We start from the raw sequence: 69,318 nt of genomic DNA, 5'->3' as shown, positions 1-69,318 counted from the left end.
CCCTAGATTGTCTACAACCTGTTGTCTCTGCGCTTCAACTCACGGATCCGTGTGAAGACCTACACAGATGAGTTGACACCCATTGAGTCCGCTATCTCTGTGTTCAAGGCAGCCAACTGGTATGAAAGGGAGGTGAGTTACCGGATATGGTGGACCTGCCTCTGGGCCAGAGTTGCAGAACTGGTTGAGACTATGGGATGCCACGTAGCCCCTTCCCCTGTTGTTGGTCTTGATGGATTGGCTGTTTGAGGGGGTCTCTTTCCTAGATCTGGGACATGTTTGGAGTCTTCTTTGCTAACCACCCTGATCTAAGAAGGATCCTGACGGATTATGGCTTCGAGGGACATCCTTTCCGGAAAGACTTTCCTCTATCTGGCTATGTTGAGGTAGGAGCCTTGGAACTGGGACAGCAGTCTCAGGGAGGGACTTGCAGGGAACTCAGGGGATCCCCGGGAATGGCAGGAAATGCGGTCTGTGGATTGTGGTGGTTTAAGAGCATGGGCCCTGGATTCAGATCCTAGTTTCATTTTTGTAACCTGGGGCAAATTACTTGGTTTGACTGACTTAGCTTTCTCATCTTAAAATGGCAATAATAATAGCACTTAACTAATAGATTTGTGACAGGCATTAAATAATGTATGTATAGGCTCACGCCTGTAATCCCAGCACTTTGGGAGACAGGAGGAGTGCTTGAGTCCAGGAGTTCGAGAACAGCCTGGACAACATGGTGAAACCTCATCTCTACAAAAAAATAGAAAAATTAACGGGGCATGGTGGTACATGCCCGTGGTCCTGGCTGCTCAAGAGGCTGAGGTGGGAGGATCACTTGAGCCTAGGAGGCAGAGGTTGCAGTGAGCCAATATCATGCCACTGCTCTCCAGCCTGGGTGACAGAGTGAGACCCTATCTCTAAATAAATAAATGCGGCCGGGCGCAGTGGCTCAAGCCTGTAATCCCAGCACTTTGGGAGGCCGAGACGGGCGGATCACGAGGTCAGGAGATCGAGACCATCCTGGCTAACATGGTGAAACCCCGTCTCTACTAAAAAAATACAAAAAAAACTAGCCGGGCGAGGTGGTGGGCGCCTGTAGTCCCAGCTACTCGGGAGGCTGAGGCAGGAGAATGGTGTAAACCCAGGAGGCGGAGCTTGCAGTGAGCTGAGATCCGGCCACTGCACTCCAGCCTGGGCGACAGAGCGAGACTCCATCTCAAAAAAAAAAAAAAAAAAGCTGTATGAAGCCTGCTGTATTGTAAAGGCTCAATTGATGCTATGTATGTGTGTCAGGGTCTCACTCTGTCACCCAGGATGGAGTGCAGTGGTGCGATCACGGCTCACTGCAGCCTCCACCTCCAGGCTCAAGTAATCCTCACACCTCTCAGCCCTCCGAGTAGCTGGGATTACAGGTGTGCACCACCATGTCCAGCAAATTTTTGTATTTTTTGTAGAGATGTGGTTTCTCCATGTTGCCCAGACTGGTCTCAAATTCCTGGGCTCAAGCCATCTGCCCACCTCGGCCTCTCAAAGTGCTGGGATTACAGGCATGAGCCACCGCACCTGGCCAGTGCTATCCATTATTGTAATGATAATTTTAATGATCAAGGCAGCCTTGAGGACATAGTCTGTCCCTAAAACCTGAAAGTAGAGGATTATTTTACCCTGCCCTGGCTCTCTGGGAAGGCAGTGACAGGGAAGACACCAAATGTTTAGCCCTCAAAAATTGCCTCTGAGGTGGGACCAGTAATGTGAATAAAGAATTTCAGGCCGGGCGCGGTGGCTCAAGCCTGTAATCCCAGCACTTTGGGAGGCCGAGACGGGCGGATCACGAGGTCAGGAGATCAAGACCATCCTGGCTAACACGGTGAAACCCTGTCTCTACTAAAAAATACAAAAAACTAGCCGGGCGACGTGGCGGCGCCTGTAGTCCCAGCTACCCGGGAGGCTGAGACAGGAGAATGGCGTGAACCCGGGAGGCGGAGCTTGCAGTGAGCTGAGATCCGGCCATAGCACTCCAGCCTGGGTGACAGAGCGAGACTCCGTCTCAAAAAAAAAAAGAAGGCCGAGACGGGCGGATCACAAGGTCAGGAGATCGAGACCATCCTGGCTAACATGGTGAAACCCCGTCTCTACTAAAAATACAAAAACTAGCTGGGCGAGGTGGCGGGCGCCTGTAGTCCCAGCTACTCGGGAGGCTGAGGCAGGAGAATGGCGTAAACCCGGGAGGCGGAGCTTGCAGTGAGCTGAGATCCGGCCACTGCGCTCCAGTCCTGGTGACAGAGCGAGACTCCGCCTCAAAAAAAAAAAAAAAAAAAAAAAAAAAAAAAAAAAAGAATTTCAGTGGTGCTGCAGGTTATTTGCAGGAAGATAGTGTGTAATATTATTACTCATGAATTTTATAGCAAAGTAACTGTTTAGAAATGCTGAGATGTGGTGCTCCAGCCCTGCTCTTTTAGTCCCCAGTCACTCCTGCTGTGTTAGTGCTTTGGATGCTCCTATTTCCCTCTTAGGCTACTTCTGGGCAGGGCTTATCTCCCTCGCTTCTCCCTTTCACCCCACTCCTGCTACCTGCCTCACCTGGTTTGCCTCTTCCCTCTAGCACCTGATGATCCTGACCTCATCCATTTGATCCCCCAGTAACAAGAAAAGCCATGTCTGGCCGGGCGCGGTGGCTCAAGCCTGTAATCCCAGCACTTTGGGAGGCCGAGACGGGCGGATCACGAGGTCAGGAGATCGAGACCATCCTGGCTAACACGGTGAAACCCCGTCTCTACTAAAAAACAAAATACAAAAAACTAGCCGGGCGAGGTGGCGGGCGCCTGTAGTCCCAGCTACTCCGGAGGCTGAGGCAGGAGAATGGCGTAAACCCGGGAGGCGGAGCTTGCAGTGAGCCGAGATCCGGGCACTGCACTCCAGCCCGGGCTAGAGTGAGACTCCGTCTCAAAAAAAAAAAAAAGAAAAGCCATGTCAAATGTACCGCTTTAGATCTGGACAGTGGATATGCCAAGGGCCTGGGGCCAGAGGTTGTGTATCTGCCAGTTTAGGTTTACTCTTTTCAGCCACCCACTACTCTAATCCTGGGCAGATGCTTACCATTACCTTGTAAGAGTGTGTGGGTGGGTGAGCAGTCAGTTGGGAGCTCCTGATGCAGGAGTGGTGAGCAGGGGAGTCTGACTGGTGCTGGCAGGGCATGAGAGGTATCCTACATTTTGGAATCTCACACTCTAGCTGGTTAGGATGTGATCTGATGGGTAACACAGGTGTGGATGGAGACTTATTAACAGAGGCTGGGACAGGAGTCAGTAACGGAGAGGAACTGGGCTGGGGAAGTCATCCATAGCCTCGTGAAAAATAGGCTCCTTTGTAGCTATAATAGGGACTTCCTTAGTGCTCAAGCCTGCCTTTTGCTCCTGCAGTTACGCTATGATGATGAGGTGAAGCGGGTGGTGGCAGAGCCGGTGGAGTTGGCCCAAGAGTTCCGCAAATTTGACCTGAACAGCCCCTGGGAGGCTTTCCCAGTCTATCGCCAACCCCCGGAGAGTCTCAAGCTTGAAGCCGGAGATAAGAAGCCTGAAGCCAAGTAGCTCCAGGGAAGGCATGTGGATCCTAGACAGCACCTTATCTAAGATTGAGTGTCGGTGTAAATAAAAATTCCTACTTAGACTCACCAATTCGTGTGTGCTTGTAATGGAGAGAAATGATGTTTGGGGACACAGGCAGGCAGGGGTGTTTCCCTGCTCCCTTAGAGAGACACTACTAGAGCAGGGAGTCTTGTGGGTTTTTTTGTTTTTTATTTTCTGAGACAGTGTCTTGCTCTTGTTGCCCAGGCTGGAGTGCAATGGCGCAATCTCGGCTCACTGCAACCTCTGCCTCCTGGGCTCAAGCAGTTCTCCCACCTCAGCCTCCCGAGAAGCTGGGATTACAGATGTGCATCACCACGCCCAGCTAGTTTTTGTAGAGATGGGGTTTCACCATGTTGCCTGGGCTGGTCTTGAACTATTGGCCTCCCAAAGTGCTGGGATTATAGGTGTGAGCCACCACACTCAGCTGGGGGTCTATTTTAATGGGACTAAAGAGTGTAGTTGCAGACCTAGTGGCCTGCAGGCATGGATGTATTTCTGAGAGGAATTCTGGAGCTGTAATTAAAAGTTCTCACAGTCCATAGGGATTCAGGATGGGTGTGGCATGGCAGCCCATCACTCTTGGGCTAAAGAAACCTTCCTGGTTTCTGGCCTGAGCTGAGAATGGTGGGTTTTTTGTTTTGTTTTGTTTTGTTTTTGTTTTTTTTTTGAGGCAAAGTTTTGCTATTGTTGCTCAGGCTGGAGTGCAATGGCATGATCTTGGCTCACTGCAACCTCTGCCTCCCGGGTTCAAGCAATTCCCTGCCTCAGCCTCCTGAGTAGCTGGGATTACAGGCTTGTGCCACCACACCCGGCCAATTTTGTGTTTTTAGTAGAGATGGGGTTTCTCCATGTTGGTCAGGCTGGTCTCGAACTCCCGACCTCATGTGATCTGCCTGCCTTGGCCTCCCAAAGTGCTGGGATTACAGGTGTGAGCCACCGCGCTGGGCTGGTGGGGGTTTTTTGAGACAGGTTCTTGGTCTGTCGCCCAAGCTAGAGTGAGTACAGCAGTGTGATCATGGTTTGCTGCAGTCTAGACTGCCTGGGCTCAGTTGATCCTCCCACCTCAGCCTCCTGAGTAGCTGGGACCACAGGTGTGTACCACTATGCCCAGCTACTTTTTTTATTTGTAGAGATGAGGTCTCACCATGTTGCCCAGGCTGGTCTTGAACTCCTGGGCTCAAGCCATCCTGTCCTGCCCTCCTAAAGTGCTGGGATTACAGGCATGAGCCACCGTGCCCACCCTGAATTAAGAATGTTGTTAGGAAATAAGAGGTCCCAGGGCTGGGGCAAAAACCACTCAGGAGTTGCAGATTTGTCTGTCTGCCAGGAGACAGTACTCCTTAGTCCAGCTGGTCTACGGGTCTGTTCAGCCTGCGGCGGCGTGCCTGAGATGGGAGTGCTTGGCTCTGCCTGTATGTAGGGCTGCCGGGCCAGCCCGCCATGCAGTTGGAAGACTTTGCAGCTGACGCTTTTGGCAGCTGAAGGGCTCCACAGAGGCTGGGCTGGGCCAGACTGGGTGTCGGGGCTGGTCTCAGTTGCAGGATATTTTGAGGGTGCAGACAGTAAGATGGTCTTACCGCCTGGGTTCTCTCCTACCCTTTGGGAGGGCCAAGCTAGAGCTATTTGCTACCAAACACCTTTTTCCTATTAACTAAGCATACCACCCAGCTGGGCAGGAACAGGCTGAGGGCCTGACAAGCAGGGAGCCAGGCTCCTGCCAACAACCAAAGATTCCCCATTTCTAAAGGATGGAAAGAGCCCATGGGAGGTGACCGAGGCCACAGCCAGCCCCTCCCTGTTCAGCATTGAAGAATCACACGCATTACAGAGCTCTGGAGCAGCCTGCAGTGGAAAGTTGGAGCCGAGGTGTATGGCAGGCAGATGAGGGAGCAGAGAACTGCTGAACAGAGTGAAACTCAGAGGACGTGGTGGAGCATGGCTGCGACCCTGCAGCTCCTGGCTTGCCTGGTGGTAGCCATTTGCCTCCTCTCTGGTGTGACTACAACCCAGCACCATGCAGGTACTGGGGCTTCAGGGTGGGTGGAGAGGAGCCAAGGAAGGCTGCTGGCTGACAGCAGTTAACAGCTGGCTCTATTTGAGGCTAGTCGGGCATAGAAGTATGGGCATGGTGGGTACCAGGCTGATGTGTGCTGTGGTGGGTGACAATGTGGGCCGCCCCCCGCCCCAGAACTGGAAAGATACAGGTGACAACTAGGGAGATAGCCCTAGGTGCTCTTAATGCTGGCCCTGGGCTCATTCCCACTGATCCCCAAAGCAGGGTCTCTTGACCTGTCTTGGCTTGGAACAAACATTACAAGGGTGAGGCAATACCCCAAGGTGTGGGCCGGAGGGAGCTGCCACAGACATCCTCCCCTGCCCTGTGGTCCCTGCCTCACATCCTCCCCTGCCTTGTCCTCCCTGCCCTGTCCTCCTCCTCCCTCCCTTACTGCTGAGAAGGAGCAGGGAGAGTAGGCTCTTCCCAAAGAGGTCCTTGAGAGTCACTGGCACTGTTTTAGGTGACTCTGTCCTCAGATGATTACAGGGAGAGGAGGAGGGTGGGGAAGGGTCTTGTGACCCGTTGGCCTGGAGCTCTTTACCAAGGGCATTGTGCAATTTAGAGGAGGAGTCCTGGGCATTTGCCAACATGGTAACTACGCTTGGAATGATGCTTTTGAGATCAGAAGACCTATGCCTGGGAGAGTCAATGTCAGTGTGCATGTGTGTGCATGAGAGGGAGGGGAAACGGGGGCATGGGATGGCATTCCTGCCCTTTTGTAGAATGATGAAGCACTCGGGACCTCTACCACGCAGCAGAGGGACACTTCTGGGAGGCTGGGGTGTTCACAGTGTAGCATGGCAGGGGCCTGACTCCTCTCTGCTGCCCCAGGGCAGCCCATGGACAGCACCAGCGTGGGAGGTGGCCTGCAGAAGCCAGAGGCCCCGGAAGTGATGTTTGAGGTCTTTCCTCCCAGCCTGGGACGTGAGGGTGGCATGTCCAGAGGTCCCTAAGCTCAGGGTTGGGAAGGGGGATGTCTCAGGGTGGACCTGCTAGGGGTTGGCGGGGACAAGCCAGCATGGGTCCTGCTGCCTGCTTCTGCCCCCTCCCCCAGCCCACTCTTGCTCCCCGCCCTGCTCCCCAAGCCACAGCCCACCCCTTACATGCCTCCCCTTGCAGCTGCTCTGGGCTGGGCTGGAGCTGGATGTCATGGGGCAGCTGCACATCCAGGATGAGGAACTAGCGTCCACACACCCAGGCCGCCGACTCAGGCTCCTCCTGCAGCACCACGTGCCCAGTGACTTGGAGGGCGCTGAGCAGCGGCTGCAGCAGCTCCAGGACCTGCGGAAGGGGCCTCCTCTTAGCACTTGGGACTTTGAACATCTGCTCCTCACAGGACTGTCCTGCGTCTACCGGCTCCACGCAGCTAGTGAGGCTGAGGAAAGGGGCCGCTGGGCCCAGGTCTTCACTCGCCTGGCACAGGAAACACTCTGGGACCTATGCAAGGGTTTCTGCCCCCAGGACCAGCCCCCTTCCCTAGGGTCCTGGGCCTCCATCCTTGACCCCTTCCCCTGACTCCCCCTTTTGCTCTTTCACCCGCTATTAACCCCTCCCATCTCCTCCTCAATCCCCCAGGCAGACCCATCTTGGGCAGGGGCTTCTGTCTGGCATCCAGTTTTTTCCACTGTGTTCAGATCTCTGGGCTTGGCTTGCACCCTGGACAACCCCTCTCTGCTTACCCCGACCCAATCGATCTTGTTTCCTGGATCTTGAGAGGCTAAGAACCCAGGCTGTGGGTCGCAAGGAGTGGCCACAGAGCTAAGGGCACGACTTGCAGGCAGTGTGTGTGTGTGTGCTCAGGGTTGAGAAGTGTGTTCAAGAGATGCTGAAAGGGAAGCTGCCCCAAGTAAGGCCAGGTCAGACCTTCCAACTCCTACCCTGGCAGTCTGTGATAGGTCCTGTGGAATTCACAGGAATCCTAGGTGCAGAGCACCCCCTTTTAGGCACAACCAAGGATCTGGGGTCCCTGAGCCTCCAAGTTCCCATCTGGGTTGGGAGAATAGACTTTTTGAGTTCTGTCCGTTGGAGGACTGGAGGGAAACAGGGGGAGGGAGGAACATTTTCTCTTTTGGGGTAGGGAGGCCATATCTCAACAAGCGTCGGGTGAACACCTCAGATGGGGGAGTAAGGCTGGCAGACCAAGCAGAGACAAGCGGAGGTGGGCTGGGCCAGGTGTGGCCCTGATTCTGTGTTGCTCTTCTCATAAAATGTTCTGTTTCGGCCTCCGGGAGCCTGTGTCATTCTATGTCGGAATAAGCGGTCTAACTCCTGCTCTGGGCAAATCACTCTCCCCATCCTGGGAAGGCAAGAGTCAGGGCAACCAGGTGTCAACTCCTCATCCCATTCCCATGCCCTGCTGGAAGAAGGAATGCACTGTGTCCTTGAATCTCATGCCCCCAGTGGGGTAATGGGGTGCTGTTCCTTGTCACAGAAAGGCATCAGCCGGGGGCTAAGGCTGAGGTCGTAGGTCAATGATGAGTCAGAGGGCTGGACCAGGTAGGGATATGAAAGGGAGGCCCCCAACGGACTAGGCGAATGTAGTTCCACCAAATTTCCACCTCCTCACCCTCCCAGGGTCTGAGGGGACCCTGCTCTCCAACCTCCAACCCCTTCCCTGGGCCTGCGGGCCCGCAGTAGTCAGTGCCTATCCCGCCTGCCCCAGCGAATGCGTCGCAGTCAAGACAGCGCAGGGGCCTGGGTTGCCGGGCGCTGTGCAAGCCCGCTTTCCGCTTTATTGGCAGAGTCCAGGCGCGCCCGGCGGCCGTGGCGCTCGCGCGAGGCGTTCGGGCCGCGGGCCCGGCCCGGCATGCACGCCCCTGGCCCTCCCGGGCTCCTCTCTGGCCCGGGACTCACAGCAGTTCCGGGGCCCCGAGGCCTGGCGGGGCCGCGGGGGCGAGGTCGGGGTACACCAAAAAGCCGGAGAAGGTGATGTACTTGCCGTGGTTGCTGTAGGCGCCGTAGCCGTCGTGGTCGTGGCTGAGCAGCCAGACGGCGTCGCCGCGCCGCAGGGCCAGCATCACGCTCTGGCTCTGCATCTCGCGGCGCCGCGACGCGCCGTCGTCGTAAATCATGGCCTGCACCTCGTCGCGGTTCTTCATCAGCTTCACCGACAGCGTCTTACGCGGCAGCTTGCCCAGCGTGAAGGAGAAGAAGTAGGCGCCGGGCAGTCGGCAGCGGAACACGCCGGCCGCCGCGTCGAAGTCGCCGCCAATGTTGACGAGCTCGGTGTCGAAAGCTAGCGGCCGGTGCTGCGGCCCGGACCCGGCGTCCGAGCCCACCAGGCTGCGCGTGCGCGCCGCCGAGAATGCCGAGCGCAGCTCGGGGGGCGCGGGCGGCCCGCGCGCAGGCGCGTCGGCGTCGGCGTCGGCGTAGACCAGGTAGCCGCTGAAGGTGGCGCCGGGCGCGCCCAGCGCGTACTGCGGGGCGCCATGCAGCCGCAGCCAAACTGTGTCGCCGTAGTCGAGCTGCAGCATGGCGCTCTGGCTGGCGGCGCGCCGTGCGCTGGGCCGCCTCTGCTCGTCGAAGGCCAGCGCCTCCACCTCGTCGCGGTTCCGCACCAGCATCACCGACAGGCTCTTGTGCGGGGCCTTGCCAGCCGTGAAGGAGAAGAAGTAGGCGCCGGGCACGCGGCAGCGGAATTGGCCCGTGGCCGCGTCGAAGTCTCCCCCGATGTTCACGTACACCTTGTCGAAGGTCACCGCCATCTCCGACGCGCCCTCCAGGGGAGTGGTGCGTGCCGCCGAGAAGGCCGAGCGCAGCTCTGAGGAGCCCGGGCCGGGGGCCGGGCCCAGGGCCCAGCAGGCCGCTGGGCCCAGCAGGCCTAGCAGAAGCGGCAGCATGGAGCCTGGGAGGGAGACGGAGGGGCGGGAGAGGAGGGTTGGCAGGGGCGGCCTCCGAACTTTCGGCTCTCCACCTCTCCACCGGGAGACAAGGGTTCTCTTCCCAGCCCTGCCCTAGACCCACAAGTAGGTTTCAATTTTCCTACATCCTTGCACTAGCTCAGTGCTTCTCAAACTCTAGCGAGCCTCACTGTCACCTGGAGGGCGTGTTCAAACATACATAGTTGGGCCCCATCCCCAGAGTTCATTCAGTAGGTTCTGGGATGGGCCTGAGAATTTGCATTTCTTTGTTTGTTTTGAGATGGAGTCTTGCTCTTGTCACCCAGGCTGGAGTGTAATGGCCCAATCTCGGCTCACTGCAACCTCTGCCTCCCCGGTTCAAGCGATTCTCCTGCCTCAGCCTCCCAAGTAGCGAGAATTTGCATTTCTTTTTTTTTTTTTTTTTTTTGTGGAGACGGAGTCTCACTCTGTGAACCAAGCTGGAGTGCAGTGGCATGATCTCGTCTCACTGCAACCTACACCTCCCGGGTTCAAGCAGTTCTCCTGACTCATCCACCCCAGTAGCTGGAACTACAGGCGTGCACCACCATGCCCGGCTAACTTCTTTTGTATTTTGGGTAGAGAACGGGGTTTCACCGTGTTGTCCAGGCTAGTCTCGAACTCCTGAGCTCAGGCAGTCCGCCCACCTGGGCCTCCCAAAGTGTCGGGATTACAGGCGTGAGCCACCATCCCTGGCTAGGAATTTGTATTTCTAATACGTTTCTGGATGATGGTGATGCTGCTGATCCAAGGACCACATGCTGAGAACCACTGGATTAAGCTAGGAGTCTCCAAACCTCTGTGTGTGTGTGTGCATACCCACACACTGAAACCTCCCCTGGCTTTTTTTTTTTTTTTTTTTGAGACAGAGTCTCGCCCTGTCACCAAGGCTGGAGTGCAATTGCCTGATCTCAGCTCACTGCAACCTACGCCTCCCGGGTTCAAGCAATTTTCCTGCCTTAGCCTCCTGAGTAGCTAAGATTATAGATACTCACCATCACGCCCAGCTAATTTTTTGTATCTTTAGTAGAGATGGGGTTTCACCACGTTGGCCAGGTTGGTCTTGAGCTGACCTCAAGTGATCCACCTGCCTCAGCCTCCCAAAGTGCTGGGATTACAGGCGTGAACCATCATGCCAGGCCTTGAAACCACCCCTCCCCTACGCCCCCTTTTTTTTTTCTGAGACAGAGTCCGGCTCTGTTGCCAGGCTGGAGTGCAGTGGCTCGATCTCGGCTCACGGCAACCTCCGCCTCACAGGTTCAAGCAATTCTCCTGGCTCAGCCTCCCAAGTAACTGGGACTACAGGCATGCACCACCACACCCAGCTAATTTTTGTATTTTTAGTAGAGACAGGGTTTCACCATGTTGGCCAGGATGATCTCAATCTCTTGACCTTGTGATCTGCCCGCCTCGGCCTCCCAAAGTGTTGGGATTACAGGCGTGAGCCACTGCACCCGGCTGAAACCCCTTTCTTAAGTGAAAGCTTGCACACAGACCAGCAGAAACACTCTGGTTGAAGAAGCCTACAGCCCTGTCTGCTTGGCTCGCCCCTACACCTCCTGTTTGACACCCAGGGGCCCTGGTAACCTGGGGGATTCAGGGGGATCTCTGAGTTCCCCTCAGCTCCAGTTGGCTGCATTTTCCTGTGGTTATTTTATGGTCCTTGGTCTGCTACTCACGCAGGCACTGGCTTTCTGTGTCAATGCTCTGCATGACCATTACTGTTTAAGACCCCTCTGAGCAGGAAAGGAAATCGCTGCTCCCTGACCCCTTTCCTGGCCTCACCAGGGGCCCTTCCTGCACAGAGGAGGCGAGAACAGTTGGGCTTTGAGGTAGCTTGCTCCCCAGTGAAATCAGAGTAAAAGAGAAGGTGACTCCTTTCTCTTTGCTTGGAGGCTGGTTACTCAGGGGAAGGAGTGGCGAGCCAGGTGCTACCGGGGATGGACAGGGAGAGCAACAATTCCAGCAGGGCTTTGGCAAGGCTGTGAAGTCAGCAGCTTTGTTCCTTGGGAGTGATGGATTGGAGAGGACAGCCAGCCAGATCTGGGTTCGGGTCCTGGCTCTACCACTCACACTGTGAAACCCTGGGCAGGTACCCTAACTTCTCTGGGCGTGGCTTCCTCCATGTAAATGGGGAGGAGACCTCACACACAGGCTTGCTGTGGGGGTGCTCTGAGATAGGTGTGAACATGGTTTGTCAATGGCAGTGCTGAGGGGTGCAGATGCTTCTGTTGGTTGCCCTGACAAAAGTGATCTGGTCCAGTTCTTGATGTAAGGGTTTAGGGACTCAGTCACTCCTACCCCTGAGAGCTTGGTGAAGGCACTGCTTGACTCAAAGGAGTCACTGTCTGATGTAGGGATTCCATCCTGCTTCCTAGTAGGGCATGCACTTTGGGGCTTGAATACCCAAAGGCCCTGATGTAGAAACAGGAAAGAAATGAGCTGGAGACAGCCTGGGATGTGGGCTGCTTTAGAAAATACCCTGTAAGTATGTGTAGCTCTGTGTCAGGGCCCTGCTGAGAGGGGTTGCCACGTGTAGATGTGCAGAACATCCTAGCTAGAATCTAGTTCACACTCCACATGTTAGAGCAGCACCTGGGATAAAGTATGCCACCTTCTCATTCTCATAATAAAGACCCCAAGTTGCTAACCCAACTGAATGCTGTCTGCTTCCAGAGGAGGTGCCTTTTCTAATTCTCACAAAGGTGTCCTATGGGTTAGTGATACCCTTGGTTAGGACAGGGAGGAGGGAAGGGGCCATCCACGGTGGTGAAGACGGCACCTCACAAGTGTCCAGTACATTCCCTTTTACAAATTTCTTTTAGACACATGATCTCTGCAAACCTGCAAGACAGGTGGGCCCTCTCCCATTTTATAGGTGAGAAAGCTGCTGAGGCCCAACAAGGGAAAGCATTTTGGCCCAAGGTCACCCATGGAGCACTGAGATTTTTTGACTCAAATTCCATATGCCTTCCTCTCTGTCACTCTTCCCTCCTAGCCACAGGTATGTCCAGCCAATTTGTCCTCTGCCTCAGTTTACCTTTTTGCAAAACTAGGAGAGATCAGGGGAATGAGTCTTGGGATCCAGGGTGAGGCAGACAGAAAGAAAGCAAAACCAAACAAAAGCAAGCAAGCACATTCTCTAGTGTTTTGTCTTCTGGGAGCATGGGGAACAGCTCAGCTTTTCCTGACACCGCTGCTTTCCTAGTGGGTCATGCCCCAGAAGAAGCTGCCCAGCAACCTCCCGACAAAGGTTGGTGCACCCCACCAGTGCCAAGGGTCTTCCTGTGTGCCCAGTACCCAGCCTCCATTTCACCCACACTGTCCAATTCCCAGATCCCTGGGTCCTCATCCTTCCCTGAACCCCCTTCCCTGAGCAGGTCAGAGGTGTGGGAGGGTGTGTCAGGTGGGTGTCATAGCTCCAGGGAAGGAAATGGCTGTTCCTGGCTCTGTCCAGGTGGGGCTCAAAATAGTCATCTTCAAAGAGAAAAACTGGAACACAGAACTGGGCAGACCCAGAGCCCCGGAGCCAAGTCGGGAGGTGCAGGCTGAGGGGATTGCAGAGCTCCCCCTTGCCCCACCACTCACCAGTTAACCCCTCCCTCAAGCCCTGCCAGAGCCCCCTCCCCAACCTACCTTGGAAGCCCCTCATCCTTCCAAGAAGTCCCACTTTCACAGAAGCCAATTAATCCTTATTTTTAAAAAACAAAAACCAGAAAGGGGTATCCCAATCCCTCTCCCCCGAGACCTTGCCTCCATCCATCCATCCCTTCGGAATGAAAGCACTTGTGCCTGTTTCACGAAAAGGCTCCCAGGTCCTCCTTTCAAGAAAAAAGGACCCAATTTCCCTGCGCCTCCCCAGCCCCCGTTTCCAGTAAAGGGGAAACCTCGGCTCCCCGCCTTTCCTGAGCTGCCCTCACCTGGCTGGGGGCGGCGGTCGGGTCGGGTTCGGTCTGAGCCCGCGATCCGGCTGCGGGCTGCGAGCTGCGGGCTGCGGGCGCCGGGCTGCGCACTGACCGCCCGCGCCGCGGCGGGGGCGGCGGGGGCTCCGGCTGCTTCTCCCGGCTCTGAGGCGGCAGCGGACAGGGTGCTGGGGCCCCGGGCCGGGCGTGGGGAGGCGTGAGGGAAAGGGAAGGTCAGCCAGAGAGGGAGCCGAGCGAGCGGAGAGGCGGGAGGAGAGGCGGGGGAGAGGAGGGGAGTAGGGGGAGAGGGAGGGGCGAGCTGCGGGGCCTAGGGGCTCCGCACGGAGCCTGCGCCGAGCACTGGACCCTTCCTCATCTGACCTCCTTAGAGCTTCGTCCTCTGGGTCTAGACAGCAGGCATCATTAATCTGGGCAGTTGGGGAAACTGAGGCCAGAGGCAGCGGCTAACGCAGGGTGGCCCAGAGCGCTCTACAGTCCAGCTTCCTTCCTGGTGTGGGGTGAGAGGGCTAGAGCTGGACTCAGAGACTGGACTAGCCTTTGGGCTGTAAGGACAGTGGAAGGTGAGATTTTGGCTGGGACAGATGTCCAAGCTGAGTGGCCTTGGGGGAGGGGTCTGAAGGAAGAGAAGGATAAATGGGTCAATGTTGCCAGTAAAGGAAGAGCTGAAAATAACCTAGTTTTTCTTCCTCACCTCCAAATCGGAAAATGCCCACCATCCGTTAGGAAAGAGGGAGAAGGCAGTGTGCATCCCCCTGGGAGAGGGGCAGTAAGGAGAAGAGTCCTTGGGGTAGAATGGAATTTTCTGCTGGAAAGGTTGCTCCTGCAAGAAGGAACAGGGTTGAGAAGGGCAATAGGTGGGCAAGAAAGGCCTCTGGAGAGGGAAACTGACACCCTGCCTCGCTGGGGCCAGGCTAGCAGGAGTCCAGCAGGGCACCCGGGCTGGGAACAGCGGTCTTCCCGCGGTAACACTCAACAGAGGCACTAGTGTTGGCCTCTACTCTGGACTTCGAGCCCATGGGGTGGGGGGCTCAGACTCCCTTTCTCTAGGCTGCTGTTCTCTCCCATGATGGCTGTAGAGGTGATGACACTGCCTGGCACTCAGTAGATGTTGACTGAGTGGATGACTTTCGAAGCGCTCTACTCTCAGCAGCCAAGAGCTGGTGCCCTCTGCCTGGCCCTGGTGGACTCTGGAGCCATAGGCTCTAATCCTGCCTCTGCCGCAGGTCTGCTCTGTGGTCCCCGAGAGGCCTGAACCCCTGCGGACCCCTCGTCCTCTGGAGCTTTCCTTTTGGAGCTCTCAAAGTTACCCAACCCCAGTTAATTTATTTGTCTCTAGGAAGATGTTGGTAGAGGTGATTGGCTCCGCTTCAATGGTGCTAGGTGAATGATGGAATGAATTAACAAATATGTGCCTGAATAGAAAGGAATGAATGGAGGTGTTTCAAGCTGAATAATGAGGGTATTTGTTGACAGAGGGTGAAGCACCCGTCTAGCCCTTGTCAGATCACAACTGTCTCCTTCACCAGCTTGAAAAGCTTTGGCCACAGGACTGTGAGGAGGACAAGAGGCAGGGTAAGGGTGGGATGAGCAACACAGGGATGTCGAAGGAGAGCTGGGGGAGGCCAAAAGCCAACCTGTGGTCCTTCTTAGGGCCATGGGCCCCTTCTGGACCAGAAGAGTGGGGCTGTTCTCCTGAGGGTGTGATTCCAATGGTGGGAGGGGAGGAGAGGGGAGAAGGTATGTTATAGGATAATATAATCCCAGTTGAGGTTCGATTCAGGCTGGGATTTGACACTCCCTGGATTCACAAGAGTTCTCACCAGATAAGTCAGGGTTGAGGTAGAGATAGGTGGCTGGGGCAGATGACATCAGGATTTGCATCAGGGGACTGGGATAGGGAGGAAGCCACTGGGAAAGGGATATAGAGAAAGATGGTGCCATGAGCTGGTAGGTGTAAGGCAGATAGTTGGGCTCCAGAATGGGAATTAAGAAGAGGTGGCAGCAGGATCCAGAGAAAAGCCATAGGCTGGTTATAGTTCCTGCTCCCTCCTCTCTTGTTTTGCAGCCACAATTTTATTTATTTTTGAGACAAGGTCTTGATGTGTCACCTGGGCTGGAGTGCAGTGGTATGATCTTGGCTCACTGCAGCTTTTACCTCGCGGCTCAAGTGATTCTCCCACCTCAGCCTCCCAGGTAGCTAGGACTACAGGTGCAGGCCACCGTGCCTGGCTAATTTTTAAAAAAATTTTTTGTAGAGACGAGGTCTCACTCCATTGCCCAGGCTGGTCTTAAACAACAATTATTTTATTTATTTTTAAATTGAGATGGGTATGGCTGGGCATGGTGGCTCACACCTGTAATATTAGCACTTTGGGAGGCCCAGGTGGGAAGATTGCTTGAGCTCGGAAGTTTGAGACCAGCTTGGGCAACAGAGTGAGACCCCATCTCTTTCTCTTTTTTTTTTCGAGACAGACTCTCGCTCTGTTGCCCAGGCTGGAGTGCAATGCTGTGATCTCAGCTCACTGCAACCTCTGCCTCCCGGGTTCAAGCAATTCTCCTGCCTCAGCCTCCTGAGTAGCTGGGATTACAGGGGTACGCCACCACGCCCGGCTAATATTTTGTAGTTTTTTTTTTTTTTTTTTTTTTTTTTTTTTTTTTTTTTTGTTTTTTTTTTTTTTTTTTTTGAGGCGGAGTCTCGCTCTGTCGCCCGGACTGGAGTGCAGTGGCCAGATCTCAGCTCACTGCAAGCTCCGCCTCCCGGGTTTACGCCATTCTCCTGCCTCAGCCTCCCGAGTAGCTGGGACTACAGGCGTCCGCCACCTCGCCCGGCTAGTTTTTTTGTATTTTTAGTAGAGACGGGGTTTCACCGTGTTAGCCAGGATGGTCTCGATCTCCTGACCTCGTGATCCGCCCGTCTCGGCCTCCCAAAGTGCTGGGATTACAGGCTTGAGCCACCGCGCCCGGCCATATTTTGTAGTTTTAGTAGACATGGAGTTTCACTATGTTGGTCAGGCTAGTCTTGAACTCCTGACCTCATGATCTGCCTGCCTTGGCCTCCCAAAGTGCTGGGATTATAGGTGTGAGCCACTGTGCCCAGCTGACCCCATCACTTTAAAAAAATAATAAAGTTAAAAAAATTAATATTCAAATATATATAAATTGAGATGGGCTCTTTTTTTTTTTTTTCCTTGAGATGGAGTTTCACTCTTGTTGCCCAGGCTAGAGTGCAATGGAGCGATCTTGGCTCACCGCAACCCCCACTCCCGGGTTCAAGTGATTTTCCAATGCCTCAGCTTCATGAGTAGCTGGGATTACAGGCATGTGCCACCACACCCGGCTAATTTTGTATTTTTAGTAGAGAAGGGAGTCTCTCTATGTTGGTCAGGCTGTTCTCAAACTCCCGACCTTAGGTGATCTGCCCGCCTCGGCCTCTCAAAATGCTGGGATTTCAGGCCTGAGCCACCGTGCCCGGCTGAGATAGGTTCTTACTCTGTCACCCAGGCTGGAGTGCAGTGGCACGATCTTGGCTCACTGCAGCCTGGGCTCAAGTGATCCTCCCCCCTCAGCCTGCTGCCACGTGGCAGCTAATAGACAACAATAATTTTTATATATTTTTATTTTTATTTTTTGAGATGGAATTTCGCTCGTCACCCAGGCTGGAGTGCAATGGTGCGATCTCGGCTCACTGCGACCTCCGCCTCCTGGGTTCAAGCAATTCTCCTGCCTCAGCTTCCTGAGTAGCTGAGATTACAGGCATGTGCCACCACATTTTTGTATTTTTAGTAGAGACGGGTTGGCCAGGCTGGTCTTGAACTCCTGACTTCAAGTAATCCACCTGCCTCAGCCTCCCAAAATGCTGGGATTACAGGCGTGAGCCACTGCACCCCGGCCGACAACAATAATTTTTTTTTTTTTTTTTGAGACGGAGTCTCGCTCTGTCGCCCGGGCTGGAGTGCAGTGGCCAGATCTCAGCTCACTGCAAGCTCCGCCTCCCAGGTTTACGCTATTCTCCTGCCTCAGCCTCCCAAGTAGCTGGGACTACAGGCGCCCGCCACCTCGCCCGGCTAGTTTTTTGTATTTTTTTAGTAGAGACAGGGTTTCACCATGTTAGCCAGGATGGTCTCGATCTCCTGACCTCGTGATCCGCCCGTCTCGGCCTCCCAAAGTGCTGGGATTACAGGTGTGAGCCACCGCGCCCGGCCGGAAGAGGCTCTTTCTAAATAATGGTGAGGATTTTGACAGGGTGAGTTGGAGTGGAGATGGAGGAGTGAGGGGGTGGAATCCAGTCAAAGATAAGAATGTGAGCCAAGGTGAGGAGGTGGCATAGGTGGAGCTTAGGGAAGGAAATGTACCAGGCTTGGTTGTGGAGAAGGGTTTGTGATGGGAAGTTATGGCAGGTAAGGAGTGTGGGGCTTAACTGCTGAGCTAACGAGCTTTTACCTTACAGTAGAGGAAAAGAAGGTGTGCTCAAAGCCGTATTTTAAGAAGATTACTCTGCAGATTGAAAGGCAGGAGAAAGAAGAGGGGAGAGGCAGGCAGATGGGTGAGAAAATACTGAAAGTGTCCAGATGAAAGTAAACTATCCAGGGGCAATGAGAAGGGAAGAGACAGATGGGAGAGGGACTGAGAAGAGAGATTCACAGACTGACAGAGGGAGCACACAGCTCACAATTTAATTAGCTTCCTGCTTTGCCAGTGGATTACAGGGAATTAGCAAAGCTCACAGTCCAGGGACCTTGCTGGGAGTTGAGGGGAAGTTAATGAGAAAGACAACAACATGCCCCAGGGAGAAATGAAAGAGGAGGAATGTTAGCCAAGCAGAGATGCCAGCAGGAGAAACATACGTCTGGGTGCTGAGTCCTTGCCTTTCTCGGAGATTTCAGCCCTCCAGGGGAGCCGACTTTAGGGCTCCTGGTCACGCTCCTGGCCCCACTGCTCTTGGTTCCAATTCCTCTGAGCACTTGGTAAGTGACCCCGGAGAGGGGAAGCTGGGAGTGCTTGCGAAGACCAAGTTCCCAACTCTCCCCTGGCCTTTTTCCCAACAGGGCTCTAAGATCCCAACACTGGCCTTCCTAGAAGGCAGAACTGAATCCCCTGGGCCCCTTCTGCAGCTGGACCAGGAGGTGACCTGCTCATGACCTGATGTGGCAAATTGCATTTTCAAATGTGACTGTGTCATCTCCTATCCCACGTGCTCTTCTTATAATGTGACCTTGCCAGTCCTCATGCAAAGGAGGAGTTACGTTAGGTCATTGAAAGGTGATGCCACTGCTGCTTGGATCTCTCTCTTGAAACCCTCATCCCTGGAGCCTAGCCATCAGGCTGTGAGGAAGCCTGGGTCACATGGAAAGGCCACATGTAAATATTGTGGCCAACAGCCCTAGTCAGGACCAGCTACATCATTTGCAGAGTCCAGTGCAAAATGAAATTGTGGAGGGGCCGGGCGTGGTGGCTCATGCCTTTAATCCCAGCACTTTGGGAGGTTGAGGCAGGCAGATCACTTGAGGCCAGGAGTTTGAGACCAGCCTGGCCAACATGGCGAAACCCCGTCTCTAAAGTAAATACAAAAAGTGGTCAGGCATGGTGGCTTACGCCTGTAATCCCAGCACTTTGGGAGGCCAAGGTGGGCGGATCACCTAAGGTCAGGAGTTCGAGACCAGCCCAACCAACATAGTGAAACCCTGTCTCTACTAAAAATACAAAAATTAGCCAGGCGTGGTGGTGCGTGCCTGTAATCCCAGCTACTCGGGAGGCTGAGGCAGGAGAATCGCTTAAACCCGGGAGGCGGAGGTTGCAGTGAGCCGAGATCACACCACTGCACTCCAGCCTGGGCAACAGAGCAAGACTCCCATCTCAAAAAAAAAAAAAAAAAAAAAAAAAAAAAAAAAAAAAAAAAAAAAAATTAGCCGGGTGTGATGGCATGCACCTGTGGTCCCAGCTACTCGGGAGGCTGGGGCATGAGGATTGCTTGAATCTGGGAGGCAGAGGTTGCAGCAAGCTGACATCGTGCCACTGCTCTCCAGCCTAGGTGACAGGGTGAGACCCTGTCTCAAAAAAAAAAAAAAAGAAAAAAGAAAATGTGGAGCCTACTGTTCTAAGAATTTAGAGCTGTAAACCAAGCACAGGGCTCTTCCAAGTGTGGCACCTTGCTCAGCCATACAAGCTGTGGGGCCACGAAGCTGGCCTGGCCCCAGCTGAGGTACCAGCATCACTGCCAGTGACGTGGATGTGAGGAAGCCTTCAGGAGGACACCAGGCATGGCCTCTGTCTGACTGCAACTGTGTGAGTGGCCCTGAATGAAAACTGCCTAGCGGCCGGGCGCGGTGGCTCAAGCCTGTAATCCCAGCACTTTGGGAGGCCGAGATGGGCGGATCACAAGGTCAGGAGATCGAGACCATCCTGGCGAACACAGTGAAACCCCGTCTCTACTAAAAATACAAAAAATTAGCCGGGCGAGGTGGCGGGCGCCTGTAGTCCCAGCTACTCGGGAGGCTGAGGCAGGAGAATGGCGTGAACCCAGGAGGCGGAGCTTGCAGTGAGCGGAGATTGCGCCACTGCACTCCAGCCTGGGCGACAGAGCAAGACTCCGCCTCAAAAAAAAAAAAAAAAAAAAAAAGAAAACTGCCTAGCTGAACCTAGTGCTCCACCAGACCCGCAAGGAATAAAGATGATTGTTGCTGGGTTTGTTGTTGTTATTTGTTTTGAGACGGAATCTCACTGTGTCACCCAGGCTGGAGTGCAGTGGCGCAATCTCAGCTCACTGCAACCTCTGCCTCCCGGGTTCAAGCGATTCTCTTGCCTCAGCCTCCCGAGTAGCTGGGATTACAGGTGCCCGCCACCATGCCCGGCTAACTTTTTTTGTATTTTTAATAGAAACGGGGTTTCACCATATTGGCCAGGCTGGTCTTAAACTCCTGACTTCAAGTGATCCACCAGCCTCGGCCTCCCAAAGTGCTGGGATTACAGGTGTGAGCCACCACCCCCAGCCGATTGTTGCTGTTTTAAACCAGTAAGTTTTGGGTTATTGTAGCAACAGAGAGTTGGAACACTGGGGTAACCAGACCTGGTCAAAACTGGCTGAAGATGCAGGACAGCCACCAAGTTTCTCCTCATACCTAGGCTCATTCCCTGAACTGTTGTTGCAGGTTCTCCTTGACCCATGTTAGCAGAAGACATAGGAGGCACAAATAACTCCAGACTGTCAGGAGACCCAAATCCTATGTCTGGCTATAGAATGCTGCACATTGACACCAAGATCTGCACATCTTTGGGGGCAAAAGTCAGCTTTTCAATTGGAGAGGGTGGAGAAAAACCCACTCTTCCGTGAGCTGAAACAGTGGTAGCACTGGCCCTGGCAGGAGACAGTGTTTGGGTCTCCAGGGCCTGCAAGAAGGGAGAAAAGGAAGGCTGTGTCCTGCCAAGGTGAGTTGAGAGAGAGAAGCCCTGTGGCTCCTGAGGCTTTTTTTCTTTTCTTTTCTTTTTTTTTTTTTTTTTGAGACAGAGTCTTGCTCTGTCGCCCAGGCTGGAGTGCAGTGATGCGATCCCGGCTCACTGCAACCTCTGCCTCCCGGGTTCAAGCAATTCTCCTGCCTCAGCCTCCCGAGTAGCTGGGATTACAGGTGCCCGCCACCATGCCCGGCTAATTTTTGTATTTTTTAAGTAAAGGTGGGGTTTCACCAGCTTGGCCAGACTGGTCTCAAACTACTGACCTCTTGATCCACCTGTCTTGGCCTCCCAAAGTGTCCACCCACCTCGGCCTCCCAAAGTGCTGGGATTACAGGCAAGAGCCACCTTGTCCAGCCAGCTTTTTTTTTCTTTTCTTTTTTTTTTTTTTTTTTTTTTTTTTTTGAGACGGAGTCTTGCTCTGCCGCCCAGGCTGGATTGCAGTGGCCGGCTCTCAGCTCACTGCAAGCTCCGCCTCCCGGGTTCAAGCCATTCTCCTGTCTCAGCCTCCCGAGTAGCTGGGACTACAGGCGCCCGCCTCGTCGCCCGGCTAGTTTTTTGTATTTTTTAGTAGAGACGGGGTTTCACCATATTAGCCAGGATGGTCTCGATCTCCTGACCTCGTGATCCGCCCGTCTCGGCCTCCCAAAGTGCTGGGATTACAGGCTTGAGCCACCGCGCCCGGCCTTTTTTTTTTTTTTTTTTTTTTTGAGACAGGGTCTCACTTTGTTGCCCAGGCCTGCCTTGAACACCCAGGCTCACACAGTCCTCCCACCTCAGCCTCCCAAGGAGCTGGGATTATAGGTGCATGCCATTATGTCTGGTCACATTCTGATTCTGACTGGTGAGGGGTTATGTTGAATTGCTTTGTCTGTGTTCACCCCGGTGTAGAGCCAGCTAGAGTGTAGGTCAGATGAGTCCCGAGTGACTGGTGAGACAGCTTGAATGTAAACATCATCTACAACCCAGTTGAGTAACTGCTGGAGGAGGAGGGAAGGGGGCAGGGAGAGGCATATAGCAATTGATCATTGTTGCCTCAGTTTTTTTTTTTTTTTTTTTTTGAGACGGAGTCTTGCTCTGTCGCCCGGGCTGGAGTGCAGTGGCCGGACCTCAGCTCACTGCAAGCTCCGCCTCCTGGGTTTACGCCATTCTCCTGCCTCAGCCTCCGAAGTAGCTGGGACTACAGGCGCCCGCCACCTCGCCCGGCTAGTTTTTTGTATTTTTAGTAGAGACGGGGGTTTCACCATGTTAGCCAGGATGGTCTCGATCTCCTGACCTCGTGATCCACCCGTCTCGGCCTCCCAAAGTGCTGGGATTACAGGCTTGAGCCACCGCGCCCGGCCTGTTGCCTCAGTTTTTAAAAGAGTAGGCAGAAACACAAACCAGAAAGTGCGAGAGGATCACTTGAGCCAGTAGGTGGAGGCTGCAGTGAGCCAAGATGGCACTCCTGCACTCCATTCCTTGTGGGCGGGTGGAAATTAGGAAGAGAAACTAATTCTAAGTGGAGGGATGCAGCTAGGCTTGATCAGAGAGGTCACACCTAAACGAAGCAGCGAAGGCTGCACTGGACTTTGACAGGTAACAAGAGACTGAAGAGCATTCTGGAAGAAAGGAGCAGGGAGCAGGAGGTAACACTCTTAGGCAATTCAGAATCATGGTGAATAGTAGTGGCTGGCATCAGACTGCCTCGGTTTGAATCCCAGCTTCTTCATTATTTGTGTGACCTCAGTTTCCCCACCTATGAAATGGGGATAATAAAAGTATGCCTCATTGCTGCAAGGATTAAAGACATTTAACACAGAGTCTAGTATACTGTGAGCACTCAGAATGTGTTGGCTGTTACTACTGTTTGGTGTGTTTGAAAATTGAATAATAATATTGGTGTGGCTGCAGTATGGAATATGGAGATATTGACGGGAGACAGGTCCAGAAAAATGTGGTTGAATCCAATCATGAAGGACTTTTTATTTATTTTTATTTTTTGAGAAAGAGTTTCACCTTGTTGCCCAGGCTGGAGTGCAGTGGTGTGATCTCAGCTCACTGCCACCTCTGCCTCCTGGGTTCAAGCGATTCTCCTGCCTCAGCCTCCTGAGTAGCTGGGATTACAAGCATGTGCCACCATGCCCAGCTAATTTTGTATTTTTAGTAGAGACGGAGTTTCTCCATGTTGATCAGGCTGGTCTTGAACTCCCCACCTCAGGTGATCCGCGCGCCTTGGCCTCCCAAAGTGCTGGGATTATAGGCGTGAGCCACCGCACCCGGCCTCATGAAGGATTTCAAATGCCAGGCTATGCCATCCAGACTTTATTCTGGAAGCCAGTGGATGCCGATGCCAATCCTGTCAGACCAAACTTATTTCATAAGTATTGTGAGCTGGGCGTGGTGGTTCATGTCTGTCATCCCAACACACTGGGAACCCTAGGGTGGGAGGATTACTTGAGGCCAGGAGTTCAAGACCAGCCTTGGCAACATGGTGAGAACCCCGTCTCCACACAAAAAAAGAAAAAAAAATTAGCTGGCCTTAGTTTCACACACCCATAGTTCCAGCTACTCAGAAGGCTGAAGTGGGAGGATGGCTTGAGCCCAGGAGGTTGAAGCTGCAGTGAGCCGTGATAGCACCACTGCACTCCAGTCTGGGTGACAGACCAAGACCCTCTCTCTCAAAAAAAAAAAAAGAAAGAGGGCCGGGCGCGGTGGCTCAAGCCTGTAATCCCAGCACTTTGGGAGGCCGAGATGGGCGGATCACGAGGTCAGGAGATTGAGACCATCCTGGCTAACACGGTGAAACCCCGTCTCTACTAAAGAATACAAAAAACTAGCTGGGTGAGTTGGCGGGCGCCTGTAGTCCCAGCTACTCGGGAGGCTGAGGCAGGAGAATGGCGTAAACCCGCGAGGCGGAGCTTGCAGTGAGCTGAGATCCGGCCACTGCACTCCAGCCCGGGCGACAGAGCGAGACTCTGCCTAAAAAAAAAAAAAAAAAAAGAAAGGAAAAAAAAGAAAATTATAATAATGTGCCATTATTATTATTTTTACCTCTCAAACTGTCAGAGATCAATGAGGTTTATAATACATTCCACTGGTGAGATGCATGGAAACAGACATTCATACATTTTTAGTAGGAGGGTAAAATGACACAACTGGGCAGTATCGGTACAAGTGAAAAAATGTGCATGCCCTTTAAGTCAGTGATTTTACTTCTTGAAGAGATGTTTTTCAGATACATGCCCACATGTTGGGAATTACATGTTACTCATTTTTAGCATGGCTAGTAATAGCAAACAGTTTATAATAGCAATGCCATGTTATTTATTGCAGCATTGTTTGTAATAGCAAAATACTGGAAGTAATCTACATGTCCAGCAAAAGGACCAATAAATTATGATACATATATACAGTAGAATACGATGCATCCCTACAAAAGAATGAGGAATCATTTTGTATCCTGATACGAAATAATCACTAAGAGATGCTGTTAGTTAAGTGAAATAAAAAACAAGGCGCACAATATACCACCATTTATGTGAAAAAAGAAAAAGCATGCACTTGCTTATGTGTGCTTGGAATGAACGCCTCTGAGGGGATCGATTAGAAACCATTAACAGCAGTTGCCTCGCAGAAGGGGAATGGCTATGAGAAAAATATGGGAGACATTTTTCACTGTTTCACCCCTTTGTACCTAAAATAACAAGAGGTGGGGAGAGCCACTATCTTTTTACGCAGCTGCTCCATTCCTACCGGGTTCTATTCAACCTGAGATCAGCTGCAAGCCCTCAGCCTTTTTCTCAGGCACCTCTGGCAAACCAAACTTCCTATATCCTATGCTTATGCAGCTGACTTTTTTTTTTTTTTTTTTAATCTAAATGCAGGTCTCTCCGTTTACTCTTTTAAATTTCATCCTGCTGGTTCCAGCCCACTGTTTCAAGTTATTTTAGAATCTTGACTCTGAAATACTAGCTTTTCATCCCAACAGTGGTGCCTTCTGCAAATGTGGTGAGTGTGGTGGGCACGACCACTACTAGGGCTGACCAGGGTCTAGGAGCACAGAACTAGAGATACCTCCTCAGCAAGCTCTGCAGCAATCGGTTAACCAACTGGGGTGAAGGAGCACAGTGGTTACATGAATCTACCCGACTGGGCAGTCTCTGAGATTGATGTTTTCCTACTTGTCTCTTCAATCGTGAGACAATCAGTGTTTAACTGGAAACAAGGAACACCATGTATGATCCAAGGAATTTTCCTAATGGCCTTCTGAGTAAATAAGTAACAAATTATTGTTGACATTTTTATTATTTTAACCATTATCTTGTTCTTTGTGAAGATACCACTTATTTTTCTAGGTGTTCTCAAATCCATGGTTTAATGTTATATTCTAGAATAGATTTTGAAGGAATTCACCTCAAGTGTGCCCAGGATCTCCCTTTTCTTCCTTTTTGTCAGGGTATTTGCAGCCGTCCAGGACCGTGGCCCCTGTCCTTTTCGCCGCAGCTTTCATAGCCACATTGGCAAAGGTCCCTGGATCTTATCTGCAAAGGTCTGTCGTCACCTTGGGATTTGCAGCACATTTTGATTGGCTAGGTGGTTAGGTTTTCTCTTATCTTTCCTTCTATTTGGGGTTATTGTCCTCTAACCCGTGTTTTGCTGAACTCGTCCCAGTCTGGAAGTGCTTCTCCTCGGGGGAGAAAGAAGAAAATCAGGGTTGAGTATTCTGCTTTCTCTGAAAACTGCCAACCTGACATCTTCATTCCCAGGTGGAACCTTGTCTTCTCCTTTTTCCTCTTGCTTGAACATAACCAGCAATATCTTTTATTGTCTGCACCTTTTCCAAGTCTCAGTTTATCACGAACTTCACCTTCCCTTCTAGCTCTTGTACCCCACCTTTTACATTCTGAACTTATTAGAGAGCGCTCTACAGAGGCACACTGGTGTCTTTGGCTCTCCTTTTCTCTGCACAGGGATTTGCTGCAAATGGGATAGCCTAATTTATCTCAGAGCTTCCTATGCCTCTTGTGCCATACTGCCATCTTGCCTTTAAACTTAGAACCATAACTTTTTTCTAATTTTTCAAATCATTTTTTCTGGGATTATTTCTTTATCCAATCATCCATTCATCCCATGCCCATATGCCCACATGCCCTTCCTTCCAAATCCAGCTTTCTCCTTTGGTTCCTGTCTCATCAACAGCACCAGGGGAGTCTTTCCCCGTCAGAAGCAAGGTTGGGGGAGCAGCTCCCTGGCAGCTTTTTCTTCCAGCTGAGAGGAAACTGTCATTGATGAATGTGAAGAGTTTATCAGCCGCTCAGCGACTAGCTGGGTGAGACTGTAGTTACCAGGACAGGGCAGTCTCCAGCTCGGTGCCTGCTGCTCTCAGAGCACGTCAGGCAGTCAGATGTGCTTCCCCGGGGACACGACTTCCAAGCGCTCATCTAGCAGTCCCACCCTCACATCTGGTTTCCTCCAAATGGGCAGTGTGCTGTGGTGTAAAGCTTGCAGGATTTGGACTCCAATACACCCAGGTTTGCATTCTAGCAAGTCACTTAAATCTCTTTGACCTTTAAAAATCTCTTTGACACTTAAGTGTGGCTATTATCAGGCTCACGGGGTGATTGAGATGATGTATGTATGTACCTGCGCATGGAAGGTTTCAAACACACCAGCTTCTGTGCTCAGCTTAGCTTCATGGAGTCTCATGTGTCACATGTTCTGGGTGAACTGTTTTCTTTCCCTTTCTATTAAAGCTGTTTCTTTTGGGCAGGGTGTAATGTATGTCTTTGCCCAGTGAACCTTCCTTTGATGAGCCATGCATCCCACTAGAAAACAGACCAGCTCTGAGAAGAGCAGGGAGCGGGGAAACAGAACAGTCCAGCTGAATGTATGTGGTTCTTCTGGGGCTGACCCTGGACCTCCACCCCTTCAGATGGGCCTGTGACTCAGGCCTGGCTAGCATCTCCCAGACACACCAAATGCTTCACAGATGGGTGTGTGTTTCAAGCCAGAGTCCTCCTGGGATTTTTGCTGGAGCTCTCCAAAGAGATTTTGCTCTTTCTCTGGAATTACAAGCTCTAAGAAGCCATGTGAGTGGAGCTGCCAGTTGGCATCTTGTTGCCATGTGGAGAGTCCATCAGAGAGGGAAGCCAGCCGAAGGGTGGGAAGACTGAATCCCAATGCCCTTGTTTGAACCCCTGGATTCACCACTAGCCATTTTTATTACTTGGGCCAATGAATTCCTTTTCTTAATGTAGCCAGTTTGAGTTGGGCTTCTGAGCATCTAACTGTTGAGCATACAATGTTGATCCTTTCATTATTATAATAAAACCACGAGTTCCCTCCTCTCATTAATATTCATACTTAGCTCTTTGTTAAAATCTGTGCTCCGATCATTATGCAGAAAAATACTGGCACTCAATGCGTGTGGGTGCCATATTAGAAATTCCAGACTTGCAGACCCATGTGAGAATCCTGGCTTTGCTATTTACCACCAGTCTTGGGCAAATCAGTGAACCCTTCTGAGTTTCACTTTTCCACCACTAAAATGGGAGCAGCATTTAGCTTATATGGCTGTTTTATGGGTTGGAGCTAATGGTGACATGGGCAGGGCACATGGTGAGCCATCACTAAATATTTTTAGGTGGTAAGAACATTTATGTTCCCTCCGTAGCTTTGACTCTGACTATGATGAATCTGTGTAATTCCCACACTTTGTTCCATGTCACATCTCTTAGCTACCATGGTACCCCGGCTTATGGTGGCTTTGACCAAGGAGAGGATAAGAACTTGCAGGCTTTGAGAAAAGATGGGAGATGAGGAGGTGGACAGAAATTTCAAAGTTCGACTCGGGGAGATGGAATTAGTCTTGTTTAAAACACTTGTGACTGCAGAACTTTACACCCACTTTCTATTTATAAATAGCCCTGTCTCTCAGCTCAGCTCCTCCTGCACAAGGCTTCAGTGGAAGATAACAGACACAGAGAGCAGCTGCCAGTGCGGCACAAATGTGCAGAGCAGAGGCTGTTGGGGAACGGGGGCTGTATGTGGGCTCAGGGGCGGAAGGATTAAAGACACTAGGTCAAGAAATCTTGGCCAGGTGCAGTGGCTCACGCCTGTAATCCCAGTTACTTGGGAGGCTGAGGCAGGAGAATCACTTGAACTCGGGGGGCAGAGGTTGCGGTGACCTGAGATAACACTATTGCACTCCAGCCGGGGCAACAAGAGCGAAACTCTGTCTCAGAAAAAAAAAAAAAAAAAGAAAGAAAGAGAAAGAAAACGAAAAAAAATCTTAAGGAGGCCGGGCGCGGTGGCTCACACTTGTAATCCCAGCACTTTGGGAGGCTGAGGTGGGTGGATCATCTGAGGTCAGGAGTTCGAGACCAGCCTGGCCAACACGATGAAACCCCGTCTCTATTAAAAATACAAAGACTGGCTGGGTACGGTGGCTCACGCCTGTAATCCCAACACTTTGGGAGGCCGAGGCGGGCGGATCACCTGAGGTCAGGAGTTTGAGACCAGCCTGGGCAACATGGTGAAACCCCGTCTCTACTAAAAATAAAAAAAATTAGCTGGGTGTAGTGGCAGGTATCTGTGATCCCAGCTACTCGGGAGTCTGAGGCAGGAGAATCGCTTGAACCCGGGAGGTGGAGGTTGCAGTGAGCTAAGATTGTGCCACTGTACTCCAGCCTGGGCGACAGAGTGAGACTCTGTCTCAAAACAAAACAAAACAAAAAAATTAGCCAGGCGTGGTGGCGCATGCCTGTAATCTCAGCTACTAGGGAGGCTGAGGCAGGAGAATCGCTTGAACCCAGGAGATGGAGGTTGCAGCGCCACTGCACTCCAGCCTGGATGATACAGCGAGACTCTGTCTCAAACCAAAAAAAAAAAAAAAAAAAAAAAAAAAAAGAGAGAAAGAAAAAAGAAATCTTAAGAAACCTGGGTCAAAAAGCAGTATTTTATCCTCTGCCAAAAGCCTGTGTAGGTAGAGGAGCGTCGTGGCTATCCTCTGTACCCTGGTCAAAGTTGGTAGAACTCCAGCTTTATCTACTGCCTACTGCCTTGAGCTGGCAGCAGGAAAACGAGATAGAGGCTGCGGCAACAGCTGAGCAGAGATGATGCCTAAGGCGACGGGAAAGAAGGAGAGATGACAAATTCAGAGGTGTTTCTGAGAATCCAGCAGTGACTTTCTAGAAGCAGAGGGAGGGGTAGAGAGGACTCAAACTCATCTCCAGGGTTTCTAGCTTGGGGAATAGGCATAATGCTGTGTTTATCATAGAATTTAGAGTGCAAGTACACCACAGGCTTGGGAAGAGGGCTTGAGATGTAACTCAGTTTGGGGATCCTGAAAGACATTCAGTGGATACAGCTAGGAGGCAGCTGACTTTATTCAACACACATCTGTGGAGTCTCTACCATGTGCCAGTCCCTGTTCTAGGTGCTCATCATATGGCAGAGATCCAGCTTTGAAGAAAGGACAGTAAGAGATGCAATTCCACTTGCCCCCAAATGCTTCAGCCTTTACTAACGCCGTAACTTTGCCCATATTGTCTAGACTTGGAAAGTAGCCCTTCCCGTCTAATTCTTAAAATTCTAATAACTATCACATACCAAATATTTATGACAGACATGGTACTACATTTAATACTCTAGGCTGGGTGTGGTGGCTCATACCTGTAATCCTAGCACTTTGGGAGGCTGAGGCAGGCGGATCACCTATCAGGAATTTGAGACCAGCCTGGGCAACATGGTGAAACCCCGTCTCTACTAAAAATACAAAAGTTAGCCGGGTGTGGTGGCAGGTGCCTGTAATTCCAGCTACTCAGGAGGCTAAGGCAAGAGAATCGCTTGAACCCAGGAGGCAGAGGTTGCAGTGAGCTGAGATGGAGCCACTTCACTCCAGCCTGGGCGAAAGGGCAAAACTCCGTCTCAAAAAAAAACAAAAAAAGAAAACTCTAATTTAGAGTATGACTTTGCATTCTAGACATGAGGAGCCTGAGGCTTAAAATGACCAACTTTCCCAAGGTCTCGCAGCTGGTGACAGAGCTAGAAATTGCTGCCATCCCATCGTCCTGCCGCCCAGGATCCCCACTATCCTGACAAAGCCACAATCAGTGCCACTTCTGCATGAAGTCTCTGGTCTCCCCAAATGGATGTAAGCTTTCCCTCTGTGGATCCCATGGTGCTTGGTTCCAGCTTCTCATGGCGTATCCTGCTTTGTATAACCAGCATCAGAGCGCTAAAAGAGCTTCAATGAATACCGTCTTTCAGGGCACCAGGCCTCACTGTTGTACATATGGTTTCACTTAATTGTTCAACACTCCTAGAGTTTTATGTTCTTGTCATTCTGCCTCCCTCTCAGTGAACAGTAAGCGCCAAGAAGGACAGGGAGATTTATTACATGCCTTTGCATCCTCTGCTGCCCCTCGCACAGAACTCTGCCCAAGCTACTCACTTAATGACTGACAGTTGCATTTATAAACTCTAAATGTGAGTCCCTCAAGGGGAGGAAAGGCATGAGATACTGAATTCCAGCAAGAGGTGAGCAGTCTGAGGTGAGGCATGGTTCTGTTGTTTCCATCTTCACCCTCTATCTTGTTTCCAGCCAAAGGACACTCTCACCAGTCTGATGCCAGGAGGCCAGGGCCCCAGCTAGACGGCCAGCCAGGGTAGGTGCAATGCTGGCTTGTCCTTATCCAACCTCTGGCTCTTCATGCTACTCTATGTGGAAATAAAAGCAATACCTAATAGATTTTCCATGGAAATGTGGCACGGCCAGGGAATAGTCCATTCTCTTAGCTGCCTTAGCGAGGCAGAGGCTGGTGTTACAAAATTTCCTCTCACCCACGTGTCATCTTGGAGACTTGGAGAGAGGACAAGATTTGTTTCCTTATTTGCTGCCTCTCAGGAAGCTGCTGAGTCCTGAATAACACCTGCAGGTCACACTGGTTTCTCTTCCTCTTCTTCCACTCTCTTAAGTAACAACCTCTAACTGTATTGTGGTATGGTACTGATCGGAACCTACTTAAAAACATTCTTTTTCAGAGTTGCAGTAAGATGGTTCCAGAACAATTACGGTTTTCATGCAAAATCTGCTTAGTCCCAGTCAAGAGATTTGGTGCCCAGAGTACAGAGGACACTACTTAGACCAAGGCAAGATGGGCTCTTTGTAGTTCCATCTTATGACCACGGGACACTGGTGACCAGAACACTTAACTCATACACTGGAAGGGGCCTCCCTAGGACCTCTCTCTAGATAGCAAATGTATGAGGAAGCTGTCATATGGGGAAGGTTGGATAGAAGGAAAACTTTCACTCACTTTAGAAAATTAATCCTCGGCCGGGCGCGGTGGCTCAAGCCTGTCATCCCAGCACTTTGGGAGGCCGAGACGGGCGGATTGCGAGGTCAGGAGATCGAGACCATCTTGGCTAACACGGTGAAACCCCGTCTCTACTAAAAAATACAAAAAACTAGCCGGGCGAGGTGGCAGGCTCCTGTGGTCCCAGCTGCTTGGGAGGCTGAGGCAGGAGAATGGTGTAAACCTGGGAGGCGGAGCTTGCAGTGAGTTGAGATCAGGTCACTACACTCCAGCCTGGGCGACAGAGCGGGACTCCATTCCCTCCCCCCCCCAAAAAAGAAAGAAAATTAATCCTCATTCTTAGCCAAGATAGTATCCTGAAAAGAAGCTATTTTTTGGCCAGGCATAGTGGCTTACACCAATCATCCCAGCACTCTGGGAGGCTGAGGTAGGCAGATGGCTTGAGTCCAGGAGTTCGAGACTAGCCTGGGCAACAATATAGCAAAACCTTGTCTCTACTAAAAATACAAAAAAAAAAAAAAAAAAAAAAAAAAAAAAAAAAAAATTAGCCAGATGTGGTGGCACACGCTTGTAATCCCAGCTACTTGGGAGGCTGAGGTGGGAGAATCATCTGAGCTTGGGAAGTGGAGGCTGCAGTGAGCTGAGATTGTACTACTACACTCCAGTCCAGCCTGGGCAACCAGAGTGAGACCCCGTCTCAAAAAAAAAAAAAAAAAAAAAAAAGCAGCAGCAGCTAATTTTTGGTTGGTAAAAGCAACTTTCCTTCCAGGGCAAAAATCAGAGTGCAAGATTCTGACTCCTTTCAATTTTAAAGAGAAAACTAAGATGAGAGATGAATAGAAGGGGGAAAATATAACATATAAAATGAGATGTCACATGTGACTTTCTTTTTCCCTTGAGGCAAGATCTTGCTCTGTCACCCAGGCTGGAGTGCAGTGGCACAATTATAACTCACTGCAGCCTCAAACTCCTGGGTGCAGGTGATTCTCTCGCCCCAGCCTCCCAAATAGCTGGGACTACAGATTTGTGCCACCATGCCTGGCTCATTTTTTTATTTTTATTTTTAGTAGAGACAGGATCTCATTATGTTGTCTAGGCTGGTCTCAAACTCCAGAACTCAAGTGATCCTCCCACATTAGCCTCCCAAAATGCTGGGATTGGCTGGGCACAGTGTTTTTGAGACTGTCTCAAAACAAACAAAACAAAACAAAACAAAAAACCACAAAATGCTGGGATTACAGGCATAAGCTACTGCACCCAGTACTTGTGACTTCTTTAGGTAAGCCTAAACAGAGCTCTGAAAAGAAGGTAAGACAAATATCTTTGTCTGTATTTAAAAAAACAAAAACCCCAAAATAGAAACTACCATGCCACCTTGGGAGGCAGCCTGAATGAACCCATCCAATCTGCAAGGATGTTTTAGAAGCACCCAGTAGAGGTGCTGACACATAGATCAGTTTCAAGAAATGTTGGCAGCCAAATGTACTAGGAGTTCTAGTACACTGAACTAATGGTGCCTCTAGGAAGATTTCTTCTCTAGGAAGAAATCCTTGCCATACAGTACTTAGCTTTTCATCTACATAAACCATCATAATAGTCTAGAAAAGTAATGGTGATCATTTCTATTTTCAGTTGTTTCAGCTATTTATAATTCTGCAGAGGCAAGATCTGTCTTTCCTTATTTAAGACCATTCTACTCTGTTGGGAGGCTTGTTCACTGCTTTGACTACAAATGCAGGCCCACTTTCATCAGATGGATGGTTTACATAACATTTAGGTTGGCTGGGCATGGTGGCTCACGCCTGTGATCACAGCACTTTGTGATTGTGATCAACTCGTTGCAAATACTGCTGCACTTAAACTAGCCATGACCCCACTAATTTTTCTATAAAGCCCAGTGAGTCTTTGTTTTTTTTTTTTTTGGAGACAGGCTCTCAGTTGACACTTAGGCTGGAGTGCTGCGGTGGGACCATAGGTCACTACAGGACATTCTGTCCTCTTTCCTGTAATAGGAAATTACAGTTAATTCAAGGTATGCTGAGGGAACAGAGAGATGATGGAATATAGGGCTTATGCTCAATGTTTCTTACATCCTAAGGTTGCTTTTTTTTTTAAAAAAGGATAGTTTCACTCTTGTTGACCAGGCAGGAGTGCAGTGGGGCAATCTCGGCTTACTGCAACCTCCACCTTCCGGTTTCAAGGGATTCTTCTGCCTCAGCCTCCTGAGTAGCTGGGATTACAGGCGCCCACCACCACGCCTGGCTAATTTTTGTATTTTTTTTTTTTAGTAGAGACGGGGTTTCACCATGTTGGTCAGGCTGGTCTCAAACTCCTGATCTCGTGATCCACCTGCCTCAGCCTCCCAAAATGCTGGGATTACTAAGGTTGCTTTTTTACCCTAGTATTTTTATAATGATCCCCCAAAGTTCCAGGAAACACACGCTTTATTCTTAAGATGGAGTTTCACTCTTGTTGCCTAGGCTGGCGTGCAATGGCACGATCTCAGCTCACCACAACCTCTGCCTCCTGGGTTCAAGCGATTCTAATGCCTCAGCCTCCTGAGTAGCTGGGATTACAGACATGTGCCACCACGCCCAGCTAATTTTCCTCCCTTTCTTTTATTTTTTTAAATAGAGACAGGGGGCCAGGCGCAGTGGCTCACACCCATTATCCCAGCACTTTGGGAGGCCGAGGTGGGCGGATCACATGAGGTCAGGAGTTTGAGACCAGCCTGACCAACATGGTGAAACCCTGTCTCTACTAAAAATACAAAATTAGCCGGGTGTAAAGGCGCGTGCTTGTAATCCCAGCTACCCAGGAGGCTGAGGCTAGAGAATTGTCTGAACCTGGGAGGCGGAGGTTACAGTGAGCCAAGATGGTGCCATTGCACTCCAGTCTGGGTGACAGAGCAAAACTCGGTCTAAAAATAAAAAATAAAGAGACAGGGTTTTGCCATGTTGCCCAGGCTGGTCTTGAGCTCCTGGACTCAAGTGATCCACTGTCCCCAGCCCACCCCACACTCTTCTTAAGTCAAGGTTTCAATGGTCATCACATACTCTAGAGGAACAGTTTGTGGCAACTTAGCTTGGTACCACCAAGGAAAACCAGTTTCACAAGTGGCTTACTAAAGAACCCCTACTTTTTTTTTTTTTTAAAGAGACAGTCTCACTCTGTTGCCCAGTGGCACAATCTTGGCTCAGTGCAACCTGCAGCTCCCAGGTTCAAGCGATTCTCCTGCCTCAGCCTCCTGAGTAGCTGGAACTACAGGTGCGTGCCACCATGCCTGACTAATTGTTTTGTATTTTTAGTAGATATATTGGCCAAGCTTGTCTTGAACTCTTGGCCTCAAGTGATCCGCCTGCCTCAGTCTGCCAAAGTGTTAGGATTACAGGTATGGGCCATCACAACCAGCCGAAGTTCATGTTCTTTACCGAGTTAATTATTTCTTGCATGTGTTTCTTTTTTCTTTTCTTTTTTTTTTTGAGATGGAGTTTCACTCTTGTGGCCCAGGCTGGAGTGCAATGGCGTGATCTCGGCTCACCGCAACTTCCACCTCCCTGGTTTCAAGAGATTCTCCTGCCTCAGCCTCCCGCATAGCTGGGATTACAGGCATGTGCCACCATGCCCCGCTAATTTTGTATTTTTAGTAGAGACGGGGTTTCTCCATGTTGGTCAGGCTGGTCTCAAACTCCCGACCTCAGGTGAACCGCCTGCCTTGGCCTCACAAAGTGCTGTGATTGCAGGCGTGAGCCATCGTGCCTGGGCGCATGTGTTTCTTAATAGCACCTACCTGCATTTCCTAGCCCCTGAATATCTTTAGACTTTTATGCTAATAGCTTACAGTAAGATATTATGGAGGATCACAGGTATAGGACTCTGACTAGGCCTCTAGCTTGGATGCAGCAAGGCTGAAACAGCTGGACTGGTATTTTGAGCAATGCCACGCCTTGAAGAAATTTCTCAGCCACCCAACTTGCACAGGCCAAACTGAAGCCTTGGCGTCCTCTGGTGGTAGCCTGGTTATCAGAGTCAGACATGCTTCTCAACTATGAATAGGCAAGCATGAAGTTCACAGAAGCCACAGGATAAACATGGCACATTTTCCCAGATCATCTTTACTTAAAGATTTTTTGGGAGAAAAAGGTAGGCAGCAAACATTTTTATATTAAAACAAATGCAGATAGTAATATTGAATAGTATATAAAATTGACATTATTTTTGAGACAAAGGAAGAGACATCAAAGACATTTTAAGCTGAGCTCCTCATGAGCTTCCTAAACCCCAGGGGGAGGGAAGAGACCCCTGCATTCTCATTCTATCTAACATTATTAGTGGGGCTGTTTTGACAGAGACGTCTCAGAAGCAGCAAATTAAGTGCTTACTCATTTGGCAATGTCCCAGTGAATTATATAAATAAGCGAAACCACAGGCTTTCTCATTTTAGAGCATTTTAACCTGCTTTTTTTTTTTTTTTTTTTTTGAGACGGAGTCTTGCTCTGTCCCCCGGGCTGGAGTGCAGTGGCCGGATCTCAGCTCACTGCAAGCTCCGCCTCCGGGTTTACGCCATTCTCCTGCCTCAGCCTCCCCAGTAGCTGGGATTACAGGCGCCCGCCACCTCGCCCGGCTATTTTTTTGTATTTTTTAGTAGAGACGGGGTTTCACCGTGTTAGCCAGGATGGTCTCGATCTCCTGACCTCGTGATCCGCCCGTCTCGGCCTCCCAAAGTGCTGGGATTACAGGCTTGAGCCACCGCGCCCGGCCTAACCTGCTTTTTAAAAGGCCTGAGTAAATAGAAGCTTTATGCTTGAGTTGAATTTTATTTTCTCCTAAAGAGATTTTTTTCCTCCTATAAATGTTAACATGCTTAACTGAGGGTATGGCATGTGAAGCGGTCAGTGTCCTAAGACCCATATGGACTTGGGTTGGCATTACCAGACATGGAGTTACAAATATACTTTCCAAGGCTGTCATCAGAAATGCAAAACTACTCACCTTCGGCAACAATAACAAAAAGGAAACAAAACAAAAAACTGAAGAACAAAAGATTATATACAATTAGAACTGTATGGTGTAATTTAAGCGCGGGCGAATACTTGGCTCTTAAAGAAGGGGATTACTCCTGCAGGATCTGCTTTTCGTATATGACGTGAAAACAAGAACTTCCTTTGAGGAAAAAAAGTGCCATTATACTTCCTTTCCCAATCTTGCTTATTTTCTGTAATTGTCCTTTTTCTTTGTTGTTGCTGATTCTTTATCTTACTTATTTTTTTTAGGCAGCCTCTTGAACTAAAGTAGGCTCAGAGGCACCCTGTCGGTGACATTTTATTACTCTGCAATAACAGACTGAAGGGGTAGATCCTCACACAGACTTTCTAGGATAATGTAGCCACGTACTGTCCTTTTCTTGAAGTATGAGAGACAAGGTCAACGAAATGTGCTTAGAAGCATAATGGGAGTCAGATTCTGGTGCATGCTACTGACTTTTTAGGGTCTACCTAAGAAAAGGTAATTCGTAACCTCCCATATAGTTTAATTTAGTGATTTTGTTAAGTTTTACAGAATTATTTCTCATCCTTCTTGGAATTCTACTCTTCGTTTTACAAAGCCTTAAATTGAGACTCAAAATCACATGACAAAGTGCCTGTAGCTTCAGGAAAATACAACTTTTTTTTTCCCTTCTGGTTAAGTAAAATAAGAATTTGGAGCAAAAATATCCTAATTCAGAATAACTAAAGGGGGAGTATCAGTGGTAAGTTATGTTGTGCTGGAGAAAAGAACAAAAAAGGCAGACACCAAACACCTCAATTTTCCCAAGATTAAATGATTATTAAAAAAGCGCGCCACACTGTATAGAAATCAACATTCTCTCCCATAATTCTGTGCATCTGGGACTACAGAAATGTCACTGTCCCTGCCCCACATCTTCAAATTAACATTTTCAGGTCACAACAATAAGTCTTCCCAAAGGGGACCTTCCGGAAAAACAAGCTATTTCCTCGGCTCATATTCCCCTGGAAAACAAAACAAAACACAAATAATATCTAGCGAGATGAGATCAGCCAATCCAAATCAGCAGAGAGGTCCAACTGGGAGACGTGAATAAATCCAGGACAAAACTGGGACTATCACTACAGAACAGGGATTTGTATTCTTTGAAAGGCTGAGCTACTATGAACTAACTACAATTTCTCCTTAATAAGTTCTTACTCTGGGCAGACAGAATGCCCAGGTTGGATTCTGGCTTTGCCACTTTCCAGCTGGCTTAGCAAATGAGTCATGTAGAACAGTGCCTAACATTCAGTAAGTGCTAGCTTTCATTTATTTCTTTGTTTCTCTTTTTTGAGATGGAGTCTCGTTCTGTTGCCCAGGCCATAGTGCAGTGGTGCAACCTCTGCCTCCCAGGTTCAAGCGATTCTCCTGCCTCGGCCTCCTGAGTAGCTGGGACAGGAATGCACCACCATGCCTGGCTAATTTTTGTATGTTTAGTGGAGGTGGGTTTTTACCATATTGGCCAGGCTGGTCTCGAACTCCTGACCTCAAGTGATCTGCCCACCTTGGCCTCCCAAAAGTGCTGGGATTACAGGTGTGATCCACTCTACCCGGCCTATTTATTTCTTAATGAAATGAAATCATGTTTCTAAGGACTACTTATAAAATCTTATAATCAAAGTAGTAACAACCTGGACAGCATAGGAAGACCCTATCTCTACAAGAAATTAAAAATTAAAGGCCAGGTGCAATGGCTCACATTGGTATTCCTAGCACTTTGAGAGACCAAGGCAGGAGGATCACTTGAGCTCAGGAATTTGAGACCAACCTGCACAACATGGTGAAACCCCATTGCTACAAAAAATACAAAAAATTGGCCAGGCATGGTGGCTCACATCTGTAATCTCAACCACTTTGGGAGGCCGAGGCAGGCAGATCACCAGAGGTCAGGAGTTTGAGACCAGCCTGACTAACATGGTGAAACTCTGTCTCTACTAAAAATACAAAAATTAGCCAGGCGTAGTGGTGGGCACCTGTAATCCCAGCTACTTGGGAGGCTGAGGCAGGAGAATCGCTTGAACCTGGGAGGTGGAGGTTGCAGTGAGCTGAGATCGCACCATTGCACTACAGCCTGGGTGATGGAGCGAGCCTCTGTCTCAAAAAAAAAAAAAAAAAAAAAAAAAATGAGCTGGGCTTGGTGGTGTGTGCCTGTAGTCCCAGATACTTGGGATGCTGAGTTCGGAAGATCACTTGAACCAAAGACTTCAGCCGGGAGGCAGAGGTTGCAGTGAGCCAAGATCATGTCACTGCACTCCAGCCTGGGTGACAGAGCAAGACCCTGTCTCAAAAAACAAAACAAAACAAAAAAATTAACAGGACATGGTGGCAGCATGCCTGTAGTCCTAGTTACTTGGGAGGCTGAGGTAGGAGGACTGCTTTACTCCAGGAGTTTGAGGCTGCAGTGAGTCGTGATGCCACCACTGCACACCAGCCTGGGCGACAGAGCTTGTCTCTAAAAAATAAAAAATCAAATAAGTAAATAAAAATAAAGTAATAATGTTCTGAGTGCAACTGAGTACACTCTGGAGTATAAATCTGAGCCTTCCCAAATACAGCTCATGTGACCTTGGGTTATATAATTGCCACTAAACTACTCTAAGCCCCAGTTTCTTCATATGTGAAATGGGTGATTAAGAATGACACCTATGGCCGGGCGCGGTGGCTCAAGCCTGTAATCCCAGCACTTTGGGAGGCCGAGGTGGGTGGATCACGAGGTCAGGAGATCGAGACCATCCTGGCTAACATGGTGAAACCCCGTCTCTACTAAAAAAATACAAAAAACTAGCCGGGCGAGGTGGCGGGCGCCTGTAGTCCCAGCTACTCGGGAGGCTGAGGCAGGAGAATGGCTTAAACCCGGGAGGCGGAGCTTGCAGTGAGCTGAGATCTGGCCACTGCACTCCAGCCTGGGCGACAGAGCGAGACTCCGCCTCAAAAAAAAAAAAAAAAAAAAAAAAAAGGAATGACACCTATCCTCACACAGCTGTTTTGAGGATTACATGAGCTGATGTAAGAAAAGCTCTCAGCATGATATCTGTTATCTGGTATACAGTAAATGCCATCAAGATTTGCTGTTGTTGTAAGCACCTACAGGAACCACTGTTCCTAGGTAAAGTGTGTTAGACACCCTAATCCATTCTCTGTCTGCTTTCTTCTTATAACAAGGGGTTAGTCAGAAAAGGAAGGAAGGAAAGGCCATTTTTTCCATTTAAACAGGGACCACACTGTACAATAGAGAGTAAAACTCAGAATGAAAGGCAATGTTCATGGTAGGTCTGTTCTGAAATCATTCAAGTATTCTAGTTTGGATTCACAGAAGGGCTTTGTGGGCACACTAAGCAAGAGCAACTACAAACAACACTTAGACCCTTTCATTCAGATTTCAAAGGCCTTTCTCTTATGTATCACTAGTGCTATAAAATAATGCAACAAAGAGCTTCTTTATACACTTTCTTCCGCAGTCCTTTAATCAGCGGACCCCCTTCAAAAACAACTTTAAACTGATAGCCATGTTAAGTGACCCCGTGCTGAATTCAGCCCACAGTCAATCCGCTTGTTGTTGTTATTGTTTTTTTTTTTTTTTTGAGATGGAGTCTCACTCTATCACCCAGACTGGAGTGCAGTGGCACGATCTCGGTTCACTGCAACCTCCACTTCCTGGTTAAAGCAATTCTCTTGCCTCAGCCTCCCCAGTAGCTGGGACTGCAGGCACACGCTGCCACGCCTGGCTAATTTCTTTTGTATTTTAGTAGAGATGGGGTTTCACTGTGTTGCCCAGGCTGGTCTCAAACTCCTGACCTCAAGTGATCTGCCCACCTTGGCCTCCCAAAGTGCTGGGATTACAGCCGTGAGCCACTGCACCTGGCCTGTAGTTTTTTGTTAAGAGACATGTCTGGCTGTGTTGCCCAGGCTGGCCTCAAATTCAAGGACTCATGTGATCCTCCTGGCTCAGCCTCCTGAGTGACTGGAACTATAGGCATGAGCCATCATACCTAACTGTTATTTTATTTTCCTTTTTTTGGATACAGGGTCTCACTCTGTCACCCAGGCTGAAGTGCAGTGGTGCAATCTTGGCTCACTGCAGCCTTGACCTCCTGAGCTCAGGTGATCCTCCCACCTCAGCCTCCCAGGTAGCTGGGACTACAGGTGCTATGCCTGGCTAAGTTTTTGTATTTTCTGTAGCGATGAGGTCTCATCATGTTGCCTCAGCTGGTCTCAAACTCCTAGGCTCAAGCAATTTGCCCACCTACGCCTCTCGAAGTGCTAGAATTACAAGCGTGAGCCCCTGCACCCAGCCCATTATTTTATTTTCCAATAAAGCTTTGCCTAGATAATAAAGAATGTTTTTGTTGCAGATTATACACCTCATAGTAATAACAAACCCTAAATTGGTATCTAGGCAAAAACCATCCACTAACAAGACTCTAGAAGTAGGAGACCAGCTCTGCCAATACCACTGTGACAAATAATTGTTATGAAAGGTGAGTTTGGGAAAAAAAAGTCTAAAATCAAGGCCATCATTTTACCATGATAATAATCTACTTGGATTGTATTTATAAGTTGCATGTGGGCACTCAAATGGCTTCTAGCTCTCATCTAAGGATTCTTTCATTACTCCTGCGCATGATTTCTAAATATCACATTTTACTATTATGCCAAAGTGAAACATAGAACACTGTGAAGTGTACATTAACTGGCAGACTAGACTCACTCACTCACTCTAGCTAGAATGAGCTACAAGAGTTAACTTGGGATTGCAGAGACAGTATTTAAGAAAACAAACAAAAATAAAACAAAATAACATGAGAGAGATGGAGAAAAAGAAATACCTCTTTTTGTAGCATGCACCAACAATCTATCCAAGACGTATATATTGGGGAGTAAGGAGGGCATCCACCAGCAAGACTAAAATAGAAAAAAACATGGAGCTCTTCATGTTAATATTAACCAAACATTCAAGACATTGACAAAGCTTGTCAAAATATTCTCCTGCATAGAAGATTCCCTGAGAGATCATGTTAGTTCAATGAAACAGATCATAGTGGAGCAGGGCAAAGATCAAGCATCCAGAAGAGAATTCCTCCCCTATGTTTAGGTTTCAAATCAAATGAAACTCCAGAACATAGCATTTACATGATTAAAGATCAGGGAAAGGTGGCCAGGCACGGTGGCTCACACCTGTAAGTCCAGCACTTGGTAGGCTGAGGCAGGTGGATCATTTGAGGTCAGGAGTTCAAGACCAGCCTGGCCAACATGGTGAAACCCGTCTCTACTAAATATACAAAAACATGAGCCGGCATGGTGGCACACGCCTGTAATCTCGGCTACTTGGGAGGCTAAGGCATGTGAATTGCTTGAACCCAGGAGGCGGAAGTTGCAGTGAGCCAAGATCGTGCTACTGCACTCCAGCCTGGGTGACAGAGTAAGAACCAGTCTCAGAAAAAAAAAAAAAAAAAAAAAAAAAAGCAGGGAAAGGGGATTTAAAAACTAACTGGTGTTCACAAAGAAACTAAACATGAAAACGGATATGAACAGTGGATATATATATGTTCCTACTCAGGTATAATTGCTTCATCTTGAAAAAACTGTAAATAATAACAATACATTTAATTCATCCTTCAAGTTTGCGCTGTGCTAAACATGGCAGTTGCTCTACATATCAGAAAACATCACAGCTTGCCAGGAGTAACAGGAAACAAACAAAACCAGAAAACAAACGATGTAAAATGTTCAAAACTCCACATAGCTATCTGATCTTACATGAAAACAGTAACATGTTTAATGATATGTCAGGTACCACATGGGAAAAGAATTTTGAATTAAATAAAAAAGGCAAGGCCAGGTGTGGTGGCTCACGCCTATAATCCCAGCAATTTAGGATGCCAGGTGGGTGGACCACCTGAGGTCAGGAGTTCGAGACCAGCATGGTCAACATAGTGAAACCCCATCTCTACCAGAAATACAAAAATTAGCTGGGGGTGGTGGCAAGTGCCTATAATCCCAGCTACTCAGGAGGCTGAGGCAGGAGAATTGCTTGAACTCGGGAGGTGCAGAATGCAGTGAGCTGAGATCGCGCCACCACACTCCAGCCTGAGCAACAGAGCAAGACTCTACCTCAACAATAACAACAACAAAATACAAAAAATTATCCAGGCATGCTGGTGGACGTCTGTAATCCCAGCTACTCAGGAGGCTGAGGCAGGAGAATCACTTGAACCTGGGAGGTGGAGGTTGCAGTGAGTTGAGATTGCACCACTGCACTACAGCCTGGGCAAGAGTGAGACTCCATCTCAAAAAAAAAAAAAAGGCCGGGCGCGGTGGCTCAAGCCTGTAATCCCAGCACTTTGGGAGGCCGAGACGGGCGGATCACGAGGTCAGGAAATCGAGACCATCCTGGCTAACACGGTGAAACCCCGTCTCTACTAAAAATACAAAAAAACTAGCCGGGCGTGGTGGCGGCGCCTGTGGTCCCAGCTCCTGGGGAGGCTGAGGCAGGAGAATGGCCGGAACCCGGGGGGCGGAGCTTGCAGTGAGCTGAGATCCGGCCACTGCACTCCAGCCCGGGTGACAGAGCGAGACTCCGTCTCAAAAAAAAAAAAAAAAAAAAAAAAAAAAGGCAAATTTTGCTCAACTCAGTAGAGTCACTGGGCATCTAGAATTTGGAAATCAATGGAGTCTACCACTATACCAACACCTGCCCTTCTAACCAATACAGAGAAAAGGTCATCAAGCTTTCCATAGACTAAATATCCTAATTCTGGTTCTTTAAAACTCACTTTCTCCATAAAGCCCCAGGAAAAACAGGTACGGGTTGTCATTTAATCCCTGATACACCTTTTGTCACTTTCATAGGAAAGAAGATAAAGATTTAAAATAACATGTTGGCTGTGCATGGTGGCTCACCCCTATAATCCCAGCACCTTAAGAGGCCGAGGAAGGAGAATCACTTGAGCCTAGAAATTTAAGACCAGCCTGGGCAACAAAGTGAGACCCCGTGTCTCCACAAAAAATAATTAGCCAGACATGGTGGCATGCACATGTACTCCCAACTACTTGGAAAGCTGAGATAGGAGGATCACTTCAGCTCAGGAGTTCGAGGCTGCAGTGAGGTAGGACTTCACCACCACACTGCAGCCCTATCTCTAAAAAAATTAAAAATAAAAATAGGCCAGGTGCAGTGGCTCATGCCTGTAATTCCAGCACTTTGGAAGTCCGAGATAGGCAGATCACCTGAGGTCAGGAGTTTGGGACCAGTCTGGCCAACATAGTGAGACTCCGTCTCTACTAAAAATGCAAAAATTAGCCCAGCATGGTGGCACATGCCTGTAATCACAGCTTCTTGGGAAGCTGAGGCAGAAGAACTGCTTGAATCCAGGAGGTGTATATTGCAATGAAGCGAGACTGCACCACTGCACTCCAGCCTGGGTGACAGAGTGAGATTCTGTCTCAAAAACAAACAAACAAAAACAAACAAAAACAAACAACAACAACAAAAAAAACCACACACCAAAACAACCCACAAAAAAACTATAAAAATAATAGTAATTGGCCTGGCACGATGGCTTATGCCTGTAATCCCAGCACTTTGGGAGGCCGAGGCGGGTGGATCACTTGAGGTCAGGAATTCAAGACCAGCCTGGCCAACATGGTCAAACCCTGTCTCTACCAAAAATACAAAAATATTAGCCGGGCGTAGTGGCGCATGTCTGTAATCCCAGCTATTCAGGAGGCTGACACAGGAGAATCACTTGAACCCAGGAGGTGGAGGTCACAGTGAGGCGAGATCGTGCTATTGCACTCCAGCCTGGGCAACAAAGCAAGACTCTGTCTCAAAAAAAATAAATACATAAAACAAAAATAATAATTAATAAATAAATACAAATTGAGGCTGCTGCTGCATAGGGCATACAGAAAAAAATTAGGAATCTTCTTTTTTTTTTTTTTTTTTTTTTTTTTTTTTTTTTTGAGACGGAGTCTTGCTCTGTCGCCCAGGCTGGAGTGCAGTGGCCGGATCTCAGCTCACTGCAAGCTCCGCCTCCCGGGTTTACGCCATTCTCCTGCCTCAGCCTCCCGAGTAGCTGGGACTACAAGCGCCCGCCACCTCGCCCGGCTAGTTTTTTATATTTTTTTAGTAGAGACGGGGTTTCACCGGGTTAGCCAGGATGGTCTCGATCTCCTGACCTTGTGATCCGCCCGTCTCGGCCTCCCAGAGTGCTGGGATTACAGGCTTGAGCCACCGCGCCCGGCCAGGAATCTTCTAATGGTATAAATTATACTTTTCCTCCCCGCTTTTTAAAAAAAATACCAATCAGAGCTTGACACTGATCTCTCATGTTTCCTAAATTTCTACAAGGCTGCTCCACCTGTCAGCATACGGTCAGCCACCTACTAGAATAAGAAATACAAAGTACTTACCCACAGTTGTTGACAGCCATAAGATTGGAGACAAGCACAAAGGGATAGGTCAACATACTCGCAAAAAACTGTAAAATGGAAACAAGGCAGCTGTTATTAGATCATTCCTAGTCTTTATTCTCCTTTCTTTTACCTTAAAGGCCTAGTGCCACTGCGGTGAGACACTCTAACGCTTGTCTCACTTTCTCAGTACCCTGGAAAGACAACAGTTACAGTTTTGAGCCTGGAGATGCTTCTTCCTCTTAACACACCACGGCATCCAACATTTTAATAAAAGGCTAGAAGACTTCTCTGATCCTGAGTAGCTGGGACTATAGGTGCACGCCACCATGCCCGGCTACTTTTCTTTTTTTTTTTTTTTTGAGACGGAGTTTCACTCTTGTTGCCCAGGCTGGAGTGCAATGGCACAATACTGGCTCACTGCAACCTCCGCCTCCTGGGTTCAAGCAATTCTCCCGCCTTAGCCTCCCGAGTAGCTGGGATTACAGGCATGCACCACCATGCCCAGCTAATTTTGTAGTTTTAGTAGAGACGAGATTTCTCCAGGTTGGCCAGGCTGATGTCGAACTCCCGACCTCAGCCTCCCAAAGTGCTGGGATTACAGGAGTGAGCCACCGTGCCCGCCCCAGCTATTTTTTTTTTTTTTTTAACTTTTGTAGAAATGGGGTCTTGCTCAGTTGCCCAGGCTGGTCTTGAACTCTTGGCCTCAAGTGATCTTCCTTCCTCGGCCTCCCGAAGTGCTGGCTTTACAGGCGTGAACCACCATGTCTGGCCTGAACAATATTATTTAGGAGGAAAGGCACACCCACTATGAACCTGAGCAGTACGAAACCATGCAGGATGTGAGGCAGGGGCTCTGCCTTATTCTCTTTATTTTCACATGTAAGTCTGTTGTTCCTTCGAAAACTGAGTTATTCTCTCTTTTTTCTTTGAGATGGAGTCTCACTCTGTCGCCCAGGCTGAAGTGCAGTGGCGTGATCTCAGCTCATTGCAGCCTCTGTGTCCCACGTTCCAGCAATTCTCCTGCCTCAGCCTCTTGAGTAGCTGGGATTATAGGCATGCACCACCATGCTTGGCTAATTTTAGTATTTTCAGTAGAGACGGGGACTCACCACGTTGGCCAGGCTGGTCTTGAACTCCTGACCTCAGGTGATCCGCCCACCTCACCCTCCCAAAGTGCTAGGATTACAGGTGTGATCCACGGCGCCTGGCTGAACACTGAGTTATTCTTACCTTTGACAAATATAACACATTTGAGGGAGATGTCCCAGTGAGATATCTGGTTATCTTAAAGCAGTGATGACACAAGCCAGATTTAAAACGAAAACAAAACAAAACACAACTATTCCTAGAAGGTTAAAAGGATTTAAAAAAACTCACTCCTGTGACAGCTTGAGAATAACTCTTCATTTCATTCATAGTAGAAACCTAAAACAGGAAAAGAGCCTTCAATTAATTGACTACAACACTACAACACATCAATATATTCTTTTTTCCTTTCTCTTTTTTTTCTTTTTTTTTTAAACTTTCAGACAGTGTCTCGCTTTGTCACCCAGGCTGAAGTGCAGTGACCTCCTGAAGCACACATCACCACGTCCAGCAAATTTCGAAGTATTTTTTTTTTTTTTTGAGACGGAGTCTCGCTGTGTCGCCCAGGCTGGAGTGCAGTGGGGCGATCTCAGCTCACTGCAAGCTCCGCCTCCCAGGTTCACGCCATTCTCCCGCCTCAGCCTCCGAGTAGCTGGGACTACAGGCGCCCGCCACCTCGCCCGGCTAGTTTTTTTTTTTGTATTTTTAGTAGAGACGGGGTTTCACCATGTCAGCCAGGATGGTCTTGATCTCCTGACCTTGTGATCCACCCGCCTTGGTCTCCCAAAGTGCTGGGATTACAGGCTTGAGCCACCACGCCCGGCCTAAATTTCAAAGTATTTTTTAAGAGATGGTGTCTTTTTTTTTGAGATGGAGTCTCCCTAAGTTTGCCCAGGCTGGTCTCAAACTCCTGGGCTCAAGAGATCGTCCCACCTTGACCTCTCAAAGTGCTGAGATTATAGGCGTCAGCCACTATGCCTAGCTAAGAGATGGTGTGTCTTGCTATGTTGCCTAGGCTGATTTCAAACTCCTGGCTTCAGGCAAACCTCCCACCTAAGCCTCCTGAGTTGCTGGAATTACAGACTGGAGCTACTGTGCCTTGCTCTCCATGTCAATATAGTCTATCTCTAAATTATCAGCTTGACTGCTTGAAAATTAATTTTCTTTTTTTTGAGACAGGATCTGATCTCTCTCATTGTTGCCCAGGCTGGAGGGGCAGTGAGCTGTGATCTCACAACCTTGATCTCCTGGGCTCAAGTGATCCTCCCACTTCAGCCTCCCCAAGTGTTGGGATTACAGGCATGAGCCACCACACCTGTAATTTTGAGGACAAAACCATAAAACACTGATTATTAGAATAATAAGGCAGTGGTCAAAATGATCAACCTGATTCAATATTAATAGACAAATTCATATTATACTAAAATGCCTTAGGAATGAATGTAAAAGGATTTCAAATACAAAAGAAAATGAGATTGATAACCTTTTCCCATGTCCTAGAAATATAGTCCCTGGAAAACCATATTTATAGCATATCTAAGGGACAATTCACTACTTTTGTTGTACACAGCTAGCTTTCTACCAGATGCGCTGAAGAAAATTCCTCTCTATACTCAAGAGGTTTACAACATGGATTGAGTCATATACCCCATGACGTGTTCAATTTTTCATCATGCTATGAAGCTGCCTATATACAAGAGGCCCCACAACTGCTGAGATAGGAAAGACAACTTCTAGATAAGACTAATTCTCAAAAGGCTGAGGTTTCTAAAAAGCCAATACAGGTACCCCCTTAAGTCCAGATTAGATGAAAAGCCCCAGATATGCCATAAAGATGTCCTGCTTTCCCAGGTTCTCTTAAGTATGAATAAAGAAGTGATCTCTTTAAAGCCCTGAACGAATACAGGGCTAAGTCTCTTGGGTATACTCTGTCATATCTTAGGGACTTTTAACGTGTATCATTCTTCAGTAAACAGTATGGGTCATTTCATTAACATCTGAAAATTTGATAATTTTTACCTAATTGTTCAGTCTGGCATGTAGCAAACTGTCATCTTACTTCATTTATTTATTTATTTATTTATTTATTTATTTATTTACTTTTTGGAAATGGTGTCTCCCTCTGTCACTCAGGCTGGAATGCAGTGGCATGATCTTGGCTCACTGCAACCTCCACCTCCTGGGTTCAAGCGATTCTCTTGCCTCAGCCTCCCAAGTAGCTGGGACTACAGGTACGCACCACCACGTGGGCCCAGCTACTTTTTTCTGTATTTTTAGTAGAGACGAGGTTTCACCATGTTGGCCAGGCTGGTCTGGAACTCCTGATCTCAGGTAATCCGCCCGCGTCGGCCTCCCAAAGTGCTGGGATTACAGACGTGAACCACCGCGCCTGGCACATCTTACTTTAAAAGCTAAACTAGCTGCCAGATTAAAGCCAAGGCCAGCACATCTCATGAAGGTTACAACCTACCCCACTGTCCAGTGCATAGGTATTGACGAGGTAGGCCAGTGAGTTACACAGCCACAAAGAAAGGATGTCACCTAGAAGGCGAGGAACAAGACCCCTACATGAAGAAACAATAAAAATAAGAACCAAAAAATGTGATCAGTAAAAAGACAGGCTCTTCAGTACAAATGCTTCTCATATAATTAGAGGTCACAAAACATTCTAGGGAAGTGAAAAAGACATCAAACACCAGAATCCAGCCCGCACACCTAGTTCATTCTCGTTAACAAGCTGTACTTGAAGCTGATCTCCAGTGACTTTTGTTCCTACGTTTAAAATGCAGGTCGGCTATACCCTCAGTGGCCCACCTTACTATTCATAACTATAAGCAGGGAGGCAAAACATTTGCGAGGTGCTTTGCAGAAGAGACTTAAATATTGTTTTGCTTTGACCAGCTTTAAAAAATGATTTTGCTAAGCTATCTGATATTCAAATTTGGCAGACAAAAGATGAGAAAAATTACAAAGCAAGAATGGTTCCAAGTACAGATATAGATGAGAGGCATCAAAAACTACCTTTCTAGGGTCTAGGTGACCTAGGTGAGGCAGCATGGAATAGTGGGAAGAGCATTTCCACACGGATTGAAGACCAGCTTCAAATGCCAGCTCCAGCACTCATCAGCGATGTGACAGGCAGCAGATGAAACTCTCAGAGCATCCATGTTTTTTAATCTCTAAAGTGATACTAACTATAGCTGTCCTGCCTATCTCACAGAGTATTTATGACATTCAAAATCCATATGTGGAGATACTCTGAAAATTAAAAAAAAAAAAAAACAACCATTTAGGTAATGATGCAAAATTTTTCTTCATAGAAGAATGAGGGTAGTAGTCTAAGTTCTTTCAAAGTAAATTCAAGTCTTGCAAAAACGTATCTTTTAGTAAGTTAAGGAAAATACAAGTTAAGATGATTTCCCCATTTTTCAACATTTAATTTTTCTCATTTTATTATCTATATAGAATTGGGAGTTTACTATAAGGGTAGAAACTTGGAATTAAGTCCTTTGTTAAAAAAAGAAATTCCTTATTTAATTTTATCTTTTATTTTATTTTTATTTTGTGAGATGGAGTCTCACTCTGTTGCCCGGGCTGGAGTACAGTGGCACAATCTCAGCTCACTGTAACTTCCACCTCCCGGGTTCAAGCAATTATCCTGCCTCAGCCTCCCGAGTAGCTGGGATTATAGGTGCACACCACCACACCCAGAGACGGGGTTTTACCATGTTGGCCAGGCTGGTCTTGAACTCCTGACCTCAGGTGATCTAACCACCCTGGACTCTTAAAGTCTGGGATTATAGGCATGAGCCACTATGCCTGGCCTCAAATGTTTTAAGTATCTAGAAGCAAAGGTTTGGGGTCTTCACAAGAGAATTCTAGTCATATGGGGCCTAAATACCTTTCTGCAGAGAAAAAAGAAAAAAAATAACTAGAATGTAATGTGAGGTAAGCCCAGGGAGTACATTTTCCCCAAGGATGAAACAAAGATTCACTGTCCTTATTTTCTTTCTTTTTTTTTTTGTTGAGATGGAGTCTCACTCTGTCCCCCAGGCTGGAGTGCAGTGGCGTGATCTTGGCTCACTGCAAGCTCCGCTTCCTGGGTTCACGCCATTCTCCGCCTCAGCCTCCAGAGTAGCTGGGACTACAGGCGCCCGCCACCATGCCCGGCTAATTTTTTTGTATTTTTAGTAGAAACGGGGTTTCACTGTGTTAGCCAGGATGGTCTCGATCTCCTGACCTCGTGTTCTGCCCGCCTCGGCCTCCCAAAGTGCTGGGATTACAGGTGTGAGCCACTGGACCCAGCCCACTGTCCTTATTTTCAGGAAATGTTTCCCACTCATACAAAAATTACATACTAATCAATATTTACTCACGCGAAAAATCCTAGAATGCCCTCTTCCCGATAGATGGTTACTATGGAATCACAAAGTCCACTATGTACACAAGAAGAAAAGATAAAATATATTAAGATTATTTTGGAGCTATAAACAAAATAATTTCAATTATCACATTGGACAAGGTCAAATCTACAAACTCCTTCCCTCACACTTTTCTAGCACTCTCTCACTCTGCAAAGATAGCTAAATTTGGAGATAGGAGTGAAGATACTAACTACCTAGGTGTATAGTCATATGGAGTCAGGGGCTCTGCAACTTACTCTGAAATCCTAGGTAGGCTACTAAACCTGCCTGGGCGTATTTTCTCCTATTTTATTGTTTTTTGTGCAGATCAAATGACATCAGATACAAATTTGTTCTACAAACTGTAAGGTATCATAAAAATATAAAGTAGTATTATCCTAGTACTTTGGCTTCAAAAGATCTCCTTGAGTATGTGAAAACAAAAACACTTACCAGTACTTGGATTCTCTGCCAATGAACTGTACCATAGATCTCAGAGTGATCACTGTGGAACATAGAGAAAAGATGTTTACAACTATGTTAAGGCCAGGTGCGGTGGCTCACGCCTGTAATCCCAGCACTTTGGGAGGCCGAGGCGGGTGGATCACCAGAGGTCAGGAGTTCAAGACCAGCCTGACCAATATGATGAAATCCCACCACTACCAAAAATACAAAAATTATCCAGGCGTGGTGGCATGCGCCTGTAATCCCAGCTCCTCAGGAGGCTGAGACAGGAGTATTGCTTGAACCCGAAAGGCTGAGGTTTCAGTGAGCCGAGATTGCACCATTGCACTCCAGCCTGGGCAACAAGAGCAAAACTCTTGTCTCAAAACAAACAACAAAAACAACAACAACAACACAAAAACTATGTTAAGATAGATTTTGATCGCCCTGGAAAAAAAAGATTTTCCACCTAAAGACATTTTGCTATCTGGATAAATTTGATAAAAGCCAAAACAAGCAAGCAAACAAAAACATGCAGGCAAGGCATTTTAGTCAACCGCCACATCAACCTATCTAAGTGGTCAGGAGAGATCAGGTTATAAAAGAAAGGTCAGTTGTCAACTGCAAACATACCATGGAAGGGATGTGTGATGAGGGTAGCAGCAGAACGAGCGATCATCTCTCGAGTTGTCTAGAAACAATCAACACACACTTCTGAAATCTAAATAAATGACACTCAAATGCCTGTGAGAAGGAATGTGGGTGGATATCGTGGTATAGGATAAGAAAGTGAATGACACAGCCCTCCTGTTCTGGCTGGAGTCAAGAAGAGTTTGAGGCCGGGCGCGGTGGCTGAAGCCTGTAATCCCAGCACTTTGGGAGGCCGAGACAGGCGGATCACGAGGTCAGGAGATCGAGACCATCCTGGCTAACACGGTGAAACCTCGTCTCTACTAAAAAAAAATACAAAAAACTAGCCGGGCAAGGTGGTGGGCACCTGTAGTCCCAGCTACTCAGGAGGCTGAGGCAGGAGAATGGCATGAACCCGGGAGGTGGAGCTTGCAGTGAGCTGAGATCCGGCCACTGCACTCCAGCCTGGGCGACAGAGCGAGACTCCACCTCAAAAAAAAAAGGAGAAGAGTTTGAATGGGATGAGAAAGATCTCATTCACTTTTATCATACTTTTCACTCATGGATTTCAATGTTCGATTATAGTTACTTCTCAAAATTTCTCTGCAAAGCAGGCTTCTGTTGTTTTCTCAATTTCACAGGTATGAGAAAAAATAAAGAAACAGGAAAGGTCACCAACAGACAGTCATTAAACTGAAAAAAAAATATGAGGCCTTTGTTGAGATTATTAAGTTGCTCTCTTTATTGGTAAGTGATTTTGGAGAGTCCAATATCATTCTAGACAAATGGCAGGCTCCACTTAGTCTCTACCCATATTTTTGGGCGAAGAGAACAACTTAGTTTTGTGACTACAACCCAGTAATTGTGCAGTATCTTAGAGCTGCTGTGTTCTTCCTAGTTGATCTTTCTACTCTAGGACTCTATCAGGAGGTAATAAAGAAAATTAAATTATAATATTTGCATTTAGGTTCTGGGATTGTAAATGTAGCAGGTCTACCATTGGCTTTTGCTTTTTTTTTTTGAGACGGAGTTTCGCTCTGTTGCCCAGGCTGGAGTGCAGTGGTGCGAACTCAGCTCACTGCAAGCTCTGCCTCCCAGGTTCATACCATTTTCCTGCCTCAGCCTCTCGAGGAGCTGGGACTACAGGCACCCGCCATCATGCCTGGCTAATTTTCTTTTTTTTTTTTTGTATTTTTTAGTAGAGACAGGGTTTCATCATGTTAGCCAGGATGGTGTCCATCTGCTGACCTCATGATCCGCCCACCTCGGCCTCCCAAAGTGCTGGGATTACAGGTGTGAGCCACCGCGCCCGGCTGGCGTTTGCATTTAAACAGTATCTTTATAGTCACTGAGTTTTCTTTTTTCTTTTTTTTTGAGACGGAGTCTTGCTTTGCCACCCAGGGTGGAGTGCAGTGCTGCGATCTCAGCTCACTGCAACCTCCACCTCCCAGGTTCAAGCGATTCTCCTGCATCAGCTTCCTGAGTAGCTGGATTTACAGGCACCCACCACCATGCCCGGCTAATTTTTTTTGTATTTTTAGTAGAGACGGGGTTTCGTCATGTTGGCCGGGCTGGCTAGTCAGGATGGTCTCGACCTCCTGACCTCATGATCCGCCTGCCTTGGCCTCCTAAAGTTCTGGGATTATAGGTGTGAGCCACCACACCCGGCCTAGTCACTGAGTTTTAAGACAGCCTTCACCCCTTCCCCAAGGGCATAAGATCCTATGGGACAGGATGGGCAAACTAAGAAAAATACTAATTGCATAGTAATACATTTATCCCTGCTTTTAAGCAAACTAATTTCATGAAAATTTACAGAAAATAGAGCTAATTTATCTGGTTTCCAGACCTTTAGTAATGTTTGTTTTGGAATACATATATATATAGAGAGAGAGAGAGAGAGAGAGAGAGAGAGAAAGAGAGAGAGAGAGAGAGAGATGGAGTCTCACTCTCATTGCCCTGGCTGGAGTGCAATGGCGCAATCTTGGCACACCACGACCTCCGCCTCCCAGGTTCAAGCGATTCTCCTGCCTCAGTCTCCCGAGTAGTTGGGATTACAGACATGCGCCACCTTGCCCAGCTAATTTTTGTATTTTTAGTAGAGACGGGGTTTCTCCATGTTGGTCAGGCTGGTCTCGAACTCCTGACCTCAGGTGATCCGCCCGCCTCGGCCTCTCAAAGTGCTGGGATTACAGGCGTGAGTCACTGCGCCCAACCCTTGGAATATGTATTTTAGACGGCTGCATTTCCTGGATAAAATTGTGACTTCATTAATGACAATTAAGACAATGTGAAGACTTAAGAAATAAGAGAATAGTTCTGAAAGCCAGGCACAGAAAAACCTATAGCAGAAGATGGGGGTGGGAAATGGGTGAAGAGGAACATTTCAGAGTCAGAAAAATGTCAAAAGAGCATTTCTGCATAGATACTATCCAACATACAAAGGGCCTGGCCGCTATTTTAATACTTTTTTCTAATGACAGAGTCTTGCTCTGTCACACAGGCTGGAGTGTGGTGGCACAATCATAGCTCACTGCAGCCTCAACTTCCTGGGCTCACGTAATCCTCTCACCGCAGCCTCTCAAGTACCTGGGACTACAGATATGCGCCACCACACACCTAGTTTTCTATTTTTTGTAGAGACGAGGTCTCACTATGTTGCATAAGTTGGTCTCTAACTCCTGGGGTCAAGTGATCTTCCTGCCTTGGCCTCCCAAAGTGCTGGGATTACAGGCGTGAGCCACCACACCTGGCCTATTTTAACACTTTTATTCCTGAGGTTTTCAACACTATTAGAAGACTTTCAGTATTTTAAAGATGGAATGTGTGGGCAAAATGTGTTTTCTTGAAATACATCTATTCTGAACAGCAAGCACTGATCCTCTCTCTTTTTAATGTTATACATGTAGTAAAGCCCAAATTAATTTGAAGGTTTAATTTCATTTGGGAACAGACATGAACACACAGGCCTGATGATTCTGATTCCATAGTTGCAACACCACAGTTTGATCTGGGCAAACAGCACAGGATGTAATTCATCTCTTACCTCCTTGATAACGCGGTCAAAGGAAGATGAGACTTCTTTCTGTACATTTCCAGGTCCTAACTCCTGGAAATCAAAATCAAAGAAAATAGAGATCTTGATGGTTTCTTTTTTTTTTTTTTTTTGAGACGGAGTCTCGCTCTGTCACCCAGGCTGGAGTGCAGTTGCACAATCTCGGCTCACTGCAAAGCTCGACCTCTGGTTACAAGTGCTTCTCCTGCCTCAGCCTCCCAAGTAGCTGGGATTACAGTTGCTCACCACCATGCCCCACTAATTTTTGTATTTTTAGTAGAGAGGGGGTTTCAACATGTTAGCCAGGATGGTCTCGATCTCCTAACCTTGTGATCCCCGCCTGCCTCGGCCTCCCAAAGTGCTGGGATTACAGGCGTGAGCCACCACGCCCGGCCGATCTTGATGGTTTTCATTTCTTTTGAGATAGGGTCTTGCTCTGTCACTCAGGCTGAGTGCAGTGATATGATCATGGATCACTGCAGTCTTGACCTCCTGTGCTCAAGTGATCCTCCCACCTCAACCTCCCAAGTAGCTGAGACTACAGAGGTGTGTGCCACCAGGCCCCGCTAATCTCTGATTTTCTGTAGAGAAGGGGTCTTACTATATTGCCCAGGCTGGTCTCAAACTCTTAGATGCAAGTGATCCTCCCACTTTGGCCTCTAAAACTGCTGGGATTACAGGCATGAGCCACCATGCCCAGCCATCCTGATGGTTTCAAACAGAACTGTCCAAACTGGTGGCCACCCCATAGGACAACACTCACTGAGATGAATAGGAGACTGACTACTTGGCTTTTCCCCAAAAGAGGCCCTAAAAGCAGTAATAACTTGCAAGGGAAAGGCCCTCATGCTTAGAAATCAGCTCCAACATACCTCACCCTTGTCACTCTCCTGGTAATGCTATAGAAAAAAAGAAAAAGGATGATTAGGGTTATTACAGTGTCATGTGAGAGAAGACATAAAATGAAAACTCTACTGACAGAAAGTAAATTAGCTGAAGTTTTTTTTGAAGTTTTTCTGTTTTTTTTTTTCAGCTGCAAGTCTTTAGTTAACTTCTACTCCCCATTAACCAACTGGAAATATGGATCTCCAAGATAAACTTGTTGCTAAGTTTAACATATTGGTCAGTTGGAAGAAAAGCAAATGGTCATGAAAACTCTTCTTTCAAAAAAGAAAAGGGGAGGTGGCTCATGCCTGTAATCCCAGCACTTTAGGAGGCCACGGTGGGCAGATCACCTGAGGTCACGAGTTCAAGACTAGCCTGGCCAACATGGTGAAACCCCATCTCTACTAAAAATACAAAAATCAGCAGAGCATTGGGGTGCACGCCTGTAATCCCAGCTATTAGGGAGGGTGGCGCAAGAGGATCACTTGAACCCAGGAGGCGGAGGTTGCAGGGAGCCAAGATCACGCCACTGCACTCCAACCGGGGTGACAAAGCAAGAGTCCGTCTCAAAAAAAAAAAAAAGAAAAAAAAAAAAAAAGAAAAGGGAAGGCCAGGTACAGTGGCTCATGCCTGTAATCTCAGCACTTTGGGAGGCCGAGGCAGGTGGATCACTTGAGGTTAGGAATTCGAGACCAGCCTGGCCTACATAGTGAAACTTCATCTCTACTAAAAATACAAAAATTAGCTGGGCTTGGTGGTGGGCGCCTGTATTCCCAGCTACTTGAGAAGCTGAGACAGAAGAATTGCTTGAACCCAGGAGGTAAAGACTGCAGTGAGTTGAGATCATACCACTGTACTCCAGCCTGGGCAACAGAGCAAGACTCCATCTCAGAAAAAAAGAAAAGGGGCTGGGCGTGGTGCCTCATGCCTGTAATCCCAGCACTTTGCGTGGCTGAGGCAGGCGGATCACCTGAGGTCAGGAGTTTGAGAACAGCCTGGCTGATGTGGTGAAACCCCATCTCTACTAAAAATACAAAAATTAGCCAGGCTTGGTGGCGGGCGCCTGTAATCCCAGTTACTTGGGAAGTTGAGACAAGAGAGAGAACTGCTTGAACCCGGGAGGTAAAGACTGCAGTGAGCTGAGATCACACCACTGCACTCCAGCCTGGGCAACAGAGCAAGACTCCATCTCAGAAAAAAAGAAAAGGGGCCGGGCGTGGTGGCTCACACCTGTAATCCCAGCACTTTGTGTGGCTGAGGCAGGTGGATCACCTGAGGTCAGGAGTTTGAGAACAGCCTGGCTGACGTGGCGAAACCCCATCTCTACTAAAAATACAAAAATTAGCCAGGCATGGTGGCGGGTGCCTGTAATCCCAGCTATGTGGAAGGCTGAGGCAGGAGAATTGCTTGAACCCGGGAGGTGGAGGCTGCAGTGAGCTGAGACCATGCCATTGCACTCCAGCCTGGGCAACAAGAGTGAAACTCTGTCTCAAAAAACAAAAACAAAAAAAACAAAAAACAAAACAAAACAAAACAAAACAAAAAGGGAACATGCTCAGTGGCTCACGCCTGTAATCCCAACACTTTGGAAGGCTGAAAAGGGAGGACTGCTTGAGCCCAGGAATTCAAGACCAGACTGGGCAACACAGTGAGACTTTGTCTCTAAAAAACAAAAATAATAAATTTAAAGAAATAATTACAAAATAAGAACAACAAAAAAGAAAACTCAAGAACTTTCAGATTTTTTTTTTTAGATGGAGTTTCACTCTTGTTGCCCAGGTGGAGTGCTATGGTGCAATCTCGGCTCACTGTTGGAGTGCAATGGTTAGATCTCAGCTCACTGCAACCTCCACCTCCCAGGTCCAAGTGATTCTCCTGCTTCAGCCTCCTGAGTAGCTGGGATTACAGGCGCCCACCACCACGCCTGGCTGATTTGTGTATTTTTAGTAGAGACAGTGTTTCACCATGTTGGCTAGGCTGGTCTCGAACTGCTGACCTCAGCTGATCCACCTGCCTTGGCCTCCCAAAGTGCTGGGATTACAGGCATGAGCCACTGCGCCTGGCCAAGAACTTTCAGTTTTTTTTTTGTTTTGTTTTGTTTTTTGTTTTTTTTTTGAGGCAGAGTCTCACTCTGTCACTGGGGCTGGAGTGTAGTGGCCGGATCTCAGCTCACTGCAAGCTCCGCCTCCCGGGTTTACGCCATTCTCCTGCCTCAGCCTCCTGAGTAGCTGGGACTACAGGCGCCCGCCACTTCGCCCAGCTAGTTTTTGTATTTTTAGTAGAGACAGGGTTTCACCGTGTTATCCAGGATGGTCTCGATCTCCTGAACTCGTGATCCGCCCGTCTCGGCCTCCCAAAGTGCTGGGATTACAGGTTTGAGCCACCGCGCCCGGCCAGAACTTTTAGTTTTAACAGAAAATAAGTTAGTAAAAACAAAGTCCAGGGTTCCCACTTTTCTCATGGAAAGGGCAGGACCAATACCAAATTAGGGCAAGACTCTTTTCTTCCCTGCATAAAAGGACAGAGAATTGGTGTTAAGTCTGAAGAGCTGAAATCGCCTCACTTTTTCCTTTGTATCTGACAGTTTCTAAAATGAGAGATTTTTTTTTTCTCTTCTAGAGAAGAGATCATGAATACTGCCAGAGCCCAGAGAAAAATTCCTGCAAGAGGAATTTTTTGTGGCGTATTTTGGAAACCAAATGTGAGCTAGGTGAAAATAAAATTATCAATTGAGAGCTCCTTTTTGTGTAACCACCAGTTTTATTGTTTTCTTATTTTTTAACATCAGTTTTATTATTTTCTAGCCATATCAGATTTTAAAAAGACAACATTTTCTCTTGTAAAAAGAATTGTGTTTTAAAAAAATCACGGGCAGGCCGGGCGTGGTGGCTCAAGCCTGTAATCCCAGCACTTTGGGAGGCCGAGACGGGCGGATCACGAGGTCAGGAGATCGAGACCATCCTGGCTAACACGGTGAAACCCCGTCTCTACTAAAAAATACAAAAAACTAGCCGGGTGAGGAGGCAGGCGCCTGTAGTCCCAGCTGCTCGGGAGGCTGAGGCAGAAGAATGGCGTGAACCCGGGAGGCAGAGCTTGCAGTGAGCTGAGATCCGGCCACTGCACTCCAGCCTGGGCGACAGAGCGAGACTCCGTCTCAAAAAAAAAAAAAAAAAATCACGGGCAATAGAACAAATGTGAAGATAAAGCAAAGTAATGTATTTTGGCCAAATTCCAGGTCCTTGGCTAGAATTAATTCTAATAGCTTCAGGTCTCTAAAAACTTTCACTTGTTTCTATACTTTGTTTTTTACTCCATTGATACAATTATCTAACCTGGTTTCTACATTTCCTAAATTTCATTTTAATTCTTGCTCAGATATACAAAATCATTTCTTGTAAAGGTTAATAATTTTCTCAGCCCTGTATACATCCTTCTTCTTGACTGTACAAGCAGCTTTGGATGCTAAGTGTAGTACCAACCCTGTAATATTTCACTGGACTACATTTGGAACATATTCAGGGTACCTGGTTACATCAAGTTTATTTTACTTTCCAGTTACATAAAATAACTTAAGTCTCAAGCAGTACTTTCTCTTTTTCTCTAAGTCTATACATAGACTAGATGACAACTGCCTTTCCATATGTAAATTTCATGGAAGTAACAGCAACAATTTCACTGAGTCCAGAGTGTGGCTGGAAAAGAAAGACCAGTAATCAACCCACCAAAGACATGGGCCCACTAAGACTCCAACACTCTGACCCACGAGCCACCTGAAATGATGCTTCCAGATTCAGTCCACAGGTCTGACAACAGTAAGTATGTTAAGAATAACAGGCTGGACGTGGTGGCTCATGCCTGTAATATTAGCACTTTGGGAGGCAGACATATAAAGTTTCAGGCAAGGCTGGGTGCAATGGCTCATGCCTGTAATCCCAGCACTTTGGGAGGTCGAGGTGGGCAAATCATGAGGTCAAGAGATCGAGACCAGCCTGGCCAACACGGTGAAACTCCGTCTCTATTAAAAATACAAAAATTAGGCTGGGCGCGGTGGCTCAAGCCTGTAATCCCAGTACTTTGGGAGGCCGAGACGGGCAGATCATGAGGTCAGGATATCGAGACCATCCTGGCTAACCCGGTGAAACCCCGTCTCTACTAAAAAATACAAAAAAAACTAGCTGGGAGTGGTGGCGGGCGCCTGTAGTCCCAGCTACTAGGGAGGCTGAGGCAGGAGAATGGCGTAAACCCGGGAGGCAGAGCTTGCAGTGAGCCAAGATCCAGCCACTGCACTCCAGCCTGGGCGACAGAGCAAGACTCCATCTCAAAAAAAAAAAAAAAAAAAAAAAAATTAGCTGAGTGCAGTGGCAGACACCTGTAGTCCCAGCTATTCAGAGGCTGAGACAGGATAATCACTCGAATCTGGGAGGCGGAGGCTGCAGTGAGCCGAGATTGCACCACTGCATTCCAGCCTGGCATCAGAGCAAGACTATCTCAAAAAAAAAAAAAAAAAAAAAAAAAAAAAAGGCCAGCTTGATCAACATAGCAGCCCCTGACTCCATTAAAAAAACAAGAACAAAAAAGAATAGCAAGATGACTGAAGGGTTAGTCAGCTTCCATGTGAGGTACTGGCTGAAAAACCTCTTTAATTCACACTTCTTTAATTCAAATCGATGAAGTCTGAAGAAATATTTGTCAAATCCAAGCCAATCAGGTCATGAAATTGTTTTAACAAAATCATGATTTGCTCATCAGGTGTTAAACTATTAGAACTGGCCAGGTGTGGTGGCTCAAGCCTGTAATCCCAGCACTTTGGGAGGCCAAGGTGGGTGGGTCATAAGGTCAGGAAATCGAGACCATCCTGGCTAACACGGTGAAACCCCGTCTCTACCAAAAATACAAAAAATTAGCCAGGCGTGGTGGCACGTGCCTGTAGTCCCAGCTACTCGGGAGACTGAGGCAGGAGAATGGCATGAACCTGGGAGGCGGAGCTTGCAGTGATCTGAGATCGCGCCACTGCACTCCAGTCTGGGTGACAGAGCAAGACTACGTCTCAAAAAAAAAAAAAAAAAAACACACACCAAAAAACAAACCAAAAAACCCTTCATTTTAAAGGAATTCCCGTTGCTTCCCAGGAAAGAAGATATATACATATATATATTTTTTTGAGACGGAGTTTCGCTCTTGTTGCCCAGGTTGGAGTACAGCAGTACGATCTCTGCTCACTACCATCTCCACCTCCCGGGTTCAAGCGATTCTCCTGCCTCAGCCTCCCGAGTAGCTGGGATTACAGGCGCTCGCCATCACGCCCGGCTAATTTTGTATTTTTAGTGGAGACAGGGTTTCTCCATGTTGGTCAGGCTGGTCTTGAACTCTTGACCTCAGGTGATCTGCCTTCCTCGGCCTCCCAAAGTGCTGGGATTCCAGGCGTGAGTCACCGCGCCCAGCCGAAAGAAGGTATTTTAAGAAAATATTTTTCAAGAGGAAGAAAGGACAGGGTTATAAATGTATCTTTTAAATTGCTCTTGATATTTAGAATAAACTGTTGCATAACAGGTAAGCAAAATCTATGGGAAGATTGATTTAATTTTCCTCTTACCTGTAAAACTTTACCATGGACCACAGTTCCAAGGACTCCCGAACACAGTCTTGGAGTTAAGCCTGTGAACAACCCACGCCTCCCATCGATACTGGCAATGTGCTGAGCTAGGAACACAAGTCAGAGATGTAGTCAAGTTCTGGTCAAGAGAAACGGATATACTACAATTTGAAAGAAACAAGCTTTCTATATATTTTCTTTCAGTAACAACTCCTGCCTATCACAGTCCTCAATGTCATCCAAACCCAAACAAAGACACTTACCATAACTAAAGAGACCAGGAAGCTGACACACTTGCCGCCCAAAAATATTTCGTCCTATTGTCGGAGGAAGAGGCTCGTAACCCACCTTTAAAAACAATGGAATATATCAATATTAAAGCAGTATTTCCAGAAATGTCTTGCTTGCAAGGTCTTGAATAAAGAACAAAATTTTGCTTATTTTTAAACACAAGTAAAAACGCAGCATATGATTTCCACGGCAATGATGAAGCATCATTCTTGTAGGTTTTTCTTTTGTTGGTAATACTGAGTTCAATAAACTCCAAGTTTCGTTTTGGTTCAAATTCTATGACGTATACCATGTAGCTGAAATAGGCTAATATCAAACTGAAAAAGAAGGGAACTTTTGTGTTAGGAAAGCTACAGTTTACTAAGGGTGCTCAAAAATACCTTCTAAATAAAATTTAAGGCATATTTTATATTTGAACAAAATGAGAAGACATCCATCATGCCAGCATCAGCTGCATACTTGGCAACCTAGGCAAAACACTCAAAAGGCAAATGCAGATATAGCTGGATAATTCACTTAGGAAAGAATTACAAGCTAACTTCATGTTAGAAGAACAGGCTGTCGGTCAGGTGCAGTGGCTCATGCCTGTAATCCCAGCACTTTGGGAGGCCGAGGGGGACGGATCACATGAGGTCAGGAGTTCGAGATCAGCCTGGCCAACATGGTGAAACCCTGTCTCTACTAAAAATAAAAAATCAGCCGGGCATAGTGGCGGGCACCTGTAATCTCAGCTACTTGGGAGGCTGAGGCAGGAGAATCACTTGAACCCGGGAGGCATAGGTTGCAGTGAGCTGAGATTGTGCCACTGCACTCCAGCCCAGGCCGACAACAGCGAGACTCTGTCTCAAAAACAAACAAACAAAAAAAGGTTGTCATTAACAGCTAATGAAGGCCATTTTATATAGTTAATGATTACCACGGTCTTTGTACCATATACTCAGGATTTTAACACTACAGATACTCGAGAGAATGAATGCTGTAGGACATAGTTTTGATTATTGTTGTGACTCTTAATCTGTCCTATTAAGTAACTCCTGGGCTGGCGTGGTAGCTCACGCATGTAATCCCAGCACTTTGGGGGGCCAAGGTGGGCGGATCACCCGAGGTCAGAAGTTCAAGACCAGTCTGGTCAACATGGTGAAACCCCGTCTCTACTAAAAATACAAAAATTAGCCAGGTGTGGTGGCGGGCACCTGTAATCCCAGCTACCCAGGAGGCTAAGGCCGGAGAGTCGCTTGAACCTGGGAGGCGGAGGTTGCAGTGAGCTGAGATTGTGCCATTGCATGCCAGTCTAGGTGACAAGAGCAAAACTCCGTATCAAAAATAAACAAACAAATAAATAACTCCTGTCTGAGGTCCCCGAATAGTGCTACCAAGTAACCATTTTCATTTTTATTTAGTTACTTTTTATTTTTTGGAGACAGAATTTTGCTCTTGTCACCCAGGCTGGAGTGCAGTGGCATGATCTAGGTCACCACCTCCCAGGTTCAAGCGATTATCATACCTCAGCCTCCTGAGTAGCTGGGATTACAGGCACCCACCACCACACCCAGCTAAGTTTTGTATTTTCAGTAGAGAAGGGGTTGTGCTTTGTTGGCCAGGCTAGTCTTGAACTCCTGACCTCAGGTGAACCGCCTGTTTCAGGCTCCCAAGGTGTTGGGATTTATAGGCGTGAGCCACCGTGCCCGGCCCAAGTAACTATTTTTAAAAACTGAGCATTTGGGAATTTCACCAAAACTCCTGGGCTACTTGGCAACACATAGATGTTGTGAAATCAGAATTAAGGATATTCAAAGTTTTTGGGGCAAAAGCTCTGAACATCACTAGAAAACCCCATCTCCCAGAGAAGTACTGAGTAGTGGGTTCTTTTTTGTTTTGTTTCTCTGAGGCTGAGTCTTGCTCTGTCGCCCAGGCCGGAGTACAATGGCGCGATCTTGGCTCACTGTAACCTCCACCTCCCGGGTTCAAGCGATTCTCCTGCCTCAGCTTCCCGAGTAGCTGGAATTACATGCACGCACCACCGCACCTGGATATATTTTGTATTTTTAGTAGAGACAGGGTTTCACCATGTCGGTTAGGCTGGTCTCGAACATCGACCTCGTGATCTGCCTGCCTCGGCCTCCCAAAGTGCTGGGATTACAGACATGAGCCAACGTGCCCAGGCCCAAGGGTTCTTACTAGGTATACTGCAACATGCTGTCATCTCAAATGCTATCTAGCCCCAAATGTGCCAATTCTGTTTTAGATGTTACAGTACATTCTAATCAGTCTTTGTTCTAGGTGCAAATCATTTATTTGCAATAGCCTTTAACGTACGGAATCTGAATTCACACAGGTCTACGCAGCAAGAAATAATCTGGATTCCCAACAACTCAAGAATAAGAAATGTGGCCCTCTCTAGTGCCTTGCCTAATTTTTACAGAAAAGTAGACGGCAAGACAGGGGTTCTAAAAACTGTTCCAATCCTAGGCACAGTGCATGAGGGAATTATGTCAATTCTCAGTAAAAGCATATAAAAAAAGAATGACCTGCCCGTTACAGGGATATTCAGGAAAGGAACTGGAAACACTAAGTCTATCACTTACTTGGCCTACCTGCATGTGAATATAAAATACCATGTAATAATTATTTGACAGTAGATTAGAAACTAACTCCCATGTTTAAAACTCGCTAAAACTCCGCTTCACTAATTTCCAGCTCTGACCAATGTGATTTTCATTGTCAGGAGCCACATGGGCTGCTGCTGGAAAGCGCTCAATGCATCCTTCCGAAATCTGACAGAGCAACCCCTTCATTAACAATTCTGAATGAGCTCCTTGTGTTTCTCTGGGTATCTGGTGCGAAAACCTGGGAACAGAAAAGCAGTAGTAACAGTAGCATAAAAAGAAAAAAAAAAAAGGGATAAAAAATAAAATGTTGGTTCCCACCTAACTTCACATTTGTCTTCAACTGAGTATTTCGTGTCTTGCGTCTGAGATTTTGGGGGGAGGAGCGGTGAATGTGAATTTCGGAGGGGCGAGAGGGAGGGTTCGGAAGCCCTTGGTGGCGACCGGCCAGGATCCACCTCAGGGAAGAAGAACCAAAGTTCAGAGGATCCGCCGGGCAGGGCAGGGCAGGGCAGGGTGGCGGTTGGCTAAGGGAGGAGTGGGCCTCAACGCTGGGCTGCGGGGCGAGGGCTCAGGCCCCCAAGAGGGGCCGCGGGACTGAGGAAGCTGTCCCTGCAGGGAGGGAAAGGGCAGCGGAGGAGCAGCAGCATCTCGGGAGAATGAAGGGCCCGCAAGGCTGAGCCTATCCTCAGGCGCCCTGAGCAGCAGCGACCGAACGGGGCGCCAGGAGGGGTAGGGAGCGGCGACGCCTCATACCTGGATGAGCACTTTCACGTACATAAACGGCTGGGACAGGATGGTGAGACCGGAGCCCAGGAGCACCTGACTGGCCGCGTCCGCCATGATGGCACCCGCGGACGGACAGACAGACTGAGCCACCAAGCGACCCGGTGAGCCGGTCCTGGGTCACGTGCCAGGGCCGCCGGTTTCACTGGCCCGCCCGCGGCGCGCGCGCACGCACACACCAGCGCGCGCCTCTCCGCCCAGTCCCCGCCCCCTCCCGCCCGGAGAAACGGCAGGCGCTCGCGAGGGGGCGCTGGGGTCGGGGCGGGGCTTACGGTACAGAGGCGCATGCGTTCTGCCGGGAGCTCGTTCTCCGGGAATGAGGGTTTCTCTCGCACATGCGCGTTCAGGCCGCAAGTGTCCGGAAACAGAAGAAAGGGAGTGGCAGTGGGGGAGTGTGACCCTGACGGCAAAGGCAAGGTCAGAGGACTGAAAAGAAATAGAAAAGGATTATTCGTTATGCTTCACCTCTACACTTGCCTTTTGAGCATCATCAACATAGGGTTCAAAAGATATTCAGCATCAGAGCCGTAACAGTCTAGTGGCTGACAAACTCTAAGTACAGCAAATAATCCGCTAGCGAGTGGCTCTTCATTCATTTATTCGTTTAATTAATGTTATATTCTCAGAAAAACCTTCTCTGACCATTCTAAAATTACCTCCTCCTTTTTTTCTCTTTTGAGACGGAGTCTCGCTCTGTCACCCAGGCTGGAGTGCAGTGGCGTGATCTCAGCTCACTCCAACCTTCGCCTCCCGGGTTCAAGCAATTCTCCTGCCTCAGCCTCCCTAGTAGCTGCGATTACAGGCATACGCCACCACAACCGGCTAATTTTTGTCTTTTTAGTAGAGACAGGGTTTCACGATATTGGCCGGGCTGGTCTCATACTCCTGACCTCGTGATTCACCCACCTTGGCCTTCCAAAGTGCTGGGATTACAGGAGTGAGCCATCGCGCCTGGCCACCTCCCTCTTATTTTCTTCCACATTGTCCCCCGTCATAGCATTATCACTCAAATTATGTCTCCTCCACTGGAATGGAAGCTCCATGAGTTCAGGAACCGTGACAGCCTTTGTTCACGGTTGTGTTTTCAGTGCCCAGCACATACAAAGTGCTCAATAAATATTTATTGCACAAGTGAGCAAATACTTCAGTGCCTACCAGTCTACAGGCTATCAGAGGCAAAAGTGAAAAAGGCATTGTCCCTGCTCCTTCAGCCCCAGCTCATGTGTTCTATCAAACATCATTTGGTCAATCTGAGCTTGGAGCAGAATGAAGTACCGCAGGGAAAAGACTTGGATTTGGATCCTGGCTTTTCCACTGCATCCATTTGTCATTTTAGCTTCTTTAATTTCCAGTTTTTGTATCTAAATCTAACACTACTGTCTACCTCTCAGGGTTATTATGAGCATTAAGTGAAGTTGTGCATAGGAAAGGATTTTTTTTAAAAACTGTATATTGAAATACAGATGTTTGGCTGGGCACGGTGGCTCACACCTGTAACCCCAACACTTTAGGAGGCCGAGTTGGGTGGATCACCTGAGGTCAGGAGTTCAAGACCAGCCTGACCAACACGGTGAAACCCCATCTGTACTAAAAATACAAAAATTAGCTGGGCATGATGGCAGGTGCCTGTAATCCCAGCTACTCGGGAGGCTGAGGCAGGAGAATCTCTTGAACCCGGGAGGTGGAGGCTGCAGTGAGCCTCATGCCATTGCACTCCAGCCTGGGCGATAGGGCGAGACTCCGTCTCAAAAAAATAAACAAATAAAAAATAAAGTTGTAAGAAACAAGTTGCTTCTAACTGAATCTAGAAACATAAAGCTGAGCCAGAGAGACTATTTAGCAGGGGATTTTTTTTTTTTTTTTTTTTTTTTGAGACAGGGTCTCTCTTCATCACCCAAGTTGGAGTACAATGGTATAATCTCGGCTCACTGCAACCTCCACCTCCTGGGCTCAAGCGATCCTCCTACCTCAGTCTCCCAATTAGCCGGGACCACAGGTGTGTACCACCATGCCCAGCTACTTTTTGTATTTTTAGTAGAGATGGGGGTCTCGGCATGTTTCCCCAGGCTGGTCTCAAACTCTGGAACTCAAGTGATCCACCTGCCTTCCAAAGTGCTGGGATTACAGGTGTGAGTCACCACATCTGGTTGGATTCTTTATTCTTGGATTTGTGCACTGATGGTGCCAAATAATATTGCCTTGTCCCACTGATGCTAGTGAGCACAGGGAGGCACAGAGCCTCTTGCCAAGGGTGGGTGGTTGGGGGATTCAGTCTGCTCCACGATGTTTTCCAATGGTGCAAGGCAAAAGCTGCTGATGGGGTTTTGGTAAGAATCTGCAGAGAATAGGTAACATAACTGAAGTCAGCAGTATAGATAAGGTAAGAGGTGCTATGTACAGCTGCCTAGGCTGTGCACTGCATAACTGAGTGGGGTCAGTGACAAAGACTATGATCTGAATGGCATTCCCGGATACAGTTCAGTATGGTGACCCTAAGATGGGTTATATTTGGTGACCCATATTGCAGTCATGAGAGGAATAACAGAAGTCAAAAGGGGCAGAATTAATCGGGAAGGAAACAGAGCTAGAAAAGCATGTCATTGAATTCAAGAGAAAAGTTTGGAAAAAGAAAGGATAGTCAATATGTCAGAAGCTTCCAAGAGGTCAATAATGAAGCCCAGAAGCTGCACGCGGTGGCTCACACCTGTAATCCCAGCACTTTGGGAGGCTGCGGGTGGATCACCTAAGGTTGGGAGTTCAAGACCAGCCTGACTGGCCGGGCACAGTGGCTCACGCCTGTAATCCCAGCACTTTGGGAGGCTGAGGCGAGCGGATTGTGAGGTCAGGAGATCGAGACCATCCTGGCTAACCCGGTGAAACTCCGTCTCTACTACAAATACAAAAATTAGCCAGGTGTGGTGGTGGACGCCTGTAGTCCCAGCTCCTTGGGAGGCTGAGGCAGGAGAATAGTGTAAACCCAGGAGGCAGGGGTTGCAGTGAGCTGAGATCATGCCACTGCACTCCAGCCTGGGTGACAGAGCGAGACTCTGTCTCAAAAAAAAGACCAGCCTGACCAACATGGAGATACCCCGTCTCTACTAAAAAAAATTAGCCAGGCGTGATGACGCATGCCTGTAATCCCAGCTACTTGGGAGGCTGAGGCAGGAGAATCGCTTGAATCTGGGAGGTGGAGGTTGCAGTGAGCTGAGATCATGCCATTGCACTCCAGCCTGGGCAACAAGAGCGAAACTCCATCTCAAAAAAAGAAAAAAAAAGAAGCAGCCCAGGGAAGGCTGATGGATTTACCAGTTAAAAGCCTCTTGGGAGCAGGGCACATGCCTGTAATTCCAGCACTTGGGTGGATTGCTTTGAGCTCAGGAGTTTGAGACCAGCCTGGGCAACATGGTGAAACCCCGTCTCTGCGAAAAAGAAAAAAAAAATGATTTGAGCATGGTGACCTGCACCTGTAGTCCCAGCTTTTCAGGAGGCTGAGGTGGGAGTATTGCTCAAGCCTGGGAAGCGGAAGTTACAGTGAACTGAGATTGTGCCACTGTACTCCAGCCTGGGGGACAGAGTAAGACCCTGTCTTGAAGGAAAAAAAAAAGTCTCCTGGACTGAGAGGCAGTCTGACTTGGGAGAGAGATCATGTAATTGTCCAGTGGGTTCTTCCTGCCTGCTGCACAGACAAAATCAGTTCACTGAGACTGTGGTGTTACAGTAAAGAAAGAGTTGAATTAACACAGTGTGGGCCATGCGGAAGAACTTAAGCTCAAATCACTCTTCCCGAGGGCTCAGAGGCGAGGGTTTTTCAAGGATGCTTTGGTGGGCAGGGGACTCAGGAATGGGGAATGTTGATTGGTTGGGGATAAAGTCATAGGGGTATAGAAAGCGGTCCTCGACAGCCTCTGGATGGAGGCCACAGGACCAGATGTCACGAGTGGTGGGTCTGAGTGGAGTCAATAGCCAAAAATACAGAAGTCTAAAAAACATCTAAAAAAGCCAATTTTAGATTCTATGTTAGTGATGTTATCTCTGCCAGGTATGATGGTTTATGTCTATAATCCCAGTATTTCAGGAGGCAGAGGTGGGAGGATAGTTTGAGACCTGCCTGGGCAACACAGCAAGACCCAATTTTCCACAAAAAGGAGAAAAATAAAAAGACCATAAAAACCCAAGAAATTGAAAAACGTCACAAAAGGCCAATCTTAAGTGGTACAATAGTGATGTTATCTATAGGAGTAATTGGGAAAGTTACTCCTGTATCTTGTGATTGCCAGAATAATGACTGGCTATCATTTAACTGCGCCTGTATCTTAGCAAAATTCAAGCCCCTCTTATAATCCTAACCTGGTCCAAGGCTGTCCAGGCTGGTCTTGAACTTCTGGGCTCAAGCGACCCTCCCCCGTCAGCCTACCAAAGTGCTGGGATTACAGGCCTGAACCGGCGTACCCAGCCAGCATATATTTATTGTATTTATTTTGCCTTATAGGAAGACCTGAGTTCAAGCAGCCTTCTGCTTGGATGAGGTTGTGACACAAGGGTCTTACCAAAGACCCAGATTCTTTCCATCCGTGTGTTCTCCATCCTTAGGCTGGTAGCAAAATAGTTTTGAGCCTCACATGCAGCATTGACAGAGGAAGAAGAGAGAAGGTTTTTTTTGTTTTTTTGTTTTTTGGAGACGGAGTTTCACTCTTGTCACCCAGGCTACAGTGCAATGGCGTGACCTTGGCTCACTGCAACCTCTGCCTCCTGGGTTCAAGCGATTCTCCTGCCTCAGCCTCCTGAGTTGCTGGGATTACAGGTGCTCAACACCCAGCTAATTTTTGTTATTTTTAGTAGAGACTGGACAATTACATG

At 48.2% G+C, this 69,318-nt stretch overlaps 4 protein-coding genes across 7 annotated transcripts in view; 2 read left to right on the top strand and 2 right to left on the bottom strand.

Annotated features, from left to right (window-relative positions):
- The window catches only part of LOC115891979 (NADH dehydrogenase [ubiquinone] iron-sulfur protein 3, mitochondrial-like), a 6,662-nt gene extending 3,000 nt beyond the window's left edge, over positions 1-3,662 (top strand). Inside the window, 3 exon segments of the mRNA XM_030918759.1 lie at positions 7-132; positions 267-386; positions 3,411-3,662. Of these exon segments, the coding sequence (XP_030774619.1) occupies positions 7-132; positions 267-386; positions 3,411-3,578 (414 nt within the window). The 3' untranslated portion in view covers positions 3,579-3,662.
- Positions 3,663-4,554: 892 nt separating this feature from the next.
- Positions 4,555-7,889, top strand: LOC104668420 (protein FAM180B). 2 transcript variants are annotated; one of them, XM_010371134.2, is made up of 3 exons: positions 4,555-5,637; positions 6,505-6,575; positions 6,793-7,889. In XM_010371134.2, exons 1-3 carry the CDS (start codon positions 5,499-5,501, stop codon positions 7,186-7,188), a joined length of 606 nt encoding a protein of 201 aa, XP_010369436.2. In that variant the 5' UTR covers positions 4,555-5,498; the 3' UTR covers positions 7,189-7,889. The 2 variants fall into 2 exon arrangements, with proteins under 2 accessions (XP_010369436.2, XP_030773090.1); XM_030917230.1 differs by lacking the exon at positions 6,505-6,575 and having other exon boundaries at positions 4,555-5,653; positions 6,759-7,889.
- Positions 7,890-8,365: 476 nt separating this feature from the next.
- LOC115893609 (complement C1q tumor necrosis factor-related protein 4) lies at positions 8,366-13,713 on the bottom strand. The gene is made up of 2 exons (XM_030918425.1): positions 13,472-13,713; positions 8,366-9,517 (listed from the first exon to the last, which is right to left on the bottom strand). The coding sequence occupies exon 2, from the start codon at positions 9,510-9,512 to the stop codon at positions 8,523-8,525; it is 990 nt and encodes a 329-aa protein (XP_030774285.1). The 5' UTR covers positions 9,513-9,517; positions 13,472-13,713; the 3' UTR covers positions 8,366-8,522.
- Positions 13,714-35,314: 21,601 nt separating this feature from the next.
- Positions 35,315-64,714, bottom strand: LOC104668422 (mitochondrial carrier homolog 2). Of its 3 annotated transcripts, none has more exons than XM_030918208.1 (14): positions 64,432-64,714; positions 61,042-61,126; positions 60,779-60,885; positions 55,173-55,199; positions 54,292-54,354; positions 51,249-51,306; positions 50,625-50,676; positions 50,145-50,204; positions 48,239-48,332; positions 46,060-46,107; positions 44,680-44,747; positions 41,094-41,169; positions 35,984-37,229; positions 35,315-35,673 (listed from the first exon to the last, which is right to left on the bottom strand). In XM_030918208.1, exons 1-13 carry the CDS (start codon positions 64,516-64,518, stop codon positions 37,143-37,145), a joined length of 912 nt encoding a protein of 303 aa, XP_030774068.1. In that variant the 5' UTR covers positions 64,519-64,714; the 3' UTR covers positions 35,315-35,673; positions 35,984-37,142. The 3 variants fall into 3 exon arrangements, with proteins under 3 accessions (XP_030774068.1, XP_030774069.1, XP_030774070.1); XM_030918209.1 differs by lacking the exon at positions 64,432-64,714 and adding an exon at positions 63,997-64,398; XM_030918210.1 differs by lacking the exon at positions 51,249-51,306 and having other exon boundaries at positions 64,432-64,583.
- Positions 64,715-69,318: the final 4,604 nt, after the last annotated feature.

Source organism: Rhinopithecus roxellana, chromosome 15, assembly GCF_007565055.1.
Source record: "Rhinopithecus roxellana isolate Shanxi Qingling chromosome 15, ASM756505v1, whole genome shotgun sequence".
Lineage (NCBI taxonomy): Eukaryota > Metazoa > Chordata > Mammalia > Primates > Cercopithecidae > Rhinopithecus > Rhinopithecus roxellana.
The sequence above is the reverse complement of the archived record's forward strand: the minus strand, read 5'-3'. Positions and strand labels throughout refer to the sequence as shown.

Coding starts and splice junctions, on each gene's coding strand:
- LOC104668420 (XM_010371134.2), top strand. CDS start 5,499: ATGAGGGAGCAGAGAACTGCTGAACAGAGTGAAACTCAGAGGACGTGG. Junction 5,638..6,504: donor TACAACCCAGCACCATGCAG/GTACTGGGGCTT, acceptor CTGCTGCCCCAG/GGCAGCCCATGGACAGCACC. Junction 6,576..6,792: donor CCCCGGAAGTGATGTTTGAG/GTCTTTCCTCCC, acceptor CTCCCCTTGCAG/CTGCTCTGGGCTGGGCTGGA.
- LOC115893609 (XM_030918425.1), bottom strand. CDS start 9,512: ATGCTGCCGCTTCTGCTAGGCCTGCTGGGCCCAGCGGCCTGCTGGGCC.
- LOC104668422 (XM_030918208.1), bottom strand. CDS start 64,518: ATGGCGGACGCGGCCAGTCAGGTGCTCCTGGGCTCCGGTCTCACCATC. Junction 51,307..54,291: donor TTGACCGCGTTATCAAGGAG/GTAAGAGATGAA, acceptor GATTGTTTCTAG/ACAACTCGAGAGATGATCGC. Junction 50,677..51,248: donor CATCACACATCCCTTCCATG/GTATGTTTGCAG, acceptor TATGTTCCACAG/TGATCACTCTGAGATCTATG.